Source organism: Mastigoproctus giganteus, chromosome 9 (assembly GCF_048544385.1).
Source record: "Mastigoproctus giganteus isolate SK-2022 chromosome 9, ASM4854438v1, whole genome shotgun sequence".
Taxonomy (NCBI): domain Eukaryota; kingdom Metazoa; phylum Arthropoda; class Arachnida; order Uropygi; family Thelyphonidae; genus Mastigoproctus; species Mastigoproctus giganteus.
Window position 1 is genome coordinate 77,278,223 of NC_143583.1, and position 72,089 is coordinate 77,350,311.

Sequence of the window (72,089 nt, forward strand, 5' to 3'; positions counted from 1 at the left end):
ATCTGCACCAATATATGATCAACGCCTGTGGTTGTAAGTGAGGACAATGTCTATTGGGAATTTGCAGAATTTCTACAGCAAACTATAGCTCAGAGCTCAACATAATTATAGCGAATGCAAATGATTGGAGTTTGCGATATGCACGTATAATTGTCGTATTTTGTGATAGGAGTACCGGAAAACAACCTCATTCACCCACGTATTTATATCCATAAACAGACTTTATTATCTTGTAGATTTGCCTGTTTTTCTGGACGAAAATCTAGAGTTTCCAGGAGAGAGAACCTTGCTGTCCTCGTCTGAGACAGACTAAGTCAGCCACAGAGTGAAAAATGCCTACAAAGTTCAGTTCCTCGCATCACTGATTGGGAGATCGAACCCGGACCTTTTTCACCCAGTGTGGGAAGGAGTGATTATAACCACTATGCTAAATAGTGATCTAAACATTGTGTTAACTAGCGAGAGCCGTGTATGCATTGCATTTATTGTTGTTAGGCAGTATCAGCCAATCGTACAGATCGCTTGCTTACGCAGCACTAGGGGCCACAACTTAGTTCAGTCACTGAGGCAGCACAATGACCAAAATATAGAATCAATTATCAAGGTAACAACAAGCTACCATTCACGAGCAGTCACTAAGGCAGCACAATAAACCACCATCCAGAATCAGTTAATAAAGCAGCAGAATATTCAATCATCATCCAGGATCAGTCGCTAAAGCAGCACAACGAGCCATCATTTGGAGTCATCTAACTGGGATCAATCTCTAAATTATGGATCTCCAAATCATTAGCAGCCACAAATTCTTCCACGATGCGACCCCAGGTAGCGCAATGAGCCACCATCTGGAGTTTTTCACTAAGTAGCACAACGGGCCACAAATAAAGATCAGTCGCTAAAGTCAATTGGCAGCTTAATGAACTACCATCTAGATTAGTCTACTCGTATTGTGAATAAATACTCTCCTCTGATAAATTCCGTAAATTACAAAGTCATAATTATTATTATAGCTGTCAAACAACACACCGATGTAGATGTCATTCTTGACCAGAAGTTTTCCTTTCTTCCATCTCGTGGAAGAAAGGAGAATTTCTTACAACGCATACATTACCTGAAAATTAAATTTTAGCAACCACCGACATCGGTGGTTGCTAAAACAATAATTTTCAACAACATGCAACGACCAAGCTAAGATGTGTTTATGTGGTCATTCCCTATGGCGTCAAAGTCTGGATGTAAAGTGCTACGATGCACCTTAGACGAATTTTCGTTGGGGAATTTTGGCTTTTGAAGTGGGTTATTTGGAAATTTCGGCTTTCCCTGCATTAAGGACCATCCAAGTGGCGACAGCTCTTAAAATCAAAAGTTTTCTAGCCATAATTCACAAAAAAAGAGGCTCGTATTTGGTATCAATATAATAGTCGGGATCATTTGTGAACCAGACCTCTGGGCTCACTGCAGCTGGAGGATCCCAGTCCCAAGCAAACTTTAGGGCTAAACAACTCCTTCAGGCTACCTCATACTAGTTGAAGGTATCTGATTGGTTTCTTTCCATGCAAATTCTACAGTATAGTATACGCATCCGCTGGACGGCGATCTCTACAAGTTCGCAGTGGATAAGAAAATATAGGCATACCATACTATCAACCTGCTTCCCAGACCCGTGTCACAAGGCAATAAACCCTGCCTTCGTGGGTAGCACAGTTGTTAGAATCGTCGTTCTCCCCACACTAAGTGGAAAACACCTGAATTCGACCCGCGTTGATGAGGAATTTTTATTGGGCTTTTTCACAACGTGGATGAGTTAGTCGGTCTCAGACGAAGATAGCATGGAGTTTTGTCCCGGGAACTCGGGTTTTTCGCCCAGAAGACAGAAAATCGACCATAGAACACAATTTACAGACAGTATGGCCTTAATCGCTGATGCTTCTAAAACCCTACTGCAACGACAACAACAAGGACTCTTGTATTTATATTTAATCAATTTCCTGTATAAATGACCCTACTTAAATTCGTTAATGTTTGTGCGCTAATATTTATCACATAGTTGTCTATTTTTAATAATAACGTGCGCGGTTTTTTCTTTAGTTTTTATCAACGTTATTCATTATCTTTTTATGTAAATCCCTGGCTTGTATCCGCGAAGGTTGTTGTGTACGGCAATGTGTCTTATGTGTACAATAAAGATTTCTTCTTCTTTTTACATTCTTGATTTATTATTAGCCGAAGTTATCTCTTTGCAATGCACTTAATTCTTCAAAGGTGATATCATTCGGAGCCTAAAATATACAAGAGTTGTCGGATAATCAGTTTTTGCCCATGAGGTATCCACATGTCATGTCATGTCTGTAAACTGAGAGTATTCTGTAATTGTTTTGAGGGATGAAAAACCCGAGGTCTTGAAACATTTCGCAAATTCGATCGTAATGGGAATCGCACGTGGTACTTTTAAGCACAGTGCGAGAAAGCAGTAATGCTATAAATTTCATTACCAGCAAAGACCCATTCTAGAAGAGGAGTCGCTTAACCCTAGTCTCTGCAAGTTAAATATGCTGTACAACTTTTTAATAAATTGCTGTCAGCTTGAAGATGTTTGTAACTCTTTTACAAACAAAATAAAAACGAACATTTGTATTGCGTGTATTTCAATTTACGCACGCTGTACCTCTGTATGGTCGAGTTTATACGACACCACGGCCGTTAACTGAGCCGTGTACAATAAAGTTGTTAATGCTCCTCTTTCCTCAATCCCTCCTGAAATACAAACGGAAACTATAATTTGCGCTGGATTCTTCAAAGGAATATACGACAGCCCCAAAATCCCGAAGAAGATATTAGCAAGAGATTTCTACGCTTGTACATTTGATTTCAGACAAGTTTATAGCTTTAAACACGTTCGAAGCTTGACAGTAAAACTAATGGAAGTGTAGCTGGATGGAAATCAATTGTCGACCTCATTTCAAACTTTTATCAATAACTTATAAAAGCAAACAGCAAAGAGCTCATAAAGATGTCAGAGAGAGAGAGAGAGAGTCATCCAAGGAGTAGAACTTAAGTTTAGATAATGCAAACCATTCATTGAAGAGGCCTCTGGAGTCAGGAACTCTATGATTCATCTATGATGCTACTAAAACACTGACCCAAATCGATAAAATGCCTTTATTAAACAAAAACAAAAATACACGTACTGACTGTATAAACTGTATATTGAAATAATAATAAATTAAAATAAGATGGTTTTTCAACTTAATTAGCTGAATAACGGTTCGCCCTATATTCAGTTTACCTCGGAAGTTGAGCAGGGGGGGGGATCCCTTCCGTTCCTAGCCGACTGTTTGTTTTTATAAGTTATTGATAAAAGTTTGAAATGAGGTCGACATTGGATTTCCATCCAGCTACACTTCCATTAGTTTTACTGTCAGGCTTCGAACATGTTTAAATCTATAAACTTGTCTGAAATCAAATGTACAAGCGTGGAAATCTCTTGCTAATACCTTCTTCGGGATTTTGGAGGAGGGTATTAGCAATAATATTTTATTTTATTATTATTTTCATATATATATATACAGTCAGTACGTGTATTTTTGTCTTTTGTTTAATAAATGCATTTTATCGATTTGTTTTAGTAACATCATAGATGAATCATAATGCAAACCAATTTAATATTAGCTCGAAGAAATAACGCTCAAAGATTTTCATTCAGCTGTTTGGTTTCACATTAAAAATAAAAACATAAATGCGTGTACTTGAAAGGATAACTTTTAGAAAGAGAATTCCACAGATACTTACGATGGCTCGAAGGTATTTGATCTGAAAACCAGTTTCGCTAGATTTGCATTATTTTAAATAGGCAAAGTCTTTGGTGCTTCGTGATTACTGTTTCACAATAACTGCAGAGAGAAAAAGAATTCATCTTTTTCCATATGCTCGTAAATGTATTTGCGTGTGTGTGAAGCCAAGCAGACAAAACTTATGTTTTTGAGATCTTTTAATTATCTTGGAATTCAGAAATCATGGGTTTTTCTCTCTCTGCTGATTTAGAACTTTTTACTTAAGTATTCGAGTTTAATTAAAATTATTTCGAAAACGGATTTTTATTAAAGGTTTTTGTTGGGCTCTGCAGCTATCTTTTATTGTCTAAATCGGCAAACTTATATTGCAATTTATGAGCATTCGTGCTGTGGTTCTTACTAAAAGCTGGAAATCGAAAAGGAAATAGCGAATAATTATATCCATTTGCCGAATACAGTCACATGCCTACTGTGGTTTGTTATAAAAACAATTAAAATGATTATAAAATGGTTGACTGACTGCTTCTGTTATCGTGAGATTAATGCAATACGAAACCAAACTAAATTCAGAGCCTCAACTCTTTAAAAGGTTTGATGCACTGTCCGTTATTGTTTTTAAAGTTCGAATAGTTTATTTTACTTCAAACCGATCTTTTAAAACTTCAAAATTGATTCTGAAACTTTGAAAGTTTGAGGAAATCAAACAGAAACTTCAGTACGATTAATAAAAAGCATTGAAATAATGGTTCAATAAAGTGTCCTCATTTACATTCGTTTTTTCATGTGAAGCATTTTCATGTATCTAGTGTACAAAAATACAATTTGAGTTAATTCTTTTGAATCATAACTGTTTCCGCTGATGTTAGCTGATACACGATAATCCATTGATTTTAATGAATACTCAATATATACATAGAACAGATGGCATATATATCAAATAAATTAAGCAACCAAAAAACAGTTTGGAACCCGATAAAAAACATTCTTCACTGCTTAAACATTTTTCTTTAAAAAAAGTATTAGATATTGATGCACTTTGAAGACAGTAGGCAAACGGTTCTGTACACATCGAGGATATTTGTAAGACAAAATTTAAAACTCCAAATTAATAATGATCATTATTTTCCGTATTAAAAAAATACTGCCAATATTCGGGTGTCTTAATAAAGACTGGATATGCAATGCGAATGCTGTTTTTTGTTAGTTAGTGGGACCTTCGGCTGTAGCTGCTTCTCCTGCCATCAGAGACTCCCACAGAGGATCAGCACGTCTACCAAACCTCAAGCGAAGTGATGGTGATCGGCCACCTTTTCGCTCCATCTGGTGACTGAATCGGGAAGCAGTAGGAATGCCTTCGTTTCTTAGGAGGAGCTCGTAGAAGTCATGTAAATCTAAGGATGAGACAGAAATATTTTGGTTGTCATTTTAAGTCATTTTAAGAAGTTTATTAGTACACACATGCAAGAAATATTTCTTTTTTTTTTTTTGGAACCGTGTCTTCAATTTAGGTGACACTAGAGACAAAGCTTTTATGCTGAGCTTGATATTTTTGCAGGAAATTTTCAGAGTTAATCCGATTATCTCCCCTCGCCCTCCCCAGTGTTCCGTTCCTTCTTAAAAAAAATATTCTACAAGTATTATCGAATAGTGACTACTTCATGGAGGCTGCATCATTTTGAAGTTTTGTGTTCTCCCAAATCTTCAGCTGCCCGCTTTCGCTTTTGACATTTCATGCTAAATTGAATGGTGTATGGCATTAAAGAACAGATGTTGAATGACCTTTGAAAAATTGATTGAAAAGCGAGACCTGTTCAGCTTCTACGAGAAGACTTTGAGAATTTCTGTGCGTCGAAGAAAAATCTGTAATGATAATTTCATTAGCTTTTAGGGAAGAGAAAGTTCTAGTTTTTTATGGAAATAAACGTAGTAAATTTATAGCTAAAGCAATTAGTTTTAAGGAAGAGGAAACGATGAGTTGCTTGCAATAGAAATTTCTTGGATCCGCCTAGGAAGAAACTAAAATAAACTAATTGCTATTGAAGGGGAGGACAGAAGGAAGTAGAGAAAGTGCAGGATTATACTTAAGGTAAAAATTTCGGAATAGTCTTTTGTTTGTGCAAGCGGGATAGTAGTACAGTAGCTACGCCACTTGCTTACCATTTGGAAAAGATTGAGAAAAAGGATTTAGAGAAGTTCAAGCGATGCTGAGATAGTTCGTATTAGATCGGGGCGCAAATTTCTTTTTCTTCTCCTGCAAATTCTGGTTTTATATTCCGAAAAAGAGGAAAATGAATCTTAGAACACACAGAAATTACAGATGCGATATAGTGGTTCCTCACATCCTGAGTTGTCACGGCATTTTTTTAAATAATTCGACCTACCCTAAATTTATTCTTGGACTCTTTTTGAAATCGGTTCGGATTTATTAATAACCGGTATGCATTGTAACTGTAGTTACAATGAAGTCTGCACGAAGCTGGACAAACATTCATCCAGGTGAGTCCACTGATGACTCTACTTGAACTGTAGATTTGTATTGTTGCATAGTTAATGTATTTTAAACCATGTCCTTCATGGCAGTATGATGGTTTCCATTCGTCACTCGTTTGGAGAAGTCCGAGTTGAGTCCTGTCGTAGACTGGATGAGCTTCTAAAGCTCTCTTCATTAGAGCACGATGACGTAGTGAGCCGATCTCCGTGAGTTCTTCTGGGATTTTCGGCCTGTACACAATGCGAATTGGTACGCAAACACACAAACTCACTTTCTACGCAATGCAATATGGTCGTGGTTGGGTTTTAAATTAGCAGTAACATTACCGTAGTGGAGTTAGCTGACCGCGGGAGAGGGTTGCATGGTTTTTTCCTTCCAAAAATTAGGGTTTTTTTTTCTCCCACCTAGAAAACAGGCAGACTGACCACAGAACGTGCGGAAATTTACAGATAATACATATGTTGCCTGGTCGTGTTAGTTGCCGTGGTCCAAAATCAAAGCAAAAAATAACAAGAATTAGATTCACTTAAAGCATATATAATACAGAGAATTCCAGTATATCTATATAAATGTTTACAGCGTAGAATGATACCCCACAAAAAATTTCGAATCTTTCTTTTATGGATTCGAATTCTCTCTCACTGTTTCAAAAATTTGAAAAAAAATTTAAAAAAAATTAAAACTGTAAAAATGGGAAAATGGAGGGTAAGTAATAATATAACTTCGTTCCACTCCCTATTTTTAAATTATCGTAACTTCTTTATGCATTAACAGATTTTAATGAAACCAGTGATCTATGATTTCTTGAGGTTTTTGCCAGTATATTTAAATTTTCACATATGTCCCAGCATTTCCCACACATTTTACTAAACACATTTTCTTAGTACATTCTCCACGGCCGATTTCAAAAAGTTAATTGGAAATGTCTCAGCTTGATTGGCTTAAAATACATTTCTTTACCGAATATTTTCGCAGTTTCATAACGGGTGACTCCACTTGCACGAACTCCTTCCGCACCGATTTGTGTGATCTCCTTGAGAACATCTGTCACTGTGGCAATATTGTCTGGAGTCAGAGAAGCTGATAGCATCCCTTTTCTCTTCCTCTCGGTGACACAGCCTGTTGTCATTAGCTTCTGATGATAATTTTTGTTGTTTTTGCGTCCAGCGTTATATTGGATTCCACGTTTAGTCTTCTACCACCTCTGAACTCTTATAACGGATTCCCAAACCTCGTAGTGGTTTGCGATTTTGGCCCTCTATGGCATACTCATAGCTGGAAGCATGATTCATCTCTAAAAGAAACTAACATTAACTTTCTTAATCTCAAAGGAACAATGAATCATTTAACCTTGGTTTCATCAAATCGGAAAAAAAAAAAGAATAATAATGAACGTATAATAATTTAAAAATATGGAGTCATTTATCATACACACCCTATGTTATCGAAAATTACAGCCCTGAAAGATTCTGGTTATCCAAATACTAATAAGAAATACGTTTACATTATTAGAAATATCTTTATCTTTAAAAAGAATTTCTAAACTTGTTTCTTGATATAATAAAGCTTTTCCTTGAAAATGGAGCGTGCTTCTAAAAGTGTTTTATCAAACATTATAACTAAGAAACTTAAACTTCAACCCATACTCTTGGTTTTTATGTTACGCAGGTGTAACGTTTAAGTACAAGTAAGAAGTGAATTCGCTATGTAAGGTTCCCATGAGTTCTTAAAATCAAATGGAGTATCGGAGAGAAAACAAAGAGGCACCTAAAGGCAATTCTGACACTTCTTTGACATCGTCTCTAGCAGAAATAAGATGACAAACTAGGAAAAAGTAAGTCGACCCTTGTTAAAATGGAAAAGAAAGTTTTGAAGTATTGGAATCCTCCTTATCTACCACAAGCATTAGAGATCACGACGATGTAGGACAAGGAACTATTAAATAAGATCATTGGAAACGCCACTCATTGAACGAATAAAATGTCAAATAGTCCAGAGGACAGGCATTACAGCTGCTCTGGTGAATTTATGAATTCATTTCGTCGTGTTCAGAACACGTCAAAATTTTGACTTCGAAGGTATAAATTTGTTACGCTTTAGCTCATCCATACAAACATGCATGCAGGATATTTTTATGTTAATTTTTAGGATGTCAACGTTTTAGAAGTGTACTTGAATCAGCTTTTCTTGAGAGAGGGCACGGCACAAGTTTCTCTTATTTGATTTTGCTTAGAGTACATTTATTTCATTAATAATTTTGGTCAATATTCACTTATATTTAATATTCAGAAGTTTTGTTGTTTCCATCCAGTCTTCTTTCCATCCAGTCTAAAGAGGTGGGAAGGAAACTTTCTACGACAATATGCAAAAAGTAAAGTGCATATACAAGTAAATTGTTTTTGTTACTAGATGTGCATTTAATACTCGTATATATTTTGTTCTCGAACACTGAATGCCGGGGACATTATATTTCTGGGCCAGATTACTTAAACTCCGTGGAACAGTAGGCACACTCCAGTAATATCGTTTGCGGGAAGAGAGTGGTTGTGGTGTTCATACGCTTCTTCTTATGAAAGAATGAGTAAAATGATTCTTAGAAAAACGATCCTTTGCTTAAATGATTCCTAGAAATGAGTCCTTGCTTAAATAAATCTTAAATTATTTGTGGAAAAACTGTTCTTAAATGATTCTTCCTTAAACGAATCTTAGAAAAATGAAGCGCCCAAAGGCGATTCTGAAACTTATTTAACACTTCTTCATTTTCTAAAAATCACTTAAGAAGAAAATGATTATTTGCTTAAATAATTCATAGAAAAGTTTTCAAAAACGAGCCAGGTAGATTTGGCTTTAGTTCTTGTGTGCCAGCTTTTTTATATTTGTGTGAATAATGTGTAACAGCAAGTTAATAAAATCCCTCTCGCTCTCTCTCTCTTTTCAGAATAGTGTGGGACAATATGAAGTTCAAAATTAACAAATTCTAAACTTGTTCTTTTTGAATTTCATTTGTGAAAACTTTGAACCTTCTTTACTTTTAGATGTTGAATATATTCAATAACCAACATAGTATAAATAGTGTTTGGGGGTCAGGTGCCATCAGTGGCTTCCCACATCTTCCCATAAGTGCTTTTGTGAAGAAATACAGTGACTGTAAAAGCCAGAAAAAGTATTATATGTATAGTGTTGTGTTGGGTTTTGTTGTTCTGTTCTGGTTTTTGGCCACAGGGCCCTTCGTGGGACTTCACATTGCCCGTATATACACTGCTAGGAGGTGAGCCAGGCTGCCCATTATTCCTTGGCTGGTCTTTGTCAAAATAGCCTGAGTTTCCTGAACGGAGACCAAGTTAGAAAAAAAAAAAAAAAAGTAGAGTGTGGGAAATCCAACGTGTACTCAAGAAGTGGGGGTGAACGTAAGAGTGAGGGGATGTAGATGAAGAATCCCCATAATTAACGGTGAAACATAAGCTCCGCCAGGCGATAGGGGAAGGAGAAGAAAGCCATATAGCAGGGGTTGGATGTAATTTCCTTTGGTGTTGGTGTGGATTTAAACTACGGATCCTACCCACTCCAGGGACTGGGTTAGCAACATTGCACCCTTTTATAAGGGTCAGCAGAGGTTTGTGGTTGTCAATTCCTGAAGTAAGACGATGACGATACGTCTGGAGATAGGGTCAATCTAGTAGGTGTCACATCCAGGCGTGTGGTCAGTCCAAGTAGGTGCCAAGTCCAAAGATAAGTCGGATACAGTGGGTGTCAGGTCCAGGGATGAAGATAGTCTGGTAAGTGTAGATTCAGGTGAGGCAGGTCAAGGAACTTGCCAATAAACCTATGCATCACCGTTATTTTGGTTTGCTGGGCGAGCGAACAGGAATTTTCTCCGTTCAAATAGATTCTGCGTAAAACAGGAGAAGGCGTTGTAGCGATGCGCATCAGTGATGTAGATATACTCGTGTCCTCGAGGAATATATTTTATTTATATAAAAAGGGTGCATCTGAGATCCTCGTGGCTGGAGTAATCATAAACGATGTGGTTCCAATCTTCAGGCTGGTCACAATGACAGAGTGGATTCTGAACGATCCCCATTGGTTTATCCTTGAAGGAGGTGTGGAGACAGGGAGAGAACAAAGACGGAGATTTAGGGAAACTTGGCTGATGTTCGGAATAAACTTCTTTGTTATTTGGCCTTTCGTTTTTTTTGAGCCATTGGTTCTGCCAGTTCTGTCAGAGGTAGAGAATAAAACGGTTTTCTTTGCTTTGATATAGTTGGCGGAGTTGAAGGTAAATCCCAGGAAGGAAGCAGGAAGGCCGTTAGACAGATGATAGTGTAATCCCCGAAGTGTGATCTCCAGATCCATGGGAAAAACACACGCCAGGACCTGAAGGGCCGGGGTACTCACTGTGCAGTAAGCACATGTGATTGTTAGCATGATGGATCTCTGTACCAGATCCCGGCTGCGTAAACCACCAGTGAAATGAAGACTGTCTTGAATAAGAGGGCAAGAGAACGGTTGTTCAGTCACCAGTCCCTCCGAGCGACTAGAGCTGCATAATCCCTTTGTCGGAAGGACAGTTTCGAGTCTAGAATGACTCCACGATGCTTTAACTCGGTAACTAGCTTTATGGTAGAACCGGCGACTTTAAATTGTAGTGGTACGGTTGGCTATGGGTGACCTTTGAGCAGGATGGACTGAGTATTGTCTGCAGATATTGAAAGTTAATGGTGTTCGGCACAGTCTTGAAGGATCTGCATGGTTCGATTTCCGGAGGCCTTTTCAATTTCAGCATTCACAATTTCAGTTTTCACAATTTCAGCTGGAGTCAGCTGAAATTGTGAAAACGACATAGTCAGCTAAGGCACGGGTGGAAATAGGACCCAGATCCATGTCAAGGAACTCGTCGAACACAACATTCCATAAGAACGGTAGAGGCTTCCCCAGGCTCCGTCCCAGGACGGAGCCTGGGACGGAGCCCTGGGGAAGCCTCTATAGATGGAGCAGGTGACTTTGCAATATGGAGTAGAAACGATGATTTTCCAGTTGGAGAGATAATACTGACGGCGTTTATAAAGGTTGAGTGGGATCTGTGCTTGACGTAGACGGTTTAAGACACTTGTCCACTAGAGCAAGTCGAATAACCCCCGAAATCAACAGAAATGACTAAGAAGTATTTGGTTGGAGTAGAAATGGCTGCAGCTAAGAGGTGTTGTAGGGCTCTTTGGAATGGCCAGTTTAAAAGTCATATTGTCGGCTGGAATATAGGTCTGCATTTCTGTAATATTTGTCTAGTCTTAGATTGAGAAATCGCTAATATCTTGCTGAGGCGGGGCAGTAACGCAATTGGCCTGTAGGATCCAGAAAATTCTGATGGTTTGGTTGGATTATTTAATATTAGTCGTGTTTTTGCTAATTTCCAGTCAGTTGTGAATTTTCCAGTAGAAAACCAGTGGTTGAATAGATTGAGGAGGGGCTTGGGGTTAAGCTGAGCAGCCTGTTTTATTATTTCAGGCTCAAGGAGATCTGGCCTAGGGTACTTCCTGTCTTTATGTCTTTGGCACTTCTCCGCTAATTCGGATTATAGGAAATCCGAATTAACGGGGCTCTCTCTCTCTCTCTCTCTCTCTCTCTCTCTCTATATATATATATATATATATATATATATATATATATATATAGAGAGAGAGAGAGAGAGAGAGAGAACTATATATATATATATATACAGTTCAATAGAGTATGCAAATTGATGAAATAAGGAACTGATGAAAACTCAGATGAAACAAGCAGTTTCATCTGAGTTACGATTGCATGGACAACCTATAATTTCGTTATCTACATGCTAAGAAATTAGATTTTCTACTCAAGATTTCTAGGCATGTGAAACGAAGTATCAAATTAAAGTTCACGGTCTTCAGATGTACATTGATTGATTCAAATATTTTTGCGGATCTTTGAAAAACATCTTTTCTCTACCTACGTATTCACATCATTAAGACCGACCGACTGTACTTATTTACCAATCCACGTTACAAGATTAGTCAGACCAAGGCTGTCTAGATATGTAAATAGCCTCAGTCCAACATCACAATTAGTTGTGGGAATTAAACAGTGCTTTATAACTAAAATCAAGTTAAATATATATTCATAAATGAATATTTAATTCCACTGCAGTATTTTATTCTGCTATAAGGCAAAAAAAAAATACAACTTTTGAATAAACAAAAAAAACATACAGAGATTGCAGCTTCCAATGCCAAAGTCTAATTTAGATTTTCGTTATTGAGAAGGGAAAAGGAATTATTACAAATTCTAGAGAGATATAATTAAAGTAACATAATGCAATAATGTACAGGGTGGGACAGGGAAAATGGAAATTTTAAATCAGGTTTTATGGGTACGGTTGTGGTGGGGAGGATTGTGTCACCTGATGTACCCTTGTCCACGTCCTGCCATTTAGTAACTATGAAGCGGTGCGCAACGTTCTATCATCATCAAAGCATTAAAAAACCGTATTTATTTAATTATTGGGTCACTATGTCACTTTTTGTTTGCGTTTCTAGCATGGTAAAATTCTCAGACTCAATATATCCTTCTTTTTTCTTGTGCTAACTGAACCAAAATTTCCCCTCAGGAGTTTTAAGAGAACTGAATAGAATATACGAGTACTTATAATCTATGATGACCACTATTACTCCATTGACCCATGGAGAGAAATAATACGATCACCTAGGCTGGTGATCTGAAGTTTTTTTTTTAATTGAAATTAGGATTAGTTAGTTATTTTTGGTTTTTAGGAGCATTAGCAATAATGTACAGAGTGTGTGTGTGTGTGTGTGTGTGTGTGTGTGTGTGTGTGTGTGTGTGTGTGTGTGTGTGTGTGTGTGTGTGTATACTGGTTCAGGGTGGTTCCCAGGCAAATGCCCATCTCCACCTAAATCATTTAAAACAGAAAATCTGTAAAGTGGATCTGATAAATAAAAAGATAGCTAAGAAATAAGAAGACAAAACATATTTTTGAAAAGAGAAGTAAAGTAAAAAAAAAAAAAAAAAAATTTTAAGTTACTAAGGCCATATTGCTCCGGGGATATGCGGTGGTCATTCCCTGACCTTTCCGCACCCTCCGTATTGGGTGGTCACGGGCTCGAACGCCGGTCTATCCAAGAAGCGTGTGCTACGCACTGCTGCTCCTGCATACCTGGCTACGGAGGCGCCTTGAAATTAAGAGTTCGAACACCTTATGGCGTACTCAATCATCAACAACGAAAAACTAAACGCATTAAACGAAACCTAGCGAATCTGTCACTGTAGTCTACTCGGCTTTTGTAACTAGGATTTAAGGACACCCTAAGTGTATCGCTACAAGTAGTGATTTCGGAGTGGTTTTCAGCTTGAAGTTGACTCTAGACTTCCAGCGACTTCCATGGTCAGACTTCGATCTGGGAAGTGATGTCTAAGGTGCCTCCAGAGATGGGATGTTGATAAAGATATGCCATTTATTCAGACAAAAGAAGACAACACATCTGATGTATGCTTACAGTGTTGCAATAACAAAAAGGTATAAAGGTAAAAGGTAAAAAAAAAGTAAAGTAAAGTGCAGCCATTATCAACCCACTGCAGGATGGAAGCCTCCTCACCAATTCATGCTGAGGGAAATCGACCATAATCTGCGACGCTGGTCCAGTGCGGGTTGGCAAATCGACCGTATTCAGCAGTCAGGGGCTTGAACCCCGATCTACTCAAAGAGCCTGTGCTACTGCACTCCCGCTCCTGACCACTCGGCTACGGAAAAGGTATACTGCAGCTATTATGAATTCACTGCAGGATGGAAGCATCCTCAACGATTCATGTTGAGGAACAAAAATATATAGGCTACAGTAAGTATTACAACTATGATGTACTCTATGGCTCTATGTATAATCTTGTACAGAAGACGATATCTGGAGTCAGCGGCTCTTACTCCCTATTGGATTTCAGACAACGTTACTGTTTGCACAGGCTGATCATTTAATTCGCAAACGGCTTTACCTTAATTTTAATCTTAGTCCCTCAGGTCTGTCGCTGTTCTCTCCTTTTCCAAATAATATCCATCGAAGTATATACACTTGCGCCATCGAGGAACTCACTAATAGAAGCATTTCTGGCATCCCTTACTTAATAAGTCTTTGAGAGTAGCCATCTTGGCGATAGATTATCGACCTCCTTAATGCTCCTGTGTCCCGTGAAAACTGCAGTTTACTTCGAACAAGTCGTAAATCTCTAACATTTCTCTCACAGTAGCTGTAGTGCTCACATCATTAATATAATAACGGATAGACAAAATGTTGCTCAGTCTTCAAATTTCCATTATGCAGCTCAGCACAATGGAGACGTCTACGCTTACAGCATCTAATTTAAGGCTACTTTGAAACTACCAGAGAACACGTGAGAACTTCAACTGCGTCAGCGTATTCTTGGAGATATACTCTCCTACCATCTACTGGCAGTTCACTGAAACTTGAGAGCTGTGCGGTGGTACTGCCTCTCGGCCAATTTAATTATTAGCCTGTGTACATTATTTTGCATATTTTACTGAAGACTGTTGAACGGACAAACCCTGGAATTCACGATGCATCCCTACAACAATTTTTAACAATATACAGTAAATTCTTATTTTGAATTAATTTCTGGCGCCCCTAGTGGTTGCAGATAACATGTTTTAATCGATTTATTCACGATAACTTTAATTCATTTTCTGTTCTTAAGTACTGCGTCTGAATCTCTACAGAATGCGGTATTTCTGAATTGAAACTGGAATGAAATGAAATAAATCTCAGAGATTAAAGACTGACGAAATGGTAGCCAGTATTAAGCTCTTTCTTGAAAGTGATTCGAAGGAAATACAGTGTTATATTTGTACCCTTCTGCCAAAAAAGTTTCCTATTTTCACATTAAAATCGAACGCTAGTAAAGTACCTTTCATATTTAGTTCATAACTACAAGTGCGCTATGACTTTTGGCAGGAGAGTGTAATTCTAATGATTGGCAGCGCACTGAAGGATAAAAAAAGATGAGCGTTGAAATAGCCTACATCGCTTTTAGCAAGGCAGAAGTAACGAAGTATGAAGTTTCCATATAATTGACACGAAGCTAGTGAAACAGCTTAGGAACTTTGCTACGCACTGAATATCCAGTTTACATTGGTGAAGTGCTAGTTAATTTCCTGATTAAAGTCTATGTCAGAGCCTAAACTAACTTACTCGGCGTACAGCCAAATGATTTTATTATAAGGTAGTCGAGCAAGCGGAAATTATTCACATCTCGTGGAAAGATTAGTAAACTTGATAATCGTTATTAGCACTGAACATGTACTCATGGTCGAATACTCCCAGAGTGCATGCATGCCCAACCTTTAATGTAGGTGTTCGTTCTTTGATAGGAGTTGCACAGTTTGATCACTAGAACATGGCACACGTCTGCTAGAAGTTAATCTTATTTCAAATAATAGATATGGTCTATTTACAGGCAGCCTGATAATCCTGCTTACAATATGTGCAACCAAGTGCATCCGGTTTTCAGGTCTCAATTGGATGACCATCAAATAATAATATCTGGGGAAAGATGTCCGATAAATTGAAATTATTTGTGAAAGTTAATCAGATATTATTTTATCATCAGGTCACTGTATCGTACAAGTAAGATTCCGCCTGCGTTTAATTTATATTAAGGTAGATTGCTTCTGAAGGTCTGAACTGTGACGTTTTATTTTTAAATAGAAGTGTTTCTACATCTCCATTTTCGTAATCTTAAGAGTGGGTGTCCCATCGGTTGAGAACTGATGTTCTCTGTTACTGTATTGTATAGAAATATCTATCTGAGATACTGTATAGAAAAGAAAATGCATATTTTGCTATAACCTTTTACTATATCTTAAGTAACCTTATTTATTTCAATGCCGATTTCCGACTGGAGAGGACTTTGGATTTTATTCGAAAATGAGCTATAAGGCTTTTCGAATCATATCATAAGAAACTGAAATATCAAACCAGGTAATAGATACACACATTCGCCAAAAAAAAAAAGAACCTTTGTATTAAGACAGTGACAAACAGGATACATGCAAGGAAGACTGCGAATTGGGATGATGAGGTGTTGCCTAGTCGAGTATAGAGACTGCACAGACTGTTTGACTGTAGCAGTCTGAAGACAGACCGGGGAACGCACGACTTTGAAACTGGTCTTATGGTAAGTGCACGTTTTATCAGGAGCCACGATTCAAGAAACAAAAGACATAACAGGTTTCTCAGAGGCATCCATCTCAAAGATTTTTAATGACTAGAAAGCGTTTTTTCTACGAGTACATCTCAAAGGTATAAATGTGGCAGAAAAACCATACTTGAAGAATGAAGCCGTCGTACTCTATGGAGGACTGTATGGAAAAATAGGATATCCAGTACGCAGCAAATAACATCTGAATTCAACGAAGCCCAGAACTGCCATATTTCTATGTATCAGTAAAACGCGCAGAGAATTGAAGAAACTGGATATTGGCAGTCTCTTGCCTATTCGGAAGCCACTTTCACAGAAAAACAGAAAAGTCTGCTTGCATTGGTGCCGAGAACGTCTTGATTGGACGGTGGAAGAAAGTCATGTGGTCAGACGAATCACGATACACTTTGTTTTGCACTGATGGTAGACAGAGAGTGTGGCGAGAACCTCACAAAGCCATGGACCCTGCTTGCATCGTTAAGAATAAATTAAAGAAAAAAACTTAAGAACAGAAGACAATCCAAGCATCTGGAGGTGGTATCTTGGTATGGGGAATGTTTTTTAGCACGGTCTGGGTCAGTTTATACCTGTCGAAGGTTGAATGTTATCCAGGGCGTACCTGAATTTTGTATCAGATGTACTGCACCCTTCAATGTTACACTTTTATCCCGAAGATTATGGCCACTTTGTGGATGAAAATTCAACAGCGCATCGTGCCAGAATCGTGTACGAATGGTTCGGAGAACATGACACGGATTTCCACCATGTTCCCTGCCCCCCACATTCACCTGATCCTATTGAGAATGTGTGGGATATGTTGGAGAGAGGGCTATTGGGAAACGAAGTCCTCTTCCTTCAGCTTTGTCGCAGCTGCGCAATATTTTGCTGGAAGAATGGTTACGATTATACCAAAACGTCCTATGAAATCCATGCAGAGCCGCACACGGTGTTATTCGAAAGAAAGGCGGCCTGATTCCAAACTGAATAAAGTTGGTATTTTTTTGGTCAGTACGTGTAATAGAAACAGGTAATAGAATAACACGTTAGATATCAGATTTGGGTAGTGCAGTGAACAGCGTCGCTAGCATCTCTCATTAAATTAGAAAAAGACTGGGTTTCATATTCCTGTCTGCGGCTGAAATCGAAATATACCTGTAAATTTTACAGGATGTTTTTTTTTTTTAATTTTTTTTATTTTAAAGAAATAATTCGCTATTTTTCATCCCACAAAAGGGATTATGGTTTTCGAATTTGAGGCATAAGTATAAAGTTCCTGTAAATTGTGTATTCTATTCGATGATTGTCTATTTTACTGGATGGCAAACCAGAATTAACGGCAGAAAAACTATAAGAAGAATCTCTCGAGACCGACGAAGCCTGCTATAGTGTGCTAAAAAAATAACTCTCTCTCTCCGAGACGGATTTCGAACTCAGTCCTTTTGAGGATTGTATCCATTTGAAGGGCAGCGATTATAGCTACTGTTCCAGCAGCATAAAAAAATAGGCAAACAGATAAAGAACGCACTTAATTGCAGTTACGATAAACTGGCTCATATTTTTATTCGCCTAAGAACAAACCTTATGTCCTCCCCTTTCTCTTCAATTTGTCAGTTGGCGCATAGCCTAACACCATCAGATATCAGCCATCAGACAGTGCAGTAACAGTCTAATTCTAATTCACCAACAGTAATCAGTCTTTTAAACTCCGACTAATCAAAGCGTTTTCCCATTCTTAGCACTCTGAATTTAAATGCTCCAGCATGTTAATTAATATTGCTAGCTTTGGCTCATGTGGTCTTTAATTACACTGGAGTGTTCTGGTCTCCGCTGTTGCGGGAATAATACATGTTTTAATAGACACTGAGTGTAATCTGAGGAACTTCTGAGTCTCTGGAGCAATATATATTGTTCTATATACGTCTTATTTAGAGCAATTGGCAATTATTCTTTTGAAAGAAGCATGGACATGAGAAGTATTCCTCTAGAAACATATGCGGACTGTCCGGCTATTCTCGATTGGTTTTGATTTTAATGCTTTATTTTGTGCATTTCTGATGCGAAATTTCAAATTTCTCTATGAATTTCCTCCGTTGGTTGTTATGAAGGAAACATCGGTCAGCTGACTGCAACTCAGTGATATTTTTCGCTGTGTAGGGAAGATAATAAGTTTGATAGCAAGTTTGATGCTATTTTTCGTTGATATCTTACTATGAAGACATGTTTCTTCTCGGTTTTTAGCCTTAGGTGACGGAAATCCCCCTTTCCAGCTCGTTTACTTTGGTCTTTTCTACCCAGAGACGGGAGAGTTTTTAATTTCCGTGTTAGCTGAGTTTTCAAAGTGGCGGCAGAATTCTTTGGACATGAAGCGTAGATGAGACAGCGGCAACAGTATTAAACTTTGTCCTGCACCTCTTAATGCAATGTTCGGTTGCTCGTTAAGGACTTGACGTATTTGTCTTTCACTTGGCAGGTAAAATTAACTTATTCTTGACATACGAAAGAACTTGTACAATGGAACTTCTTTCAAGAAGAAATTTGAAAGTTTGTTATATGCGCGAGGCGGTTATAATTTTATCTGTTAGATCTCTTATGGGTCCAGAAACTTCATACATATTAAGATTTCTAAGTGGAGCTGTTCAAAAAAGTGAAGAAGAGAATTTATAACTCTTTGTGAACAGCGGAATTTGAGAAATCAATAATAAATTCATGGCAACTAGCTGCTGAATGAACCTGACTCAGGAATGAGAACATTAATGTGTCTTAATCCATGCCGTAGGATCTACAGAATCACTGCAGTTGCAAGTTTCTTTAATCTCGCTTTGTCCTCCTGAATCTTAACGGAATATTTATTTACTAAAAGTAAAGAATTATTTAGAATAAAAATCATTTAATAAACTTTTAAAAATAACGAAATCTTAATTATATTGTTTTATGTAATGACACAAAATGGTTACACCTTAAAATGAATTTTCACAATTTACAAAATGACATTCACTAGTTGAGAGTGCAGTTGACGGACATGTTTAAGTGGCGATAAAAATGTCATTTGATACCAAATTAGGAAAGCAGAGCAAGATAGCTCTTATATAGTTGGAGAAGGAAGTAAAGTAGTGGTTTTCCATGAAATATAGATTTAGATAGTTTACTTATCTTTTAACTAAATCATTATACTTTAAGATAACGTTTCAGGAAATTTGTGGAACCCATCCTCCGGATGGGTTCTGGCAAAGTAAAAAAATATTGCTACAGGATTCTGGGAAAACATATTGCTATCCTTGACTGGTACCGAATAACTCAGCAACGATGTGAAAAAACACACAAAAGTTCCTAGCGCCATTGACGATATTTCAACTGAAGCCTTTTCCATATGGTGTTGTTGTTATGTTATATGGTCTTTAGAAGCATTAGCAACTAAGGCCATATTGCTCCTGGAATATGCGGTGGTCATTCCCTGACCTTTCCGCATCCTCCGTATTTGGTGGTGACGGGCTCGAACCCCGGTCTAATCAAGAAACGTGTGCTACGCACTGCTGCTCCTTCCCATCTGGCTACGGAGGCGCCTTCCATATGGTGTGGGATGATGGTAATGATAACAATTTGCTACCCACGAGGGCTGATCACATGAGCAAGTGAAGTCAGCCTCATTAAAAAGTTGTGTTGATGAGTATTAATTAGCATTAAGTTGATATCTAGTTGAGAGCACCAGCTATCTTTTAACCACAGTTGGAAGGTCTGGTGACAGAATGTTTCCACTAAAGCTCTGAGAGATCAGTTTGAGATTTTCAACTTGAATTACGAGATAAATGATTGAAGAAGGTCCTACGATAGGAAATTTCCATTTTTTTGTTTAAATTGTTAAAATTGTATTGATTATAAAAACTTTTATAAGTTTATTTATTCAATCATCGAAAGAACAAGGGGAGAACTGACAATCAATTTACTTTTATTGATCAATGAATGAGTCTTGCAAATCTTAACTGATTGTAGAGTGAAACATGGAATCAAGTGAAATGGGTGTAATGAAATGCGAGTTTGGAACAAAGAAGGTTTGTGTGGTATTCGATTCTATCTCTGAAAGAAAGTATAATGCCATGACGTTATCCCAACCCACCGTTTATTTCTACCTTTCATTTTTATCATAGCTCGCAATAAACTGTAGAAAAATGTGTGTCAATTAATTGCCACATACAGATCAAAGAACTGTTTCCATGCTGTACTAATTCGTGTTTCTTAGTTTGTCCACTACTAATTCTTCATGTTTTATACGTATAAAAGGCAGGACCACCTTTAATGAGTTTTATTATGTTAGGATGTGCGCCTGATTATATTCTTTTAAATTATAATCACGTTAACTGGTGTTGGGTAGGTAAAATTTAGTTTCGCTCTTTTTTTATAGAATATAAATGAATTGCAAATTCGTACAAAACTCTTATATGTTAATTACCTAAATTTGCATTTGTAGAGTTTTAAATTTCATAAAAAGCATTTCATTAAAGCGCATATACTGAAATGAAAATCGATACAAAGTTTTAGGTTTTGTTTTTGTAATTACGATGGGACTTTTTTGTATTAAATTTTCTGCCCACTTAGTATTTCGAAATTATCTCGTTGCGCTTTTATAAATGTTAGTGTGAGCCAATCTCTGCTTATACGCTTAGCTAGAAGTACTTAATTCTGAAGATGAGAAACAAAACAGATTGTTTTCTTTTTGCAGAGGGCTTGGATAATGAGAGCTATTCTCATTATGCGAGCAAATTTCTTCTTTACGCCAAATCATTGGCTATTTTTTTTTTAAATATTTAATTGGTTTAGTTACTGGAAAAGAACTTGTTATTCTATGAAAATGTTAATGCAAAGTCTGACGCCATTATATCTTGTTACGTTCACTTTGTTACGTACTGAGATTTTAATTGTGTTGTATCCGTTCTTCTTTCTTTCTTTTTTGTGCGTGCAATGGATTACATGGTGGAATATAAAGACCATAAATGCATTGATTCAATTGATCATTGCGGAACTACTCAGTAAAATATTACTACTTATGTGCATTGTCGCTAACAAACTTCATGCTAAAATAATTTTGCTAACATAATGGTCCTCGTGGGTATCACAGTTGGTAGGATCGCCTTCAGCCCAACACCGGGTGGAAAAGACACGAGTTTGAGTCCCGTCGATAATGTGAGGAATTTTTATGGGCATTTTTCACAATACATCTGAGTTAGACGGTCTCAGGGAAGGGTAGCCTGGTTTTTTCTCCCGAAAACTCGGGTTTTTCGTCCAGCAAACAGAAAATCGACCTGAGAACATACGAAATTTACAGAGTATACACGGAGCAATATTGCTTTAGTTGTTGATGCACCTAAAATTCTACTACAAAAAAAAAAAAACTAACTTAATGAAATAACGTCTTGCATAATTTAATCTTGCAGAACAACATACAAAATACAGTTTTTAGCTTCGTTTAATATTCTGATTAGGGATACTTGAGAATTCTGAGTTTTTTTTTCAATATAAAGATAATAGAATTAATTTCAGTCCAGGACAAGGTTGGACTCTAATTAAAGTGAGAGTTATTTTATAGGGTTTTAGACGCATTATCAACTTAGGCTATGTTATGTTTGTATTGAATTGAGGATTGAATGCACTTATTGAACCGTTCTAAGAGTTTCTGAAAAGAGTCAGCGAAGATTTCCAAAGAGATAATGTTCAGTTTGCTAAAACTGAGTATCATCTCTTTGGACACCTGAAAGAGGAAGAAGTTCGCTGTTGCAAGATCGGGAGAATAGCGTGATCGGTTGATGTGTATAATGCTGTGTTTCGTCAGAAAGGTCTTCATAACAAGTGCGGAATGGGCGGTGCTGGTCATTGTCGTGCAACAAGAACCAACTGCCTTTCTCTCGAAATTGAGGGCTCACCTGAGAAATGTGCTTCTATAGTCTTTGAAGCACCTGTACTTAGAAGGCCGTATTGACACTCTCCCTTTAAGGTACAAACTCCTTGTGAATCACACTCTGTTTGTCAAAAACATGATCAGCATCATTTGAATACCATTCAAACGCACTACTACAACTTAACGTTTCATCATCAAAAACAGTTTTTAATATTGCATCATTTTGATCCTAGACTTCTGTAAACAAAACGTTTTGGGCCTTGGTGATGATTTTGAAGTACAGAGCATGCTCCGACGCTTCGTTGCTGGATTGTGCTGAAATACTCAACGTCCATCTCCAGTAACAATACACTAGAGGAAATTAGGATGGTATTAACAAGTCTGGAAGAAATCTTCGCATGATGACACTCTTCGTTGCTTCTGTTCATCGGTGAGGCTGTGCTGCACAAATTTTGCGCAAACCTTCTTTTTCCCTAAATATTCATACTGAATTTGAAGAATCGTCTCTTTATTCATGTCCAACTCATCGGCCATCATTCTGAGGGTGAACCAACGATCTTTTAGCAAAAGTTTCCCGAACTTTTGCAACTCTGTTCTCATTTCGAGAGATAGACAGACTCCCAATTCTTTAATCATCTCGAACATCTTCGCTTCCATCTTTAAACTGCTTATACCATTCAAACGCACTGCTAGAACTTAACGTTTCGTCATCAAAAACAGTTTTAAATATTATATACGTTTCTGTTGCAGATTTTCCCAATTTAAAGCATGGTTTGATATTTGTTCTTTGCTACATTGAAAAGTCGTGACACGGAACGTTAACGCTACTAACAAAACTGGTTGTTACTTGCAACCTTTCAGCCTACAGGACAATCTCTGTACCACGATCTGTTGGAGGAAGTTTAAACTACAACATACCACCTCCGTTTATTTTCAAACTTATCGAACATGACCACGACAGCACCAGTCCATCAGCTTTTGGTAGGATAGTTATTTGGCAGCGTGGTTTGACATTTAAAACATTTTAAAAGAATTTATTTGACATTTAAAACATTTTAAAAGAATTTGTTTGACATTTAAAACATGGCGAGAATATTGAGAATCATTCCGAAAAGAGAGTCACAGTAATTCTTTAAATAGTGATAGGATGGCACTATTTAAAATCAAAGATCACTATTTAAAATCCTTGCTTTGAATCGCCTTATTCAAAGCAAGGATTGCTTTGAATAAGGCGATTCAGTCTCAAGAAGGTTACTGAAATGGGATACATTCCAAAAAGTGAACAAATATTTCTATATGTACTGAATCGGACATTTAAAACATTTTTTGTGGATATTGTAGATTTTTTTATAATAATATATCGAAAGAAAATGTTAATATTGTTTTATTCCTGGTAAAATTCTCAATCTTCTGTCGCGACAGTTTTCCGAGTATTTCAATGCCGATTCCATGGAATGCTTATAAGTCTGTAAGCTGCTTCATAGACGAATTTCACTAACCTCATTAATTCGAAGAACTGAATGATTTTTGCCATTCCATTACCAACAATGGTTGTCTAATTTTCTCCATAAAGGGCATGGTAAATTTGTTTTTAATTACTTTATTGGTACTGTTGTTGATTTTACCTGATTACATAAATAAAATACTCAACTTCATGGCGCCTCCTTAGCCAGGTGGGCAGGAGCAGCAGTGCTTAGCACACGCTTCTTGATTAGACCGGGGTTCGAGCCCGTCACCACCAAATACGGAGGATGCGGAAAGGTCAAGGAATGACCACCGCATATCCCCGGAGCAATATGGCCTTAGTTGCTAATGCTCCTAAAAACTAACTAACTAACTCAACTCCATTTAATTATCTAAGACTGAAGAGGTTCTTAACTTTAAGAGTTTAATTTTAATGTATCTTAATCCTAAATTCTGGATTTGCATCGTGCATTCCACCATACCAGCATGGATCCCGATAAAACCTATAATTAGACTCTCCTTTTCCCACAAAGATGTTTTAGAAACTTTGTCATCATTAATCAGCACTAAACAAAATGTTTGAGAAATAAATCGCCGAATTCGTGTAGAAAAGAAAGAACTAAACAACTTCCCAAGCTTGAAAATTAAATTCCCAGTCAGTTTAATTATTCAAATTAAGACGCCTTATCTGTCTTTGCTTCTATCACAATGAGCTGCGTTTTTTTTTCTATTCGCTTGTTTTAACATGGTTAAGTCAGTGATTTTTTGCTGTGTGAAACTACTTGAAGCAAATTGAACTTGGTTTGGAAGAAGGTGGTTGCATTCTCTTCGATGCATCTTCAATTTGACCGAACAATGGTATTCGACATTGGGGATTTTGTTACCTTTAAATTTGTTTGGATACGTTCATTAGCTGTATTGAAAGTGCGTGGAATTTCTAAATTAGTCGCACGCTTTGAATAATTTTAAAGGATTTCCTGAATAAAGTATCAAACAGGGTTTTCTTAAAGTGTATGTTTTGTTTCCGTCTGAAACAACAGTCCGTTTTCTTATGTTGAAATACATCATGTTTTCTTTGTACATTTAAAAGGCAGACCGGTGTTTCTAAACATAGAAAAAAAGAGAGGACGTTGAAAAAAATTTGGTTTATTTTTGTGCAGTTGTCAAACAAAAAATACTTCACATGAAAACTTGTAAAACAAATTGTTACAGGATATGTTTTTCTGGATGATCTATGTCTGACTGATTATCAGGCCAAAATCTGAGTTTTAATTCTAAAATTCTTTAACTATTTCCTTGTAGCATCAATTGAGCAAAATAATTAGGGAATTATATCACGTTCTAACGATGTTTGCGTAAATATATAGGAACTTAACATCCACTATTTCGTGATGTAGTTGAGGTTAAGTTCCAATCAAAAACGTTCAAGATAAACTCCAGAGTGAACTGTAATTGATACCTTATTGGAAAATAACACAAGAGGAGCAAACTACTTAAGCTTGTAGCAACAGCTGCAGTCACTGTAGCAGGCGGATAACGAATCTAATGCCTTAGTGTGTGTGGCACAGTTGGTAGAATCGCTGTCCTCCCCACACCGGGTGGAAAAGATGTGAGTTCGAGTTCCGTCGATGACGTCACGAATTGGTATAACGTGTCTGAGTTATTGGTCTCATGTGAGGGTAGCAATTTACAGACAGTATATGGCTTAGTCGCTGTTTTCAGGACTAAATACATCTTTATTGGGGGTGTTCCCAGATGTGCTCGATGGGATCTGTTGGAGCTGATTCTCAGTTGTGGAATAGAGTTTGATATAATCCATGTACATCAGGTGAGAGAGGGTCTACAGGTTCTTCCCTCCTTTTTTACTCTTTATCCGTACTTTCTGTTATTGAGCATGGTGGAGAGTGGGTTGTGTGCAAGATAGAATCATCATTGGCTCAGGGCGGCTCCCTGGATGATTCCTCTTGTAATGGGGATTGGTCTTGTCGTGATGTTCTCGGTCGTGATGGTGGTCCTCCATTTCGCCATGGTTGCTTCTAGGAAGTGTGTCAGTGTCCGGTTGATTTTGTAGGTATTCAGTGTCTCTATTAGCCAGCCTAAGGGGTCGAAGACCTTAATTAATCGATGTAGGCTGAGTGCAGGTTACAGTTCTTATTGTAGGCTTGCTGCGTCCATAAATGCCGCATCAATGGTCAATTGCTTCTTGCATTCTTTGCTTATCTGCTTACATCCATTCTGCTTTTTGGCTATGATATTCTGGTTCCCGAGTGGGCTGATGTCTTAGTTATGCAGCTGGTCAGGATGCTATACATTTCTGGGAGGCAGGTTATTGATCTATACATCGCTGGGTTTGTGGTGTCTTTGTCGTTAGCCTTCAGAAGGCTATTCCTTGAATTAGAGACTTTAAGATTGTGTCAGGATGCTATAGAATCTGAGTGAACTGCTCCACTATGTGTCTCTGTGTGTGTGCAGCTGAACGTCTTTTACCAGTAGTTGTGGATGTTAACTATTTCTCGGGTTCACCAGTTGTGGGACTTCTTTAAATGGGCTCTTGTACCTCATTCATACGAATCACCCAATCTGTCGTCTATTGCATGTTCTTGGTTTTCTTCCACTGGTTCCCAGAACTCTTCAATTACTTTCTGGTCGGGGTGGTCCGTTGCCATGTCCTCTTGTTCAATGTTCCTGTAGAAGGCTCTCTGGTTTTCATTAAATAACCGGTTGTCTGTTTTCCTTTGGGCAGTCTCCCTATATCGGCGAAATATCTTACTGAGTGCAAGGAGGTGCTACTTGAGGTGGCCAGATATTCTTCGATACTCTGTTTAGGCTTGGTGTTCGCTGTCTGTTGTCTTTCTTGTTGGTGATCATATTGTCATTTCATGTTGTCTTTCTCGAAGGTGATCTTTACTTTTCTGATCAGCTTCTAACTTTTGTTACCCCGTTGGGGTAACACACTTTCCTTCTCAACTGCACTCAGCTCTTCTATCTTTTGTTGTAGCCTCCTTTTTCAGTCTGGAAGTTCCTTGTCTTTGCCTTTTGTTTTCTGTTGGTCTCTGGTTTCTCTTCCGTTTCTCTTGGTGGCTGCTACAGGAGCACAGTAAATGGCTGTACGGATGGCTTATAGTATTACTTCTTTGTTGTTGTTGTAATTCGGTATTGTTCGCAGATTGAGGTGTCAGTTACCTGCCAGAAGATTCTCTTGGGTCTCTGCCTCGATAATGTGTGGGTCTTTGTGGGGTACGCTCCCTCAAATTCTACTATAACATTCTTACACTATTCTTCTATTCTGGATATCGCGACATCGTCTGTTTCCGCTTCGGCTGCTCCCGGTTGTAGTTCTTGTACTTGCTGTTCCTCCTCCAGTTTTGGTTCGATTGTGAGTTAGATGGATGTGAGTTAGACGCTCACATCCTGCTAGCTTGATTTTTTCCAAGGTCGCAGGGACTATCAGGTTCTTCGTGATGACGGTCTGTCTCTGGTCTGCTCTTCGTTGTTCAGTGAACTATAACGTCTGGAACGATTCCAACAATTTGATGTGTAGTTTCGTTCTGTAGCCTGGCGTTTCGGGCTGTAGCTTCGTTACTTCATAGAATATTGCATGACGAACGTATTCATTTTAATGCTCCGCTTCTTGTGTTGCTTTTTCTATCTTCTTGGGTTGTCACTAGCTCAGTTGCGCAGGAAGCATTTCCATTTGTTTGGACTGGGTGGTCTTACCCTTCTCTTGCGTCACTATCTTTCTTGGAAAGTATCTCCGACTTTTCGAACTGATCCCTCTGCCAAAGGCCTGAAAGTGAGTGACTTTATCCTGCGCCACACTGGATGTAGTATTTTAAATATTTCTACTTCTCACCTTCATCCAGCTATAAAGTTTGACCTGTTTAAGTTTGGCTTTTGCATCCGGTGATGACGTCACTCTCTGCTTAAATGTCGTCATTCTGTCACTCAATTTGAATGGCCGAGAGAATTTAAGGTTCAAGAATTCTTCCAAGAACTGAAGATTCTCAAGAGCGTCCAGAATCCTGGAATAACCGTTCTTGGTAAATACTGCACAGGACTGCAGGGTATTTTCATTGAGTTGAGCAACAAATTTTCCTCAAAGAGACAACAATGAGATAGACAAAACCAAGTTGCAAATATCCTCTCTAACATTCGGACTGGAAATTTACAAGGCCAAATACTTAAATCTGAATTAATTTGGGAAAATTAAAAATGAGTTTAAAGTGAAACCTACTGGCACTCAAATTAAAAAAAAAAAGTGACAAACATAAAGGACTGACGTGGAAAAATAATTTGATGAACGCTGTCAACGAACTGAAATGAAAGTTCGATTTAAAAGTACCGTGCACATGCAATTAAACAGAAACACAACACATATGTATAACTAATAAATAGTTCTGAATATAAAGACATGACTCTTTAAAATACAGGCACGATAGTTTGTATCTACTTGGTTATGTTCTAGAAGGCAAGTTGTTCGGACGAAAATAAGAGTACGAAAATAAAGAGCAACTTCTCGTAATCGTAAGTCTACGTAAGTCCCTAGGCAAACAAAAAAATCAAATCTTTTTGAGTGTCTGTTTTCTTGTATAGGGTGCGAAAGTGGTTTTGTCTCTTGAGGCCCGTAAAAAGTGTTCCCTTTTGGAGATGAATATACAGAAGAAGCTTGGCACTATCGTTCTGTATTGTCATATGGCCACCTAGAACGGCAGTGAACATCCAAACTTCGTGAAAATTGTTCGCATGCAGATACGTCGAGTTCCGCATTCCAAGTGATTAAGAGAGGATGAACAGATGGATATTTCCGACTGCATGATATGAAACCCAAGAAAAGTCAGTTCGCACTCACAGAGCAAACAACATGCAGCCAATATAAGCAACATTTGTACTTAAATCCGTAAAAGATAAAAGTAGTGAATGAACTGTAAGAAAGAAGGAATTGCAATCGTGTGAAAGTTGTCTATAGTTCAGATTAACAAGAGAGAGAAAAATGGGTCCCATATTTTTTCAGGGAACTGCCTTGCATTGAATCTTCTTGGGAATTGATTCTGTTCTGTTTTGTGGGATATTTAATTGAGGAAGAAATTGTTTGCGGCGACTTTCAGCTTGACGCTGCTATGATGCACATGGCTCGAGTGTCCACAGCTTTTCAATTTGTAGGAGTAAGAATAACTTTCAAGGATATTCTTCCCTTGGACCGGTCGACCTTAGTTGCCTCAATTTTTACCTTTCGGGATCAAGGAGAACATCAGTGTACAAAGGCAATCTTCGCACACTCCTTAACTTGAAGGGAAGTTATTACTAATTTCTTTAAGAATTCCTCTCGCTGTGTTGGTTGCGTGTCATCATAAACAAAAATAGAATGTGTAGCTGTTTGCGTATTAAGTACGTTGAGTACATTTCCGACACGTTTATCACGCCATAATCTTAAGTAAATATACGAGTATAAGTGCGTTAAATAAAAATTAACTTGCGAAAGCTGCCCTTCCACAGTGTAGAAAATCATTGGGTTCAAACCGAATAACGAGGGGGATATGTTAAATATTAAGCCACACGAAATTTAAAATGGAAACTCACAGGATTTTGCAACTAGAAACGTGTGTTTCAATAGACTTTAAGATGTATTAATCCGATAATACTGCACGCTTAAATGATTTGAACGCTGATTCTTTCAAAATATCTCGCGCCACTCTTGAACTTGAATGTTGGGTGATGAAATGGCTTGATAGAACCTCATTAGGTCTGCGTAGTCCAGTGGTCAAACGCGAGGATACAAAAGTGCACGTGCTTTGAGTGACCGTAGTTTTTTAGCCCCCGTGATTTCTAATACGGTATACTTCTTGTATTTTTCTCCTGGGAACTCCTCAGACCATATGCGGTTATCCCGGAGTATAAACAGAAATTTATTTATTAAAACCAGTTCATCGTCCTTAAGGATAACGCCAGGCAATATTATAATCTAAATAAGTACATATCTTAAGGTGGCACTGCACGAGCTGATTTGTCGGAAAGTAAATCTGAACTCTGCTGGTTGTCACTGACTGTGGCAATCGGGAGAGTAAATTCCGTTTTTACAGGAACTCGCGCTAATGCTGTAGGTTTGTAGGCTGCCGATGAAAAATAAGGCAGCAATAAATTTATCGCAGGTTAAACTACAAAGCTGTGTCCAGAAGTTATTTTAACTGAATTACTTTACGTATCAAAAATACGAGGGGTGATCATTCAGTTCGTAGACTGGTGCAAGATCTTATCTTAATGGTCATCGTCTGAATCTTCTGTAGATTTCTCCTTTTCGAAATACTCTCCCTTGAACTTTATACACTTTCACCACCGTCGTACCCACGCATTAAGCCATTTTTCGTTGAAAGCATCGTTGTGTCGGACGCGAAACGCTTGCCTTTCAGAGCTGTCCTCAGACGTGGAAACAGGAAGAAATCACACGGAGCTAAGTCCGCTGAATAAGGGGGATGTGACAGAATCTTAGCACCTATGGCAGTGATCACTGCCTGCACAATATTAGCCGAATGGAGCCTGGCATTGTCTTGATGTAGAAACCACTTCACACAGGAATATGGCCGTCCTCCCAAGATACTCATTACCATACGCTTCATTCATCTCTTAAACTGTTTCCGATGCATTTAAGCCCTGTAGCTGTATGACACAACAACATTGCTGTACAATCTGTATGTCCGACACGATACGTGCTTCATAAACGATTGTCAGTGACACGCGGCTAAAAAACTCTCTTCACGCAACACTAGCTCGACCTGTGCTGGCATACACACGCAGAGTCTGCTCAGTAGGGATCATTGAGAGCGCCTCTAGCAGCAGTTATGGAAAGTTCGCACCCTAAACATAAAATATTGCACCAGTCCTCGAATTAACTGATCACCTCTCGTATATTGATTATCTTTCTTTTCACCATGTTCAAATATTTTTTATTGGACACTACCACTCACTTACTGTCCAAGATGGGACATTTATATGATGCTCAAATAAATAAATCTTTCAAGCAGTTATAAAAACCAGTATACAACACTCATTCTGTATTCGTAGTTTTTCTTTAATTAGCTGTACAGCGCAAACGAGCTTTATTGTACTGTAAACATAAAATAAATGAAATAAATTTGCAAAAACACTTACTGTCGTAATCACTGTAGGGGGCGGCACTAGTCCATTGTCCCAGTAGGAATAGGGTGCAAAGAATGATCACGCACATCTTTGTGGAACTGAGAGAGTCAGTCATTCTAATTCTACAAATAAGAGAGAAAGACAAGTAAGTTTTATTCCATTATGTAGGTAAAGTTATAAGAAAGAAATTGCCTCGTTAAAGTTTCTGTGTGAAAAAGAACTTCACACTTCACTGACACGAAACAGATGTGTGGTTAATCTAGATGGACACAATGCACTACTGGAAGTGTAAAACGTTTCATTTCGGATATATAATTTGCAAACAAAAAAGACACCAGAAAGTGATTTACTTCTGGACTATAAGCTAATTATCTTTTAACTAAGCACGAGCCATTAAATGCTGAATTGATGGTGTTTCGTCTCTCGGATTTACGTCCTTGTGATGCTAAAGAAGAGTGGGAGCATGAACAGGCCTCATGCTCACTTCATCTTTTTGGAACTAACTGGCAAGCCCGCATTCCACGTTTCATTCCGATCGAATATCTTTGGAATGACGAATCACAACGAGTCCAATTCGACCCTCTTCTACAGCTGAAGATAAAAGAATAAGAGTAAGAACAGTGGATCACCATACGTATCCACACTTCTTACTCTTATTCTTTTATTTGTTTATCTATTGGTCAAAAACTAAATCGATTGAAATCAAAGAGTCGGCTCACTTTTTTCAGGATTTTGCAATAGTGGTCTTCAAGAAGACAACTTCTAATAAATTCTACCTCTGCTGGTGATGGTGGTGGTGGTGCTGCTGCCGTTACTTCTACCCGTAGATAAAACATCCTTCTGAGTTACTTTTGGCGATGCCGTTGTTGCCCCCTCCCCCTTTAGTCATCTACTCTGTTCTTTTGCTTCTTTTCCTTCTTTGCTTGTTATGAACGTCGCGAGACTGCGTTTGGCTCTTAACTCCCCAAGGGTTTGGAATATTGCTGGCAGTGCCATACTTTATCATCTCTTCGGTTTTGGTTGATAGTATGAAATTTCCGAGTCTCGCAATCCATATTGACGAGTACATTTTTTTGACAGTATACTGTTTCGACACAATACTATGGAGGAATTGAACTCGCCTTCCGATGCCATCCCACAAAACACTTAATTAATGGATATTGAGGACAGTCAGATGGTGCCACATGCTAGCTATTTGAATAGATAGGCCCAGATTCCACATTTAATCCGATCGAACATCTTTGGAATGACGGATCAGAGCGAGGCCAATTCGCCCCTCTTCTACAGCTGAACATTGGCGATTGTACTGAAGGAAGAATGGAGACAAACTCTACTGCCTGTCATATACAGGAACTGGTAGAAACTGTCTCGTGATGGAGTGATGCTGCCACCGGGTACAAAGATAGATCTTGACTTATTAATTTATTAATTAAAATCTTCCAAACATTGAACGATGTGGCATGAATTTCCCAACACCACTAAATATAGGTCAAGCGTTAATTTCGGTTTCTAAACAATATTTTATATTATTCAGATGAATAAAATGGGATGATGAACGTTCGAACGTGTGATGCTACTGTATTACTAAAGGAGTGCTCCGTTCACGAAACGGGGATATGTGCACCTAATAAAGTGGTCACTTAGTGTAAACTGGTATTTAGACTTAAATTTTCTAAGAGTTTCAATTTGAGTTTCTGAAAGTTTTCCGAAAAAGGAAAGAGGTGTGTACATCTGTTAGAAAAGTTGGAGATAATTATTTTAGATTCTTAGCTGCGCTCTCTCTCTCTCTCTCTCTCTCTCTCTCTCTCTCTCTCTCTCTCTCTCTCCCCACTGTTTCTCTTTGAACCCCTTCTCCATTCAGAGAGAGAAGGAGAGAGCGAGGTCACATACACTGCATACTAATCGCGATGACCTTAATTGAAATGGCAAGGGAACCTTCTAAGATTGCTTATCGAACATGTGCGAGCAGCAAGGGAAATATACTCTTTACTAGCAGAGCTACAAGACAATTAACACTGCAGAAACTTTGCTTACAAGTATGTTGTTGCTATGTGAATTATGCAAGATATCTGAGTACAACTAAACTGAAGTACTGGGACGGGCACGGAATTTCCTCTGCGACACTTTCAATTGAAAGTAGCCTCACTGTAAACCTCAATAAACCTCAATAATCACATTTTAAATCATAAAATTTCAGTTTATGTGTGTTTAACTTGTCCGGAGACGCGTGATTTAGCGTTAGTTAGTAAAAAGAAAAATCTTCGGTTGTGTTTAAGGTCCGTATAACTAAAGCTTTTTTAAATTAATTATAGAACAGATTTTTATCTGATGTTTGATCCCTTTCCGGAGGGATTTAATGATTTTAATCAGATGTATTGAATTAAATGAAGGTTTAATTTAATGAGATTTGATGAAGAAATTTAATGAGGGTTAATGCATTTAATGGGTGATTTGTTGAGTTGATTTAATTTTCTAATTTCGGTTTTACCTTGGTTATTTCAAAAAAGCTGATGCAGTCATTTATCTACAAATATTTAAAAAAAGAAACAGCTTGTTTTATTTTAAAAGCAACATTTTTGTTTGATCTTTGGATAACAGCAACTATAAAAATCTGAGGATCTTTCGAAAACAATAATAATCCTAAATAGAAACTACGGACACAATCTGGACCTTTGCTTTTCAAAAGTGTTTGAAAAGCAATATTTTGTAATATTAAATTTTAATATTTTTCGATATCGTTTTTACAACGAAGCTACCAGAAATGTATCAAAACATCTGTACAAATGGAGAAAAATTGATGTTATTTTTGAACTAGAGTACACGAATCGCTCAAAGCCATATACAAAAATTGAATGGAACAAATGTAGGAGAATATTCTACATGTAAAAAATGAAAAAAAAATTCCTATAAACATGTGATTGAACAGTATTTATTTACGAGATATTAAAATTTAATTACAAATTACAAAATACTGTAAAAAGGACATTAAAATAAACGTATAAAGGGAAAACATCTAATGCAGCTATTTAAAATGACCTCCGTTTTGTCGATGCAGCATTTAGCGCGACGATGCCCAACCATCTTGTTGTTTTGGGACTATTCTTGGATATTTCATCAGCTTCCAAAATGATTTTTTTCAGTTGGTCTTACGTGTTACTAGCTAAGGACATGAAGTCTGGTGACTATGGTTTGTTTGGTGATAGACTGGTCAAATCGTCCACGGCAGCTCCAAGCAATCTATCAGTTATTACACTTCCACCACATCCCCTATCAATTGTGTATCACTATTACTATTAGCCATATTGTGCAAAAAATAATTAATTAAAATAAATAAATAATAAAAATTAATTATATGACTGACTTTTGAATTTCCCCAAGCTGTCAGCCTCAACCACCCATGGAGGCAAGACATTTCTGTATTCAACAACTCGCTTGCTAAGAGAAACTTCAAGAAATCTAGTCTAAACCTCTTCCTCCTAATTTGGTCTGCGCGCGTAGCACAGTGACATCGTCACTGTCCTTCCCACACGCCCCAGGGCTAATCTTGGGGACAAATTTGAGCATATTGTATTTTGGCCGACTACTGAAAAAGTAAAAGGTTAGCTTTTAATTTTTGAAATTTCTAGTTGTGTGCTGATTTATATTGTTCTTTGCACGAGTTGCAAGTCTTGGATTAGTGGCCCTACGTCCACGTCGTCTGGGGCGGGCGGCACGGGGCGAGTCCCCTGCCGGCTAAACGGGCTGAACTGGTGCAGAGAGTTTCGAGGGAATTTATTTTTTGCATTTCCGTGCCCTTTTTCGTTGTCCTAAATTCTGGGACCCCGGTCTGTTTGACTTGGACTGGGGTTGTTTTTAAAGTTTTAAAGTTTAGAATTGCATTAGAAATTGAATCGTTGGATTGTTGGCTCCTTGCTCTTTGATATTGTAAATATTTCACCACTTGTCATTGTTGACATTTGGTTTTTAAGTGTGTATATAGTGTTCGCATTTTATTTATACAATGTCGTCTAGTAGTAGTGAACTGGACCCAATGAGTCAAGAAATAATGTCAGCTGCTTCAGAGCTGACTGAAGAAGAGCGAGATGAAATCACGCAGAGTATTTTTACTCAAGCGCAAGATCTAGCAGAGATAGAAGTCCTTGCTGATAGGTCTCTAGCTGGAACATCAGTGAAGTGCACATCGTCATCGGTTGCTGGAACCTCACAAATAACACAGAAAGCATCAACTGTTTCTCAAAATGCTCAAAGAAAAAGAAGGGCAAAAGGAAATGAATCCGATGCCAGTACATCAAAAAGATCCTTAAGTAAGAAGCAAAAGAAGGATGACAGGATTAAGTCGAAACATGAAGAGTTTCAATATGTCCATAACCAGCGAGAACGCTTACGAACCTTTCTTTGGGACAAATTAAGTAAGGTTCCAACTGCCTCTATAAGAACGATATTGGAAATCTGGGACCAATTGGAGACTAAAGCATACGATGTCTATACTGAGAACATCCTATTGAAAGAAAGGCTCAAGAAAAAGGATGAAAGAAGCAAAAAAGATTCATATGCGAAAGTTGCTAAAAAGGACATTGAGTTTCATGAGAAACCATCCAAAAAGATTATATTGAAAGCAGTATCACAAAAATATCGAACAAGCGAGCAAGTAAAAGAAGATGTGCTGAAAGAAATCCGCCCTATTTTGACAGAAGTGAAGGTTAAAAATATAAGAACAATAAGAGACAGAGGTGTTATTGTGGAAACAGCAACTGATGACGATATCGCTAAGATCAAGGGTTGTTCCAAGCTGGATACGTTAGGATTGAAGAGTATGGTTCCAAGATCTATTTTGCCAAAAGTCGTTATCTTTGATGTAGAAAAGGGAATGAAGAAAGAAGACCTTCCTAAAGAATTATGGACAAAGAACTTTAGTGAAATGGGTATGAGTGAAAAGAAGTGTTGTGACGGAATCCAAGTATTAACAATAAATAAAACTAAAGACAAGGACACTGAGAACTGGATTGTTCAATTTAGTGCAAGCGTATGGAAAAGGGTGAAATGTAGATCAAGATTGTTAATTGGATGGTCGGCTAATAGGTTTAAGGAGATCTTCCCAGTGACTCAATGCTATAAATGCATGATGTACGGCCATGTAGCAAAATATTGTAGAAAAGAAGCGAATTGTGGTCATTGCGGTGAAGTCAAGCACTCATATAAAGATTGTCCAAATAAAAACAAACAACCAAGATGCTGTAATTGTACAAGAAACGGAGTCGCAGCGGATCATGCTGCTATAAGTAAAAACTGCCAAGAATACAGCAAAGCTACAGAAATTTATAAAAGAAATATTAATTATGGCTAAAATAAAAATCTTACAGTTAAATGCTCAAAGAGCCAAAAGTGTTGCACTGCAAGTAAACTATATTATGGAGAAAAAGGATATTGTGGTAGCAATTCTTCAGGAGCCTTATGCGGTGGCAGAGCAGGTAAGATGTTACCCGAGATCATATGGAGTCATCTCGGAGGGAGTATTACCCAATGCGACAATAATAGTTCGGAGTAAACATATAGTCGTTACGAAAGTGGCCACTTTATGTAACAAGAATGCAATATGTACTGAACTCATTGGGGACTTCGGGAGGCTCTATATGGTGTCTCTGTACTGCCAACCTTCTGAAAGTTTAGATACGAGTTTAACGTATTTAGAGAAGTTGCATAGACTACTGGGGTCTGAGAGGATTGTTATTGGAGTAGATACCAACTCCAACTCTCCACTCTGGGGCAGTGAAAACTCCGATGACAGAGGGAATCTGCTGGAGGAGCATATAGCTGCAACAGGGTTGGAGGTAATTAATGAATCCGGACATCCTCCAACCTATAATACTGTACATGGCACTTCATATATAGATGCTACTTTTGCTACAGGAGCAATAAGAAATAAAATAAAGAACTGGAAAGTTGTCGAGAACTTGACTACGAGTGACCACAACGCGATTCTGTTTGAAATCGATTCTCAGGACTCGATACGAAGTTGGAATAAAATAGAAAGATTTTTAATAACGGACGCTGCATGGCCAAGGTTTACTGAAAATTATAACAGTCTGATGCGACGAGTTCGCTGGGATGACCTTGCAGCCGATGATCACGTTAAAGAACTGACAAATGTTATCATGCAAGCTTGCACTCGCAGTATGAAGAAACGAAACACTACTTCTAGACCAGTCTTCTGGTGGACTAATGAGTTGACTAATCTTAGGAAGGAAGTCAATCAACTGAGAAGATTATGTCAGAGGCAAAGAAGGAACTGTAATATTGATTTAGTTAGAATTTATGTTGAGCAATATAAAGAGAAAAGAAGAAATTATGTATTAGCTATTAATAAATCTAAAATAACTCATTGGAAGAAATATATCGAAGAGCAAGGATCCAAAGATCCTTGGGAAATTTTAAAAATTATTAACAATAAAAAGAGCCTATTGGACATAACCACTACTATTGGAAACGAAGATGAGCAAACTTTGAACTGGGAACAATCTGTGAACAGGATATTGGACGACTTATTCCCGCGAATAGAAAACCAAGAACAAGCTGTTGATAATTTATGTCAAGAATTCCAAGATACAGAAGAAGAAAGTGATTTTACACCAGACGAAGTGTGTGCAGCAATTAACCGGGCAAAGAATAATAAGACACCGGGCCTTGACGGGATAGAAGTTTCCGTAATGAAGAAAGCGTATGAACTGACTCCGGAGGCGTTTGTTGGAATGTACAACAAATGCATAAAGGAGGGTATCTTTCCCGGGGCCTGGAAAGAAGCACACGTAAAGTTGATAGTTAAAGGAACAGACAGATTGTTAAACGAGACTGGGGCATACCGACCCATTGCTCTCCTTCCAGTGCTGGGCAAAGTATATGAAAGGCTCTGTGTGAGTCGTATAATGATTAGATATGAAAGAAAGTCTATGTCCTCTGAGCTTCAGTTTGGATTTAAAACTGGGAAAAGCACAGAGGACGCTATATATAGACTAGTCCGCACTGTTGAGGGAAGCAATGATAGGTATGTTCTTGCCGTTTTTATTGACTTCCGTGGTGCTTTTGACAAGCTCTGGTGGAAGAGTATCCTAGCTAGGATCAGAGAAATTGGTTGTCCTAAAAACTTATACCAAGTATGTGAGAATTATTTCAAGGAAAGAAATGTGATTATAAGAAATAATTATGGTGAGATAATCAGACCTATGTACCGGGGATGCCCTCAAGGTTCGGTAATGGGTCCATACGTTTGGAATATGGTGTTTGACACTTTTCTCCAAAATAGCTTTGCTGGTGTAGATATGATAGCGTATGCGGACGATCTAGTGATGTTAATCAGTGCTAATTCCCGCTCTCAATTGGAGACCAGAGCAGACAATGCACTGAGTTCATTGAGCGAATGGTCCAAGTTGAACAAATTAGAAATATCTAAGGAAAAAACTGTCCAGACCTTAATGAAGGGTAAATTGAGCATGAACAGACATCCTACAGTACAATTGGAAGGAGAACCAATATGTTATGCCAAAAAGACAAAATACTTGGGTGTGCAGTTAGAGGAACGGCTGTTCTTCACTGAACATGTCCGCTACATCAAGGATAAAACTAGAATGCTGTACGCTAAAATCAAGAGAGTAGTAAGGACAGACTGGGGCATAAAAGGACGCTCCTTGAATATGTTATACCAGTGTTTATTTGTCCCAATACTAACTTACGCCTCTGGTGCATGGGTTCACCGAGTTGATAAGACTATAATACAAAAGCATCTCATACAGGCTCAAAGATTTGCTTTACTCGGAATTACACGTGCATGCCGTACAGTCTCCTCTGATGCACTCCAGGTACTGGAGGGACGAAAACCTGCTTATTTTGAAGTATTACTAAAAGGGCTAATTTTTTATATTTTACTTTAATACTTTAATAAAATTATTTATATTTTACTTTAATATACCGTAAGTTGTCGATTTTTTCGTTTTTTCCGTTTTAATTTCTGGAGGGTATCATACGGAAGTGTTCCACGTACTATATTGAGGTAAACTCCTCTTATTAATTTACTAATATCATTATCAACGTAGAACATATTGAGTATTACAGCTCTGATTCATACTATCTAAAAGGGCTAATATACTTCACCAAGAATAATATCAGAAAAACCATATTGGGTGTGACTTCCTGTCCAGAAGATGGGCGAGAATACTCTAGGAATGAAGTCCGAGACGAGAAGATAAGAATAAATACTGAGATAGTTGGTCTTTGGCAAGCGATTTGGGAAACCTCTGAAAAAGGTAGACAAACATATATGTTCCTGCCTGATGTGAGACTGGTAGATTGTAGGTTAAAGCCCTGGTTACAGTTTGGGCTAAGAGCGAGTTTTCTAATTACTGGACATGGCCTGAAGTATAAGTTGTCACAGCTCGGGTTACATTGCTCTGGATTGTGTGCTTGTGGAGAAGTTGAAACTTCCAAACATCTGATGCTCGAATGCAACGCATACTTGGACATACGCAGGAGATTAGAAATGCTTGTAGGAGTATTAGACGAGGATAGTCTGGGGATCCTGTTCACAGATTGCAATAATTTTGCTCTTTTTAATAAATTTGTTAATGAAATGTTTAATAAAAGAGCCCTGATAGATAGTGGCGACCCACCTCCCCGTGGTTAAGGACGGGAACTATGCTGATCAGGATACATAGACCTGGTCCAAATGTATTGCTCCTCAGAATAGGCTAAGTGGTCACAAATTTATTTTGAGTTATAAAATTGAGTTCAAATTTTTAAATTTTTATAAATAATTGTAACCTAAGATTCAGACGCCGGAAAATAAGATCCTAGCCATGGATGTGCTTCGGCACCGGTAATGGTAGGATCTGGTATTTCTAATGTAATGTCCTTCCCACACCGGCTAGAAAAGGCCCTGTTCGAATCCCGGCAATGGCGCGAGGGACTGTTATGGGCTTTTTTCACTCCATGTCTGAGTTAGTCGGTTTCAGGCGTAAATAGCGAGGTTTTCTTCCCCCAGGAAGAAAACCTCGCTGTTATTTTCCTGTTTTCTTCTAGTAAAACAGGAAAATAACAGCTACAGAATTCTTATGAACCTCATAAATTAAAATCACATCAGTCGGCTCGGCAAAAGGAAAAGATTTGTAGTGTCTCCATAATAGCAGTTTATCAAATGTTTATCGTAATGAAAAAAAATAAAAGAGAAAAAGAGAGGCAGTTGGCGTGCTATCTGAAACTCAAGTACCCGACACATCGACACTTTGTAAGATACATATCTTACAGGATGTTTTTTATTAATTGAATGATGAGAATTTAAGTCATTTTTTTGATGTGAATAAATTCTGGAAATAATTCTGTCTTTGGGAAGTAAGAGTGATCTCGTCGAAAGGAGATTAGAGGGACGTGTTTGATGTAGGGGCGCATTCATCTTTGTAAGAGTGGCTACATAGGGAAAGGGGAAAACAAAGGATGACAAACTGCACGTGAGGGAAGTGAACAGAGTGAAAGTTGTGCAGAAAACAAAGTGACCGATATGAGTGGGACCATTTCAGAAATAAAAGAGCGGTTATGGTTGTTTAGGGAGGCAGCAAGGAGTAGAATTTTAGAAGTGAAGAGAAAAAAAAAGGGCCGATGTCTAGTGCACCCTTATAAATTTCAAGGGCGGTCATCTCAATATGGTGTGACTAAAGGGGGTAAGTGGGGATAGCTGGCAAGAATTTTCTGGAAACCGGGGAACATAATACTATCCTCAGCTATGAACGTAGTTGCCGACCAATCAGAGCGGAGTCTTGGCAAAGGGCCAGAACCGAATTAGAATGAGGATGCTGTGGGAAAATTGGCCAGAGAGAGGGATGAGATGAAAAAGGGAAAAGGTCGCTAAAAGAGAAAGGGTGATGACTTTTTTTGTGGGGGGGGAAGGAAAGTCCTGATCGAGTTCGGAAGTCAGAGGGGAAAGTGGAGGAAGAGTAGAAATAAAGTTATGTAAAGTGCTGTAATTATGGAAAAGGGATGTGGGAAGTGAAATGTAGTAGTGGGAAACTGCGGGAAGTCTGCGAAGAACAGAAAGGATCGCATAAAGAAATAGAGTGAGGCAATGAGGAACTTGAATGATCTTACATATGCAAGGAAAAATAATCGAGGAAGGAGGAAGTCAAGCCATTGCTAAGCAGGAGCCATAAGGAGGACGGCAGGTCATAGGAATCCGGGAGGAAAGAATCTTATCGAGGCAGCTGGAAGAAAAGTAAGGAATAAAGGCAGTGAAAGTAAGTCCCCTTTGTATTGACTGCTTAGAAATTAAAATATGAGAAAGACTGGTGGACTTTACCGCATCTGGCGTTTGTGTTGAATTGGGTAGTATGTTAGAAACAACTAATAGAAATAAAAGTGAGGAGACCTTGTTAATTAATAGGAAAGAGGGATAAGAGAGAATGCATAATCTCCCTATGATTTAAAAGCATTGTTTGAACGAAGTTTTTGTAAATTTATAAGTTACAGAAAGGGAATCTTAGAAAACAAAAATAAAAGTATGATTATATATATATATATATATATATATAGTATAAGTAGCAAATTATACGTACAGGTGGAAAAGAGAGTTGTAAATAAGTCTGTACATTTTCTTTTAAATGTTGTAATGCTATGTGTGTAAATTTAAGAAGTGAAAATAAATCTCTGTTATGATTACTATATTAAAAATGTCTCCTTATTCAAGAGAAACACCCGCAGCCCTGGGAGTAATCCACTGAACCTATCCTGGTTGCGAAAAAATAAAGGAAACCTCAGAATCGGGGAACTTCTGAACTAAGTGAGCAGTCAGAGAGCTTGTGGACTTTGGAGAGATGAGGTACCAATGGTTCTTAAAAATTATAACAACTACCAATAAGGCTTCATAGCAAAATTGGGTATATTTAAGAGATACATAAATAATATTGTCTATAGGCAGATAACTTACTTTCCAGGGAGGTGGTAGCCCCACAATTGGAGTCAGCCAAAGAATAATTTTGTCCAAGACCCAGTTCCCACAACTTCTCACATGTACTTTACCACACTAGTTACCCACTGTTTTTTGATTCATGTAGTAGAATACTATTCGGGTCCGTGTTGTTATTCATATTTTATATTGTTTAAAGGCCGTTTCCATAGTAATGTTTTTATAACATACATTTGAACGTAAAGATTTTTGAGACATACGGTGTGTACATAGGAACCTTGTTTACTCATTGTTAGCTATAGAATATGCTCCCACATTTGTTCTGTGCAAATCTGAAAAGCCCTATATTTTATATCATACTCGAAAATCATTGTAGGCCTGTACAGTTAGCTGCAATATAATTAATATTTAACCTTTAACGACCAGCCTGAATGATTTGATCAATTATCGTTCTATCCTGGTGTGGGTTTCAGTGTCTTTCTCCCAAGCGGATAAAAGATTAACAGTAGTATTTTGCCACAACTTCACAAAAGACGTGTGCACCAGATGACCTCTCTTTTGGAAGTGGACTGAATCGAGAGAACAAATCTTTGTTTTGTTTGTGTGTTTGCATCAAAGCGATAAAGATTATGAGATGGAAATGCATTGGGTGTAAACTGCGTATATTCTGTGGTTGGTTTGTCAATTTCGCTGAATGAAAAACCTGAGTTTTTGAGGACAGGCGGAGACCATGCTACCTAAGGCCTGACGTAGCCGAGTGGTCAGGAGCGCGAGTGCAGTTGCACACGCTCGTTGAGTGGACCGGGGTTCAAACCCGTGACTACTAAATACCATTAACATTTGTATTGATTTATTGTAAACTCCACTGACCTGGTAGTTGTTTGTTCCGGAGTGTAAACAAAAACATTTTTATTTTTTTATCTGGGACCAACTAACTCGACCTTAAAATTTCTTCCCATCTTAACAGAATTCGAAAGCCGGATTTCGATGTTTATTTCACACTTTGTTTACAAATATTTGTTACTTCATTGTGATCGTGGTCATAGCCTTACGTGGATATAAATGAGCAGACTGAGCGATGAAATCCAAATGCTCTCACATAAAATGCACAACCCAACCCATTGTTAATTGTGGTTTATCTGCTGGTTCAAGGAATTTCACTAATGATGTTAATTCCTCCGGCCCCCCTCATATCCATATTGATACTTAAAGAGGAGTTTCTTCTTTTGATCTTAAATGAAGTAATGGAGTAAGAAGGAAAATTGTATTTTTCTTCTTTCCTCATTTTGGAAAGAAGAACTTATGCTCTTAGTAGACTTCAATAGAATGCTCAAACGTGCAGCTTGGATTAAATCTCAGCTGACTGTAAATATGTAAATAGATTTTAATGGTGATTTAAATATTTGCTAAGATTTAATTGTTTTGGTAGATTAAAGATGGTTATGAAAAGATGTTCCATTAACGATGATTATAATTCTGCTTAATTCAAAGACATATTACTACATCGTAAGTGCCTAAGTACATCTCTAGACGAGATGGTGGAATGTAAATAAATAACACTCCTTTTAAACAATCGATCAAGTCGGGAAAATGTATTGGTGTTAACATGAAGTTCTCTGCCCTTTGATGAAGCTTAACTAATGGCTTTTAGACGAAATCTTTTTGTTTTTGCCATTTAAAAAGATTTCATAATCGTTCTGTTATTGTGAAGTACAATACAACATTTGTTGTATTGTACTAAATTCTTTCTCAGCGTAGTCTTTGTGATAAGACACGTCGTTATCTCATAACCAATAAGTGCATACACCGGGTTCGACTGAAAAACATTTCAGGTATTTAAATCAGATGGTTAAGCCGCTTTCATGAACGGTTTCTCCAAGGAATTTTTTATCCTTAAAAAGACAAAGCATCCTAAGAACACACGGTTGTCTTCGTGGCTACCCTACCCGCTACTTTAATTTTATTCTTATACGTTAATTTCGTTTTTGGTTCTCTTTTTTATTTGCTATCTATGCTATTCATCTGTCCAGGCGGTAGCACAGTGATTATAATGACCTCCCCATACCAGGTGGAATAGGCTCTCGTTCGAATTCTGTTAATGACGCGAGGACCTTTTTGGGTTTTTTCACTTCATGGCTGATAGGCATTTTTAGGCATGGATAGCAAGGTTCACCCCAACCGGTAACTCGGGTTTTTTGTCCAACAAAACAGGCATTTTATGGACATATTACAAAACGATAGATGAGTTCTTTCTCGGATCATCTTAATATGATATTTTTATGATTACGCCTCATTATGCGTGACTAACTCTTTCTCATATAGACTGGTAAATGCGGATTCATAATGCATTATGTGTTTTGATAAACCAGATGATTGTTGTTTATTAAAAGTTCTTGTTTATACTCCTGCACGATCACCAGGTCAGTGGAGTTCACAACAAATCAACCAATACAAACGTATTTCAAGATATCAGAGGGAGTAAAAGGCAACTCTAATGTACTTGAACTGGTTCTCACCGAGGATTCAAACCGCAATAAATATTTGACAGTGCAGGAACCAAAAGCGACAAGCCGTCCATCTCTCTTCGGATTTGACCCGAATCTTCAGATTAGGCATGCCATATTAGGGATGCTTAAAATTTTGTATATGAACTTAAAACTAAACCAGAAAAGTAATTAATGACATTTTTGGCATTAGGCTTCTCGAGAAAATTATGTTTTTATATCTGTGTACCGCGATCGATAGTATGCTGATTCCCGTTTTAATCTATTACATCGACAAGGTCCTAAAACTGGAAATAACAAATCTAGATAATAATCAAGAAAATAATTAACAAAATGTGATATTTAATTTTTCCTAATGAATATTATTTAACAATTTTTTTTAGTTCGAAAATTATCTAAAAATCGTGCATTTTACTTTAAAAACTTTTAGGATTGCTTTGAGTCATCTCTGAGTCAAATATTTTTAAAAGTGGATGCAGTGGTTGAGATATTTCTTATTAATTGGAATTTCTTCTTAAGGGGGTTCGTTAAGTTGAGCGACAGCTATATGCTGTCGGACACGAGATTATTATGGGAAATAGTGAAGGATCATAAAATCTACAATCGCATATATTCCAGTGAAGGTTATATAAACAAAATCAGCCGAAATGGATAATGGAAATTGCTAACTTATTCTTGCTTGAGATGGCAATAGGTACCTTGCGAGATTGACGGAGATTTCAATCCAAACGTATTTGAAGGAGGTGGAAATTATCAAGGTTAAGGGTTAACAAGAAATGGATAACAAGAGGTTAAGGGTCTAACTGATCCAAAGAAATAAAAAGTAAAACATGAGACAATTATAGACTATTCCGATTCAAGGACTTATATGAGTACTTCTTTAAGTATACATGTAGCAAAACCACTGATGAGATGAGATGGGGAAAGTTGACTAGGAGACATCACCTGTATTCAACAAGTGTTTATTGAATACCCAATTATTTATGAAGTTTGTCTTGAGGTTTTACTAAGTAACTTTCCTTTTTCTTTTTCTTATATCTTACGCAGTTGATGTCGATAAAAACTCAAGCACGATGGCGCAAAGACTTCATACAGCAGACACAGTGCCAAACGTTTGAGCAAAAACTTGGACCTGGGGATGCTATAAATATACTTCATTAAAATTTAATTAATGCGGGCTCTAGTCCAGCTTGTAATCCAAGTAAACTTGGCCACCTAACTTGTCATCCAAATTAGGTGGCTTATCAAAGGCTGTGTTCTCCGGCAACCCATGCACAAATGAATTTTGACTGTTTCATTTTCCCCAAACTATACCTATGTAAATTTTTGGAAAAACAATAATAGGATTAGATATACTATAATGCCTCTCCATTTGCTGGAAAGTTTGGAAACATTTTGTATAATTATCTTCTACATATTGGGAATAATATCCTCAAAGTCTTTTTGGAGATGTCGAAGTCATTGGGTGAATTGTTTATTAGTTTGAAGTAGTATCAAGTCAGATGGCTTGAAATAGTATCAGATATGTGGCCATGGGTTATCATTGTAGGCTGTTTGTACATCGGAAGTGTTCTAAGGCTGGTTTATTTGCTTGTTGAATGGAAAAAAAAAAACTAGGATCGGCTAACTTATTCTTGCTTGAGATGGCAATAGATACCTTGCGATATTGACGGAGATTTCAATCCAAACGTATTTGAAGGGGTTGAAATTATCAAATGCACTTATTACATTAATACTATTAATACCGTCTCCTTACTTCGAACACTGTCTTCGTATACTGGTGCATTCGAAAAAAATTGACTCTATTGAGGATCGATTCGTTTATTTTAAGCATAACCATTCTATTCCACCATATTATTTAACCCAGAAAAATGCTTTAGCTTATTTAAAATGAAAGGTCGCTGAGAAGAGAAGTAGTTATTAATTTATCTATCTCAATTAGAATAAATATACGACGATTACATAAATACAAGAAAGGGGAGGTAGAACGAAAAAGAAAGTGCCAAAGAAAATGGATAACCGAAGTTGATCTATTTAATTATCTTCTATGTTTCTTGTAAAAGTTCTAAACTGTGCATCATATAATATGCATGGGTAAATATTTTTTGATTAGTATCTACTAAATTAGAATTTAATCCCCTTTTTCCCCAATCTCCAGCGTAGTAGGCTGTCAGTGCATAATTGATACACCGCCAATATCTTAATATTACTAAAATATGGACGAGGGATGTTGTTTCAGTACACATCATCAAATTCCTCTTAGATCGTTTGAGATAAATGTGTTCTTCTTGATTCCCTATAGGCCATAAATCATTTAGATATGAAGGAGTAGGCCATAAACAGGATACCAGTGGCCCCTAGTGAGAATGGGTGTTGAACGGAAGTGAAACGGGAAGTGTATAGATAAGAGCATTACCGGCTTTACGGTCTCTCGTGTTTAACGTCTTTACTTTAAGTAATCTCAAAAGGTGCAGCGCAGACTTTTCAATTTTCCTGTAATGGTTTATCAAGAGGTTTGCTTGGTTCTTCGAGAAGGACCACCGAGGTTACAAAGGCAGAAAGAAAGAAAGAAAGGAATTAACTGTAATATAACTGGTACATTTCTAAAACTTATGCTTTAAATTTTTACAATCACCTTACTACTTGGAGCTGTCCTTTCAGTTTAATCAATTTAAATAAAAATGCAACCCAATTCACAATACAAAATTTTATCGAAAACGAATAGAGAATTGAATTAAAGCTATTACAAAAGTTGCTGGAAGTGTTTCATTTTCTCAGCAGACATGCATCTGCTCATTTTGGTGAACTTATTGCAATTCTACGAAGAATATTTTCGTCAATGGCGGGAATGCAGAAATAGAGGATGCCAGGAAAACGCTGGCTACCCGAGTGCGTCGTCCCAACTGCGAAGCTTGGTGGACGATTTTGGTTTAGAGGTATTTATCGTCTACTCTGGTAGCACAGTGGTTATAATCACTGTCCTCCCCACGCTGGGTGGAAGAGATCCGATCCGGGGTCGAATCCCGTCAATGACGCGAGGAACTTTTATGGGCTCTTCTCATTCCGTGGCTGATATGGTTAGTCTCAGGCGTGGATACGTTTGTCTTCCAGAAAAACAGGCAAATCGACCAGAAAACACATACAATTTATTGACATATTACGTATGGCCAGATATGATAGCTCGTGGGTGGCCATAATATTAAAGTTTCTTAGAGGTATTTATCGTGGTATGGACTGGTTCCATCGATCGTAGTGTATGGAGCCGTGAATGTCGCGTACTACATTGATTTCTAGACAATTCCGTGTGCTTTGCGCGGTGGTAATTTTATAGAAGCAGTTTTTTAACCCTTCCAACGTGACAACATGCTATGCTATTACAAAGCAAGAATTGGGAAAGCGTTGTTTGAAGAAATTAACATAGAAATGTTGCAGCTGCTGGCACACAGCTTCGACCTCAATCCAAATGAACATCTTTGGGATGGCTTGGAATTCAGAATTACGACAAGGCCGACACAATCTTCTTCGTCAGAGGAGCTTACCAATGTTTTAAACGAGAAGTGGAGTAAATGCTACTGTTTTCTACAAGAAATTAGCATAAAGCTCTCCACGACAAATTAGAGCAGTCGTTATGACCACAGGTGGGGCAACCCAATATAAATTTCATTAAATTTATATTGAATGGAATCTAGAAGTCTGAGAGAGGTTATGAGGTCACGCCTCACATGTGGGAACAGTGTTCCACATGTGAGGCGTTATGGTAGGATAGATTTAAGATTTGTACAGGGTGAGCAGTAATTTAGAAGAAAAGAACCGCCGATAACAAAAAAAGAAAACACAGTTTTTTAGATACAAAAGAAGCTATATTTGTGATGTGCTTATGCCAAGAGAAAGAGTAGAAATAAGGGTAATCCCTAATAGAGATATATGATTTTCTCTAGAAATCTGAGTGTCTTCGAACAGGAACAAAGAATCCATTTTGCAAGATATAAGACAATACTGAGTTTTAGAAAGATGAAAGTAACTAAATTATCTCTATCCCATTGGAGAATTACCTGGAGATTAGCATTTAAGGAATTCGATATTCGAGAAGTTGAAGCTGTGTGTGCAGAGCAAGGTTTCTCAACTGGAGGGTGGAATGCAATATGCTGTCATTAACAAAACTATGGATAGGATTTCCAGTCAATGGAAGAAGGTCATTAATATACAAGAGGAAATTCACAGGCTCCCCACGCTGATCAGGGTGAAACGTCTTACCACGACTATCAAAATGATGGTTGCCGAGATTTTGGCACCATCATTCTGAAACCTGTGCTCATGGAGAGTCCCTCAGCCTTCCCTCAGAGTGACTCCAACTCTATGCCCACATCTCAGCCGTCTCCACCTATCCGATAGGTTCCTGCCTTTTCAGCTACTTTCATGTGCCCAGTCCTTGGATGCTGACCTTAATAAGTTCGCTTCTGACAGGGAATACAGACGTCGCATCCTTTACTTCCCTGTCCCTGATCCTTCTCCTCGAAGCTCGTTTTAATGCTGCAAGCCATCAGTACCACCTGATGTGAAGACGGCATACTAATCTTTCAGTATGACATTTAGTAATGATGGACTAACTACTTCTGTTCAGTTCAAAGAACGTTGCCTGTTTATACTACTATACTTATATGAAATTATTTGTTTCCGCCAATATCTTCTTTATATATTGTATTGTAAATAACTGTATGATACTTGGCGTTTTGAGTTGTACTTCCACATATGCATTTCCTATGTTTTATATATCAAAGCTCCCTATTTATATTGTATTATTACTGTTGACCCCTGGCCTGGTGGCCGTGAAGGGCAATATTGCAATCTATCGAATTGTATTATCATTATTATTGCAATAAAGATTTTTTAGAAAAGAGTGGAAGAAAGAACTGAATCTTGGGGTGGAATATCAGCATTAGTGGAGAGGTTAGAAGGCAGAGAACCGTTTACCATCTACCGCAGTGAGCAGTCAGAAAGAAAACTAGATACCAGACCAATTGGAAATCTATAAGATGGAAGCTTATTCAGAAGATTTTTATGCCAAACACGATCAAAATCTTTTGAAATGTCCAACTATTTGAGTTTAGTAGATATAGCAGATAAGGTCAAGAAGATCTTATAGCAGATAAGATCACGAAGCATTGGTAATATGTTTTTAAATTGTGTACGGTCGGCCTGCCTATTTGCTGGATGGAAAAACCCACATTTCTTGGGGAAAGAAAAATATACCTCTCCCGAAACTGACTAACCCAGTGACGACCTATAAAAGACTATAAAACACCCTCTCGCTCTTTAGATTGGACTCGATCCCCTGCCTTTTCCTGACTGTGTGGAAAGACGGCGATTGGAATTATTCTACCATGCGTCAGGGCAAATCCTGAGTTTAATCTGCTTCGCGAGTTTTCATGTTCAACCAGTAAGTTCAAATTTAGGTAGAAAAATTATACTCTAGTAAGAAAAGAAATTATTCTTACGTAAATAAAGATTTTTTTAGATATACCGTAATTGTTTAGTTAATGAAATTTCAAAAATTAACCTTTGAAGAAATTTGATCGTCTAAAGTTTACTGAAATTTAAAAAAAAATAAAATAGCAAATAATTTAAAATAAAAATAAATTTAGACGACCGTTGAAATGTCACTCATGCATGATCAATTTTATTTTGTATTTGGTTTTAAAGAAAACACCGAAAAAGGAAAAATTCAATCGCTCTCACGTTACTCTTAAGCTGCGTACTTAAAAAAAAATTGAACGGGAAAATCAAGAACATGAATAGGACTCTTTGATGAAAAACCGGTAATATTGAATATTATTGAATTGAATATTCCAAAATAAGGCTTGTTTTGCCTTTCATTCAAATTTAAAAGCGTTTAGAGTTTACGCATTCATTATTAAATCCTTCATCTCTCTGCTTTATGTTTGTTTTTATTATTGGAAATTTAGATAAGTGCGTTCTGACTAACAAAGTCTACGCATACAGGCCCTGTTAACTGCGTCACGCACATCTTAAAGTGTATGTGTGCGAGTCAGAGAGAGAGAGAGAGAGAGAGAGAGAGAGAGAGAGAGAGAGAGAAGAGAGACTATGAGAAGTAAGTGACGGAAGATGAATGTGTCTGAAGCTATTTTCCCATATCTTTGCGCAATCAAATGATAATTTCTGTTTGAAAGCGCAGGATGTCACGTATTGATAAATATTAATCATGGTTAATGGGAAACTAATAAGATTATGGGCGGGACTACTGAACTTATCTGAACCAACTATCTACTGATTTTCATATTGTCCATTTAGGAAATATTTCTGGCTCCTTATCTCTTTCAGAAGGTCTCAGTTTTTACGGTACTTTTAATGCGCAAAATAGAGTACACCCAAATCTACTTTGTCTTCTTTTTCCTTAGCTCTGAAAATGAATAAAAATCAGCTTTGTTTCAGTCAATTTTCTGCTTATCTGTTAAAGTTAATGCGATTACACTCATAAACTTAGCCTTAATGAGATTATATTTTTTTTGAACAATTGGATCTTGCCTTTGGACTAGCCCTATCAAAAACCATTAACATCACCGCTTGTGACTCGAAGGTCAGACGCAATAATGTACGCAAAATGAATGCTACCAAGAAAAATCTACTTCCTAAAATGCTTAGTAATTTGGTGTCGATCAGCAAACAATCAGGCAACTTGACTGTTTAATCAGTTATCCTGATTGGTTGCTGATCGGAATCAAATTGCTAAACAACTTCAGAAGTAGATTTTTAGATCAGTACACATATGTTACTCTATAAGGAGCGGATTTTGGTTATTAATACAGTTTGGCAAACCGTGCTGCCTCCTCACTACGCTAGAAAAATGCAATATACAGATTTATCTGAAGGTAGTTTTGACACCAATCTTCCCCTTCGTTTCACATTTAATTTCTTAAAAGGAAAGATACCAATGTGCTGTTTCTGTGACACTTGAGGTAGTTTATGTCGTTTTTTTTAAATTCGGCAAACAAATTGGTGACTTTCCCTTTTCAGACTGGAGAACGTGATAGAATTGAATTATGAAGAAAGAGGCTTAGAACAGTGAAAGCGATTCGATTGTATTTGACCGGCGCTACATGAGTCCCTTGATTTTGTTGTTTGCTGTAAAATCTATTATACATTATCAAAACCTTCTTGAATATGTTTCTTAAAAATATTGGCGTTGAATTTCGCGTCTAAAAAAACCATATCATTTGTAAAGTTTAAACAAGGAATCGAGTTTATCATATTAACAAGAATTTAAGTAATTGATGTAGTAGTCGTTTGTGTAAATGACTAACTTACGCTGTAAATCAGAATATCATAATAGAACAACGATAACAGATGAACCATCTGTTATCTGTTATCGAAACTTAACCAATCTGCAAAGCATTCTGTGTTCTGCTTAGATTCCAAATATCACAGAAAAATCGATCACAGAAACCTATATACCTCCAGGTAAAGTAAAATGATTACTTTGCTATGTATTAAAGAAGTATACTAAACTATCTTTGAATGCGGTTTACTTTCAATAATATTTATTACTAAATAAGATCGTCATTCTCTATATGGTCTGAAATCTGAAGACCTCAGGCGTTGGCCTTTGTTATCAAATTAAAGATATAAATAAATATCACTGGGCAATATTTTAAACCCGTGTAAGCTGGTTAAGTCAACTTGTATAAAATATTTGTAATGTTTAGGTGATATAAAATGTAATATCATTCAGAGCACTCGTGATCGCGCTAGAGAACGTCCTTGCTATTCACATCGAGGGAAATGGATGGGATTCGATACCTGTAGTCAGCTGAAGTTGAAGGATTCATTGCGGCCGAAGAGCACTGGAGATAATTGTAGATTGAGTGGAGATTTCCTCCACCATTATCCATCTATTCACAATCAGAATTGCTCCCTACCGGAACACACACAGCCAGAGTGTTTCCATTCATTCGTTATGATAATTATATTAAAATAATAAAAACAATTAAGTCCACGTTTTCAAAGCAACAATTGGTTTATTGGTTAAATTTCGATGGCCAATTTCTGATTTACAGAGGAAGTTTCTGAATCTACTTTGACTGGCTAACAGAGTCTTAAAGTGGATTTAGAAACATCGTTTATAAATAATCAGTTAGTTCAGAGAATGATAATATTATTATTTTATTATTCCATTTCATATAAATGCGATTTTTAAAATTTTTTTTATGTAAACCCCAAACACGAGAGATATTAAAACCAATAGTACTTAGAAACGTGCTAGGGTTGGAAGTTGAGAAGACGAAAGAAGATATTTGTTGACATTGGACGTGAACTTCTGTAGATTGTAATTTTCAGGAAATATATATGAAGGAAGGTTGTTCCAGAAATCGGCAGTTGAATGAATAAACGAGGAAGATGAAAAGTTGGTTCTGTGGGTTTGAAGTTGGACAGTAAATGGATGTTGGCTGATGGTGGCACGTGTTCGGACTGTTTTGAAAGAGAGAGCGGTAATTATACCAGCTAATTCAGAAGAACAGTGCCCGGGGAAGTATCTGTATAAGCGGCATGCAGCAGAAACAGTGCGTCTATAAGACAGCGAGTGGAGAGACTCTGTTGGAGATGAATCATTAATTAACCTAACTACCCTCTTCTGAATGAAATCAAGAAGCCTGAGAGAGGTTTTGGGGGCACCACCCCAGATGTGGGAACAACATTCCATGGCAGGGCGGATTTGCGATTTATACAGAGTGAGCAGCTGCTTGGAAGAAAAGTAACGCCGAGAGCGAAAGAAAAAAACAAGTTTTTTAGATGCAGAGGAAGCAATATTTGTAATGTGCTTGTGCCAAGAGAGATCAGAAGTCAGGGTAATCCCCAAAAGGGATATATCATTTTGCCTAGAAATTGGAGTGTCACTAAAGATAAGCATAGGAGCAGAAGGATCCTTTTTGCGAGACTCTGACAGGGAATATCAGAACGGACATATGCACAAGTACCACATTTGAGGCGAAAGGAATCATACAGCGAATAATTTGGGCATCTGAGATGAGTAGCCGACCGGGCTAGCCAGGTGGGTAAAGTGCCTGCCTGCCTGGCAACCCAAAGGTCGCGGGTTTGAATCCCGCCTCGGGCTTGGATCAAAGTACTGCAAAAACCTTGGGAGGTGCACTGTGGCCACAGAAGCCGATGCGCCAACAACTACAAAAAAAAAAAAAAAAAAAGAAAAAAGAAAGAAAGAAAAAGATGAGATGAGCAGTAGTTGAATCAACCGATATCTGAGATTCTGTTAGAAAAAGTACATGGGGTTTGGCAGATGGTAAGTGGAAATGGACATCGCTGAGATTAAAATTGAGACCACGTATATTTGTGAAATGAATTAGGAAGTGCTTGGGAGGTTTAGATCTTTTCGCAGATAAGCTTGCTCTATTAGTTTGACGATTCATGGTGTATTCAATAGTAAGAAAAAGTGGGTGGGACATGCTGTTTGAAGTGATGAAATTTTTGGATTGGCGTACACACGGTAAGAATATACCCAGATCCTTGACATAACGTGGACTTACAATGCTCCCCGCATACATACTACCCGGACTCCCTCCAGTCACCATCTGGCAGAGTAGAGGTAGCAAGATGATACACTAGCTGATCCGGAAGCCTCCTAGAAAGTTACCAATGGGTTCGGTCCGGTGTACTAACTAGCGGCCGGCCTGCGAACACCGTTTTGGAGCTGTACCCTCGAAATGTAAGGAATATTGGATCTCGCCACGATGTTCATCATAACCTCAAAAGTCATCAATCATACTGCATGATGGAAGAGATAGGGATGGGTTGATCGGAACTTAGCTTTAGAGACTAAACATGGGTTCCACCACTTCAAGCCTCCAATAAGGAAAGTGGTGGTATTGCACCGGTTGATGAGAGTCATCTACCACCTAGTACTGCCTGGGAACATACAGAGGGGCGGCATTCCTCCATGTGGTGTGGGCGCCACACCTCGACCCCTGCTTACGTTGGTTCACACCTGGGTGGTCACCCACCATGTACTTGTGCATGGAGGTTATACCCAGGATTACTAACAGTCCCACTAGCGTGAAAGTGCAAGCAGAGGATTTGGCTGTCACAAACCGTCCGGACTTCGCCGAAATTGGGTCCACTTGACTTCAGTGTCACCCGAATATCAGTTCCATCAGCGTTTTAGACTTCCAGGTAGCAAGTACCGCTTGTCTGGCATATCTGAGAGAATGTCTGACAACCTCAAGGACCAATTCAAGGTAATTTAAATTATTAATTACCACGTCATGCTTTTCCCGGCAACAAACCTTATTTTCTAATTTTAAATAAGTAATTCTTTCAAATTTTGGGTGATATTTGGAAGAATTACTTGCAAATTGAACTGAATATCCTCTCCACCTTTCCGGTCCTTTCACAAATTTCTTTTTTAATTATTGTACTCGGGGTAGGTGAAAAACCTTGGAGAGCAGACCACGAGAATAGAATGCTTGCTGTCCTGGTCAGAGTAACAAATGTGCAAATCTAAATTTATAATAACCACAGTACTGGTTTTCTATATTTGTTGAGAAGTATAGTTAGTTGAAAAAAAATTTAATTGTGCTTTTTGCTAAGGAAAATCTGTTCGTGTCACAACATCCAGTCATGTTCATTATATAATGGACTGATAAGAAGCTGTCGGAGTAAGAACATTTGGTGATCTTGATGGTTATGGACTAATGAGAGGTCGGGCACGTATATGCTCAAATGAGATATACTCTCGAATCATTAACGTGAAATGATCATTCAACTGTTATAAGAACTAACAGTACTGCTACATTTAGATTTCAAGCCACCGGAAAATGGGCTTTGTAAGCAATTGATTAATTCATTAAACTTAATAAAATAGCAAATCCGATTATTATTCAAATACCACAAATGACCAACTTCGTTAAACGAGTCTACAGTTCAATTAAAATAATTGTTATAGAACACTTGTGAGCTCTCGTGATAGCTGGCTACACTGTTTATCTCAAGCTCATGTTATTATGCGCAACAGTTGATTAATGACACTTCGTTAAGCATTTATACCATCTGCTATGACATTACGCCTTTGGTTTCATATAAATGACACCTTCCAAGATACTCTGTCGTAAAATTTATGTTGTGATTCGTCAGAAAGATGATTAATTAGAGTTATAGCACTAGCTGGACGAAAATCGCCTTGACTTAGTATTTAAGGTTAATGCAATCATTCTTGCAGTATGAAAAGAATATGTCACCCAAAATATATCTCGCATAGGCAGGATATAAATAAAAATATGCGATATATATCTCTTATCTCGTTTCGAGCTATGCAGTCACAACTAACAAAGTCCACTGCAAATTATTAGACAGCGTCTCATAAATCTTCGAGTTAAAGAGCACTCAAGAAGACGAATTTTGTGCATGGAAGGCCATCGTGTTCGAGTGGTCAACGGGCGGATACATGGTTTGCATGACATTACAAAATATGTGGTCCATTTTAACTAACACTGACTGTCATGTCTGTCAGCTGTAAATCAATGGAATTGTAACGTCATCTAGCAATGTATGAAGAGAAAATTTAATTTAATAAGATCATAACTCAGCCAGCCCTAAACACAGTGGACTATATAGCTTATATTAATGAGCCGCATACTATTGAAACTACACTGTCCTACCAGAATATCAGAGAACGAAGTTAGCAGAAAGTTGATGTCTTCCACCTCACCCCCTTTTAAAGGCCATAGGCAACAAACTCAGCCGTGCTACTTTTATTGGTACTGTGGAAGAGGGGTTTGTACAGATATCTCTTACGATGCTAATCCAATTCCTGTAAGAGCTCTTGGCTTTTTTCCAGATATGTCTTTCAAATTGATTTCACAGTTATCAGATTGATTCAAACCTGGGGTTTCTAGAGGCAGTGAAGTATACATTAAATATTACTGATATTCAATCTATCTTACACATCATTTTCTTTCCTTATATGAAGCAATGTTTTTATTCATCAAAAATCTGGTTGCAATGTCTACAAATTGCAAAAAGCCTCATCAGAAACAATTGGGTACATCCAATAGTTGAGAGTCCTCTAGGATGAAGAACGGACCATAAACATTTCAAAAACTAAACCTCTGTTTCTACATAATTAAAATTATGGGGAAAAAGATTTAAAATGGATTGTAGGAAGTTTTCTTTTAGCCAGCGAGTTGGTAATTACTGGGATAAGTTATCTCCGAGGCTGACTGCTTGGAGAAATTCGAAAGTCAGCTGGATGAATACCTGAAAAGGAAAATGCACAGGTAGCTTATTATTATTTTATTTTAAGCGTTTCATTTTATTTTTATAATTTTTTTGGCTTGTGTAGAAAACGTCTGGAGATTCCTTGCACCATATGACTAATAATAATGCCACGCAAACTTCACTCATGTTTAATAACATTGTCAATTAGCATAGAGCGAGAACAGATTTAGATCTTTATTAGATCCCCGTGGTTTCTTTATCTGTATTGGCCTTTGAGTGGCAAATAAGTACTTTTTAGGTTCTTATTCTTCTTGTTCGTCGCTGCCACTACGCCATTCATGGAAGCACACAACCTAATACGAAAAAGACGTAAGTTTTTTTTATCCTCCAGGCTTAGTTACAGTTCCTAGTAAGAATATTGAGAAAAACGCTACTACATGATCAACCTATACGAATATATAAATGGGTAGGACTAGCCATAAATTATAGCAAAATAATATAAATGATCTTCAGGAAAAGAACGCAAGGAAAGAGTAAAACAGATTTAATCCTATCGAACAGAATCTGTTTTAAATCGTGGTACTTCTACTCATAATTCCGGATACTCCAGCACACCTACGATATTACTTAAATAGTCACAAATAGTCCTTTCTTACATAAAAAGTATACTGATTACCAAATGCTGAAATGGGATGGATTAATTGAGTAATCCATCAATTTTACACCTGTAGAAATTCATAGAGAGTAATCTGTCATTAATTTCTTAAAAGATTACAGATTATTTTCAGACATTTCTTGGTACAGGAAGTACCACGAAACGTCTGAGAATAATCAATAATCGTTGTAAGAAATTAAAGATTAATTATACTCTAAGCAGGTTGAAGTGCTTATTTTCTCACTAATTTTAATTTTTTGATCTTTGTACCATGCTCCTGAAAGAGCATCATAGGCTTATAACCTCAGATGTTCAGAAGAGATTCATAGAGGCAGAAGATTCACCTGCATTATAAATATTATTAGTTTGCAATTAAAGATGAAGGTAATTCACCTCCATCATTAAATTCTCCTTTAATTACAAACCGAACGCAATTAAATGCATCGAAAAAACGTAGTCATTAAACTTATCAAGAAGCTTAAAATCGATATGGAGAGATAAAGCAATGGTAAATAATATAAATCCCAAGTTAACAAGGAAACCGATAAACTTACATTAAAAACTAGACCTCGAAATCCTTTAACCATTTGTGCAGAAATATGAACAATCACTAGAATTTTAAATGGCTTCTCTATGGAGTGTTCTAAATTCTACTTTAAAGTTGCTTTCCAAAAATATACATGGTAATTGTAAATCAAGCTTACTGACGTTAACCCCCTGTAAATATTGCTGCCTCCTATAGTAAGAATGAGGTTGATTTATGATATAATTTACTAGTAAAGGGAATAATAATTATTATTATTACTATAAGATTTGAGGAGTAATTGCAGTAATGCTTTATATATATTCACAGACATACGCGCAAACACAAGTATATGGGTACTTCTAGATTTCAAAATATTAGTAAAACGTACAGATAATATATTCATGTAAATATCGTGCAACATTAGGTCTTGAAACATTCATTGTGATATTACCAGTATACAAGATAAAAATTTCAGGAACACCTACATTAGTTAACTAACACTGCAAATAATACATTTCTGCTAACAATCCCCAGCAATAAATTAAATTGAATTCATGATGTGTATAAGATGAAGCTTGCGCATTAGACATAAAGGGTTTCATGGAAAACAGTTTGGTAGGTGCAGAAAGATTTATTATATGCAAGCAGTACAGCTAAAACAATATTCGCAATAAACAGAGAGAGAGAGAGAGAGAGAGAGAGAGAGAGAGAGAGAGAGAGAGAGCAGTAGAAATAATGATCAGGCATTTATATAAGGCGATAAAAGTATTTTACTTTTATGATTTATTGGTAAAATAAATCTTTGACAGTTTGCGGTTTCTAGATCTGTTAAAAATAATATTTCCAGTCTGTAAACAACAGCAATAAATGATAATATTCATGCTAAGATATCAGAACTATTAATTATTTATCAAATTCTCATCGACTACACGCTCTATTTATTTAAAATTAGGCGAGAGAATCAATGAATGTGATACGTACCAGTTTACCTGGGCGAGTGAACAGGTAAAACAACTTTCTTCTGTTGGTCGTCAGTCGAGAAGCCTGTTGAACAGATGATAACTCTGCCGTCGTGTTGCTTCAGCGTTATATACCGACTGCGCCTACATTCGTCAATCCTGGCGTCACGTGACACAGTGACATCGTGATATGCGTGCGTGAAGTTTACAAGAGAGCTTCGTCCGACGCTTCACGTTCCTCCCTCCCTCGGTCTCTGCGTGATATGGGATGTCAAAATTTAATTACTGCGTCTTCTTTTTTACACTACGTAACACATTTTGATTAACCCTAACAAGGGAGAGGCTTCAGTTTTTATACAGCAAGCAGCCCGAAGCAGAAATAACGTCCTGCACACATCAAAGTTTTAAATCGAGGATCCCGTTCGCCAAAACCGCTTCAAGCTACGTCACAACTTTATCTTCGTTAGGTTATATGTGACGCATTACTTGTTGCGGAGCAGCGTTTCGAACAGCTATACCAATGCGGTAGGGGTGATTCGACTAATATATTCGCTCCAAACTGTTGTTTTAAATATAAAATAAGTTGAATCATACTTCAAGAAGCATTACTACAATAGATTTAAATAACGTTTCACTTCCCAGTCCCTGATCCTTCTCATCAAAGCTCCCCTTAGTGCCACAAGCCAGCAATATCATATAACATGAAGATGGCTTACTAACTTTTCAGTTTTCCACTTATATATTCTTTGTACATTGTGGTGTATATAACTGTATGATACTTTGAGTTTTGAGTTGTATTTCATTTTATTCGTCCACATATGTATTTTCTTATGTTGAATTTATTACCATTCTTTCGCTAATAGATTGTACTATTACTGTTAATCCCTGGTCGTGTGGCCGTGAAGGGTAATATTGCAATGTATCCATTTGTATTATTATTGCAAAAAAAGATTTCTAATATGAGGATAAAAATTTCAAAATCAGTATAGCCATGTTAGATCGCAGTAAAACTGTCTTTCCAGTATAGCAACTAAGTACTACAGAGAAGCATCCAGACCATATGCAGTAAGCTATCAATAGTACTAATATAAATGAACCTTCAAGAAATAATGCTTTTTGGTTTAATTTATTTGGATATAACAAGTCATTTTACTTAAAGGAGATATAGTAATTAAATTTTGACATTCTGTCACTTACAGAGAAAGAGAGAGGGGAAAAAGCGAAGGGTGGGACGAATTATCATGACATCATAATGACATCGTTTCTGCTACGAGTTTTGACAGATATAAAGCAAACCTTCATTATAATATTACTTAAGAAAATGTTTATGTACAGTAAGCAGAAGGAAATGATGGTAATCGAACTTCATTGTAAATTTGTAATATTTATTTGTATATCGTGGGAAGATAATTAGGAGTCATTAATGAAGGAAGCAATCATATGCATTAATATAAATAAAACTACATGACACAGAGAATGTAATAACACTGGTATAAACCAAATTTTTCTATATTGATAAACTATAGGAGGGTTTTATTAGAAAGCCCTCCCGGTTACTGCAGTGGTTGTATTTGGAAATGTGTTTCGATTTCCATTTGGAAGAGTGGAAGCTTTTTTGCACACAACTCAGCCGAGTTAGTTGATTTCAGTAAGGGTTGTACGGGTTTTATTAAACCGAATTCGATTTTATTCCAAAAGAAATACCCATCATTGAGCATGCAGTTCAAAGAAACGATATACGAATGCAAAAATCCATTTCATTTAGTTTGGTGTGTGTTTAGCCCTGAATTATTAATAGGATAACTGGCGCCGATAATTTATAGTATGAAGGGTTTGTAAATATTACGGGTATTCTAAAGCTAAGACGTAGGATCAAACGACCTTTCAGAAAACCTTGCAGAACGTTCTGTATTCCTTCCCACGGGTTAACAGCCGTATTTAAAGAATACGAAAAGTTCTATCATCGACCAAATTGGATTGCTGATCTTTATAATCTGGCATCGAATTTATAAAGTTATAGTTTTTTTCCTCCAGCAAAATCGCCCAAAGTCTTTTTGCCTAATTTTCTTGGTGAAAAATCCAGTTTTCCGAAAAGGAGAGGGTATAATACTCCCCCAGACCCGCTAATTCGGCCAAAATGTGAAAATCATAAAAAACGTCTTTCTCCTGGATGGGGTCGAATCGAGGCCTTTTCCACACGATGTGGAAGTTAAGGGCGATTGTAATCAGAAGCGGCTCTAGATCACTTTCTTACAACCGACGCCAACGACATAGGAAAACCATGTAATCGGCGCTTCATCCACAACAGCAAAAATGGATGAATGCTGAAGTTTGTTTCGTGGCTTAGCGACCGCCTAATTAGCATATTTCGATGGGCCCCTCCTTCTTGTGCCATTTGCAAAGTCGTTCTGCCGACACTTAAAAGCTATGATTTGCTGTTTTTGAGTGTAAATGATAGTATCATATCAGAAGTTCTGTCGATATTGCATTGGTGGACAAAAGTTAGGGTATAAATGGTAACAATGCGGTAGTTATTTTTTTTAACCTTAAATATACCATTGCAATTGCGCAATGGTAAGAGTGAAAATTAAAGGACTGACATGAAAACTCGTCGTATTATGACGCAGCGATATTTGTGTGAACCCAGAGTAAACTATGTAATTTTTGAATATGAAGATTACTGTTGGAGTTGGCAGCCTGCCGTTCTGAGGTGGCTGGGAACTCGAAATAGGATCAGATATTAGTTATCTGTTGATGTGACCTTTACTCGATTATGTACAGTCCTTTGAGACATTTCCGCTATCTCTTGGAACTGAATTCTGCCCGCTCACTTTATCACATTGTAATTCATATGACTTTGGATCTGCATATCATCTGTATATAATATGTCTGCATACAGCGGATTTCCAATTACTGGCTAGGGGCCGCTTGTTAATAAAAATGTAAAGAAATGCAAATGTCTAACATAAAAGAGGGCAAGATGAATTATCAGACTGGTGGAAATGACATAGATATAAGCCACGTAGGGTGTGACTTGCCGTGCTCCACTTTGGAAGTCCGGGTTGATAGTGCAGGTTCGGGGGTTGCCGCCTGTGTGGAGTTTAGATTGTCACGATTGGAGCATTTATAGCAGACTATGAACGAAACTTTAAAGGAAATTGAATGTACTCTAGAAAGGTCAGATCCTTGAAGCTGTCGGTGACCTTCTCTCAGGTATGCCAGACAAGCTGTGCTTGCTACCGGGGAGTCTAAAACGCTGATGAAACTTATATTCGGGTGATATTCAAGTCAAGTGGACCCAATTTCGGTGAAGTCCGGACGGTCTCTGACAGCCAAATCCTCTGCTTGCACCTTTGCGATGGTGGGACCGTTAGTAATCCTGGGTATAACCCCCATGCGCAAGCACATTGTGGGTGACCACCCAGGTGTGAACCAACGTAAGCAGGATTCCCCTGTGTGGCGCTCATACCACACAGGGGAATGCCGCCCCTCTGTGTTACCAGGCAGTACTAGGTGGTAGAGGACTCTCATCAACCGGTGCAATACCACCACTTTGCTTATTGAAGGCTTGAAGTGGTGGAACCCATGTTTAGTCTCCAGAGCTAAGTTCCAGTCAACCCTCTCCCATCTCTTCCATCATGCAGTATGGTTGATGTCTTTTGAGGTTATGATGAACACCGCGGCGAGATACAAACTTCCTTACAGTTCGAGGGTACAGCTCTAAAGCGGTGTTCGCAGGACGGCCGCTAGTTGGTACACCGTATCGAACCTATTAGTAACTTTCTAGGAGGCTTCAGAATCAGCTGGTGTATAATCTTGCTACCTCTACTCTGCCAGATATACTGAGTGGACGGAGTCCGAGTAGTGTGTATGCGGAGAGCATTGTCAAGGCCACGTTATGTCAAGGATCTGGGTATATTCTTACCATGTGTACGTCATATCTAATAATTCCATTACTTCATGTCATGTCTCCCCCCCCCACCTTTTCTTACTGTTGAATACAGGTAGATGAGGCACGCTCCATAATACAAAACTCTGAACCATCTGTACTGCAGATGAGTATATGGTATGGGTTGCAAATTGTTGATAACGGAACCGGACTGTGCGGAAGGTAAGATCACTCTGGAAATGCACCAAAGAGAGAGAAAAATCCATGGAAATTCTTGCGATGGTAGAAGCATTACTTTGAGTGAAACTGTTGTGAGATTTATAAATAATAGCATAGCTGTGAAACATTTCGAGATTCACATAGCCTTATCCGAATATTGCATTTATCCGAATGTTCTTCTTTAATAGCGCTGAAAGTTCAGAGAATTAAAGAATATGGAGGAGGTCAGTTTATAGTGCAGGTAGATGTACAATTGCTTGAGTCTAGAGTACTTTTGAAGCACATAGGATGCTCTGTAGAAAGGGTAATGCGATCCTTTCCTCGAATTGTAATTTTTGAGGTGGACAATGGAATTGAAGAAAAGGAACAGTTGCAAGAGCTTTACAAATGTAATTTATCGGAATGTGGCATGTTAAAGGGCGAATTTGCTAGAGAATAATCTCTTTCTCGAGGATAGTTAAATCTAATGAGTCCAAGAATGGATTCTGACTACAACTGTTAAAGTGAGTGACGAACTGGAGCGCTCTGGATGTATCTTTATAGGTAGGTGAAGTTATCGATTCAAAAGATAACTACAATGTGCTATATCGATGCTTAAGCAGGATATTCACTCAAAAGAATCCATTTGTTCACATTGTGCAAGAGATGGACACTCCTACGCTGAATATATGAACAAGGACCGGATCCGACCTGTGCTAATTGTTTGGCTGCGAACCGTTGTTCGACCCAGTCGGTGAGAAGTGCTCTGTGTATCTTTTCTGAGGACTCGACAGTATGTTAAAGGAAGAACCGATTCCATCAAGTTTCTTAAATGGATGTGATAGGAGATATTGAGGGTAGGAGTTATATCGTTTCTTCTTCCTTTCTGTGTTCTATTTCCTGTCTTTCTTTTAACTAATGTTTTTTCTTCCTATTCTCTTTCTTTCTCTGTATACCTTGCAGTGTTATGGTGTTTTTAAGATTAGTATTCTGAGTACATTGGCACGAGAATACCTGAACTAGATAGAAGATTCCTTGCTCGGATTCACATGACAGGGACGGAAACTAGCTCTCGGCAGCTTGCTACGGTGAGCTAGGCTAAGTGGCCATTCACTCAACACAAACAACACAATTCGACATCGTACTACGATACACCTACTCCACTACACTGATCTTTATCTGTACGGTATCAGCACATCATAAAAGTGAAGTTGCCATGGTTTGGTAGGGAAAGAACACAAAAATGTCTCTTGGAACTATCTATACAAACTGGATATCACATTTGTGTGGTATTCAGAGCCTTGCTACTGTTGGTAATGATTCAGAGGATTCCATCCTGCTGACTTCTGCCTCTCTCTACCCAATGAGTCAATAATATGATGTGTTTGTGCTATTGGCCCACGAAGCGCTATTCATACGTGTTTGGTATCGTGCACAACCGTACAGCAACACACCCTCAGATTACTGTATGCGTACAGCTACTTTGAGAGTGCGTGTGTCTAGGTTTAGTTATGTTTAATATGTGAGTCCGGGAACATTTTGAATTTACCACGTATAAAACCATTTATATTTGCATAACACAACAATGTCCTTATGAGTACATCTATTCATTTGCATTTCCATCAAGCATGGAAAAACAAAACATGATAGGACGAATTATGGCAGAAAATCTAATCTGACTAAGGTAGATCGCCGGTCACTGAAAAGGATTGTAGCCCGAAAACATAAAACTGCTTCCTTAAAATTAACTGAAAAACATAATGTGAGTGTCAGCAATCCATTTTAACAGTTCGAAGAGAACTTCGTAAAGCTAAAATTTATTGCAGATCCGTTATTGCTAAACCACTTGTTACTGGTGATAATGCTAGAAAAAGGTTGCAGTGGTGTAAGGAGCAAAAAACCGGATTTTATTATTGGAATCATGTCATTTTCAGAGAAATCATCATTCACACTTTTCCAACAACAGGGAGGGTTTTCGTTTGACGAACTCAAAAGAAGCGCATCATTCTGACTGTCTTGTACTAACTACCAAAATGGAGAAGGATTAAGAATAATTTGGGCAGCAATATATTGCTATTCTTTAGGTCATATCATCACCCTAAACTGGCGAATTACTGTCACTGATTACCTTGATATTCTGAATGACCAGATTCATCACATGGTTTAAACATTGTTTCCCACAAACGATGCTACATTTCAAGATTATAATGTTCAAATATACATGACAAGATGTGTATAATCTTGGTTTCAGGACCATGAAATTGAAACCAAGCATCTCCATAGCGGTTACGGGCATATTTGGAAAATGAAAGTGAGAAGCAGATTTCCTCCATATTAATCACTCAAGGAATTTGAAACGTTTCTCAATGAAGAATGGTCCATTATTCCTCTTAAGACAATTAAAGATTTATTTGAATTTATCTCACTTGAATACAAGCTGTTTTAAAAGAAAATGGTGACCCAGCATATATTAGTTCATACCTGCAACTCTTATCACATGTGTTTCCATTATTCTGTCCATCCTGTATATTTAAACTATATATTTGAAATACAATACGTTTTGTATTCAATTCTGCATTCAGTTTCGATCGCGGAAGATTTTTGCTCTTACTAAAGACCGAGTGCTGGATGTTCGAACAGTAACGCGTATGGACCTCATGCATTTTCGACTACTGCATTGAAATATACCTCTGCCATCCGTGTAGTATTGTATTGCGTAGGGCATACGTGGCCTTATAGGGGTTAAAGGTACGTATAATAGTTGTTATATGTTTAAATGGAAGTTTCATTTCAGTACACTGTTTGGTTATTCTCTTTGACAAAATACGCTATTTATAGTTCGGTATATGTTTGCAAATAAATACCACCCACCAACTGATGAAAGCCAGTGCAATGACGAGAGGAATTTTAATGGGGGTTTTCACAACGTGGCTGAGCTAGTCAGTCTCAGGCGAGAGTAGCATGTTTTTTTTTTTTGACTATAAATTAATACAGATGAAGGAAATGATCATCTGTTATTTCTTTAAAGGTAAATAATAAAATCTGAACCACGCCTATCTCAAATTCATTTTTGAAGTATTCTGAATTCATTCACGAATTCAATAATGAATGCTGAACGAGCGCGTTTGAACATCTTAAATAACTAGAAATCAAACTTGAATAAAGCCTTGTTGCATCATTTTTATCTTTTGGAAAAGATGTATTAACTTTCCTGCCAGTATTTAATAAATCATTAAGGAGTGGAGCATTTCGTATTGATTTCAATCGAATTACATTGTTTCAATATTCAACGAACTATAAACTTTTATAGAAAAGTATAGACTTAAAACTTTCCTTAACTCATTTAACGAATGAATTGCATGAATGTTCTCCAGGTGGCCTGAAATAGTCAATCTGATGTCCTTCTGACAGTTGGTTTCAGTATGATTCGATTAAGACTACTGCGTGGATGTTCTTCATGCGGATCTTCTTGAGGGAGTATTGGGACTGATTTTATACTTCATTATCATCTGAGATGAATTCGGTATTCTTAGGGAGGTTTTGAAACTAACATGTACAAGAAATTTTATACGAATCCAAATACTTGCATGTAATTTTCGTCAATATTAGTTTGCAATTATCGATATCAAACTTACACGGATATCGATACCAAATTTATCAAAATTTACTCGAAGTAAACATCACAAGTTTTACTCTGGTAAAAGTGGCGCTTCAAGGTTCCTCTTTAGGATAATTTTCATTTATTATTTATACTAACAATTTATTATACTGTCTTCAACACATATTAGAAAATTTTAATGTTTTCCAAAAATGTAAAGAAGACATAACAGATAATAATGTCTGTTGTATCCAGTCAATCGAAATGAACTGTATAGAACGTATGAGAAATCCTACGGTACTAATTTCACAGTTCTTCTTATTTACATGTGTTGTATTTAAAAAAAAAAACATGACAGCCATTATGCTTCATCGTTTAAAATTTATTTCTGTATTCACAGTGCGTGGGGCCTTAGGATGACCAAGAAGTGTACCTGCGTACATACTGCATTTTGTCTAGAAAAGCTGGCTTTCTTTTTCATCTTTAGGCATTATGAAATATTTCTCTCACATCTAGAGACTTTCCACAGACTTCTGAAACCCACAGAATCTATACAAAAGAAAGCACTTTGATAAATAAGGTATCATTCTCTTAGTAACCCTATACTTTTTATATAAGAAAGACTTTGTTTCTGTTGCATGCCTTTATACAGCTATTTCTGAATTATCCTCAAATGTATTGCAATTAACCAAGAAGCATTCTCTTATGATTAATCTCCAGATAATCTACCTCTTGTTATTTTTTATTCCATCCTTCTTCCAATGGAATAACTTCCTCCTTATCTACATAATTAATATTGAAACTTAGAGAATTTCAACTCCAATATTAACAAGTTTCTTTTAGCTTTTCAATTCATCATGCTATTAGAGCATATTATAAGTTTGAACAACCTTTCTTGTTTGGGACTATCATAAAAATATTTTCATCAAACTATATTTTTCATTACTGTATACAAAGGGATGGTTAGTAACTTTAATCATACATTACTTTCAATAAAATTATCATCAAATGGATTACGTAATATGCAATTAAGAAAATATCAGAATACAACAGAAGCAGGTGTATACTAGTATTGGAATTCGCCTCTCTTCTATGGCTTCAATCAGGTCATACATCATATTGATTGTGTACAATCTAAGGCAGTCAGGTATACAATGGAACTAGATGGTCAGATAGAGTGTTATCATGAAAATTATATGGCCTATCTGCTTAATTATAATCTACACATACCTGCTCTTTCAACCATAACTGTTGGCTTTGCTTTGCACTTTGCATCATGCAAACTACCAGTGATGGTATTTTAAACTATAAACCGTACAATTTATTGAATTCATAAGTACGTGTTATATGCTCCCTCTAGGTTAACAAGAAGCATACTCGTAGTCCAGTAAAATTAGGCACATTAAACATATAAATGAACTAATTCCCATTAAGCTGAAAGGGAGGATTGCTGGCAGAATCCTCTAAATACTAGAGGATTCTGCCTAGAGGAACAGAGAACTTCAGAGTCGTCTTTTTTTCTCTGTAGACAATGATCCATCACGATAATGCATATAGGTATTTCGTCATAAACTATGTCGTTTCGTAGAAAGATAAATAAGAACTTTTAAACGTAGAAAAAATGGATGCGCACTGCACGTGAAGATAGCTTTGGGGATGTGAAGCAATGGTTGTCGTGAAGAGTCTACTTGCTTGAGTTTAATCTTTTATTTAAATGGGACGTTTAAATGGGTGATATCCATCAAGGAATAACCTATTCCAACGCTTTATATACTGTCATAAATATTTTAATATGCTCAATTATTGAAATATCGAATATAGGTTTATAATTACTGTTCTACCCAAGTTAATCTTACTGTTTAACTTTTATGGGCATTTTTCACTCTGTGGCTGAGTTAGTTGGTCGAGGAGATGATGGTAAGGTTTCCCCTCCGGTAAATCTGTTTTGTGACCAGCAAAACAGGTAAACTGGCTAAAGAATACTCGAAATTTATGGATATAATATAATGGATGGATGAAGTGTTCACGGATGATTCTATTATGACAATTCCCTCTCCTCTACCTGAGTACAATGAATCACTTAAAATTCTTAATCTATATAATGAATATTTTCTGCGTAGTGCTCATTAATTTATTTCCATATTTTTCTTTCAGTTTTTTTCTAAAATGCTGTTTCGGTAGGGCCGTACTCATCCTTCAGTTCATTTATTCACTAAAGGAAAATTAAAATTTGTAGCTTAGCTGTGGTCGTATTTTTTTACTCACTATTGGTGGATTCTTGAAAAAATCTATCACACAGAATGTGCGATGCCTCCTTTTCCTCATAGGAATATCACAATGTTTACACAATCTCTTATTTGTTTACCTAATGCATCAACGAGGCCGTTAACTTTAATCAAAATTAGTCTTTTAAGGGAATCGTTGAATTTGTTTGTCATTTCTGGTATCTCTTAAAGGATTTTTCCCTCAAATTTTTCACAAACACCATTCAGAGAGAAATTAACAACTTTAGAAGGCAAGCAGTAAATTGAAGGTTTTAATAGGTCAGTTTTAGATTGTTGGTTGGCAGAAAAGTCCTTGGTGCATCAACCAATTTAGTACGCTAGTTGATATGATATCTTATCATGCATTATGTCTGTATAAGACTGTGTTCGCGAACCTATTTGAACATTGAGTAGGCGATGAATTTTAAATTACGGGCAAAGTTTAAACCTTAGAGAGGCATACGCTCCTTGCCCCTCACAATGGTACTAGCCTATAGGACAGTGTATATTCATGTCCTAGAGGTTCTAGTAATTTTTCCTTGGTTTTCGGAGATCTATGCTACGGAATCAAGGAAGGTGTTCCAGCTGAGGTCCTAAAAATCACTACCAATTTTTATGTTGATGTTAAAATTGAAAGGACAAGAATATGGTATGAATTGAAAAATCTGTGGCAAACAAGATGGGAGACCTCGTCCAAAGAAACAGTTTCTCCCTGACGTTACTACTGTACAGGATAAAATGGATTGACTAAAGTCTATCCACTTCATATATTATTACAGGACAGTTTCATGAACTGAAGATTATTTTATTTTGGTCTAGCTGAAACTGACTCTTGTATTTGTGTTGAAAAAGAAGAATCGGTGCATTTACTGCATTTTTGCTCTATACAGTGATTTCAGGATAGAAGTTCAAACTTACAATTTTCTTCTTGTTTTACTGGTAGCCCGTGGAATTAGTCGGTTTCAGGCGTGGACAGCAGGGTTCTTCCCCCCGGAAACTCGAATGTTTCGTCCAGCAAAATAGGCAAATCGACTAGAGAACAAGCAGTTCATGGACATCATGGGCAGATGAGCTGTTACTCGCGTCGCCCTAAAATAACAGTTTTCGCTGTTGGTAATGAATCGCTATTTTTGAATAACGGTGATTCCTTTTAAAACTTAGAGAATTTTACTCTGCAAATTTTGAACAAAAAAATAAAAAATAAAAAAAAGGAGAACTTTGCATGTAATTTCCAGCTTGTCTTCTTCCACCATCATTAAAATTTATGCATTTCTGCTACTACCAACATTCAGCTTTCTTGCATATAGTACCATTCCAATGACAGCCACAGCTCTAAGAAATGCATCATTCATAACCAACTTTCATCTCCTGTCTCTAAAATCTACCTAAGCATCTCACATTGTTTCTTCAGTTCTTTGTTTCTTCATTGTTTCTCACGGCATGGAGGTCATGGCTATGTCCCCTTACCATTCTGTCCACTATATCCACTCTGCCTATGTACTCCAAACATGGATTATAGAATTCAATTTCACTCTGTTCATTTCTTGACCTTTAAATCTACACCCAGATTGGGTATAATTACTAAAGCAAATCAGATTTTCTACTCAAATTTCGCCATAACTAACTGATGATCGTCGAACAGGACCATCATCATTTATTTTATATTATTATATTTTCTATTATTTTATTTTATTCTATCATTATTTATTTTATTATTATTATACAATATAATAAAATTGTACTGTATTGTAGCGTATTATTTATTTATTTTGCTGGCCTATTCAAGGAGAGGGATCATGCTAGCTGCTTTGAGAAACCAGCAGTCCTCCCTCAAGTAGGATTGTTGTTGGTTCCTGCGTTTTGGGGGATCTATATGGTACAGGACTGCTGTCACTCACAGATTTAGTTGGTCGTAGTAGGATTCTCGCGTCATTGAAGGGGGGATTCAAAGACAAATCTCTTTCCACCGGTGTCGGGGAGGACGGTGGTTATACCAACTGTGCTACCCACCACGGCTATAGCTCCCTATTTGTTGTTTTAAATGCTTTCGACCAAAATAATATTAATCATATAATAGACCTATCTTTTTCTGAACGGTATTGATCAAGTTAAATAGCTGGCTTTAAAATAAAAAAAAAATGATTTGAAAAATATAAACATCGGTATTTTATTATATTTTATCAATTTTTCTTTCACAATGAATAAAAATTTCCATGTTTTATTTATAAGTTGTGTTCAGATTACATCAAATCTGTTACATGCATAGCAGTTAAAAACATTTCTATTATGCCCGCTTTTGAATTTAAATAAATGATAAATATACATATTGAATTCTGGAACTGTGATGCATTGGGTGAGTGGTTTTGCCCTTGTGAGGATATTATTTTTTTCCAGCTTATGCTTTGGATTTTCAGTTTGCGCAGCACAGAAGGATCAATATGACCATGCTTACTACGTAGTCCTGGTAGCTGATATTGCAATATAGAAAGTTAAAATTGAAATATCGCATTAACATAGGTTGAATTTAATTCTCCGTGTCTTATTATTTGGTCCTTCTTACTTTTCGCTTGCAATTCTTCGGTGAATAACGAAGCCTATTTCAAGCTTGTTTCAAGATTGTGAATCGAAATAACAACAACGTATGCAGAAACAGTCTGTTCTGTCATGGATGCAGGAATATCTAAATTCTAATTGCAGGAATAGCTAAACATTACAACTATCTTTTGATTAACATTTTACCTCTCAATTATCACGATTCTGTGAAAGCTTTGAAGGTTCTGAATTTGCATACGCTCTCCTAGAATATAAGAATAATTTAATTAGTGAAAAAACTCAATTTAAAAATGTTAAATTAAACATGAGATTTAAATTATTAAAGGCTTAATTGACACTGGCTTAATAAGGAACGTACAGTATTGTTCAAATATGAACTGTGAATAATTTTAAATGACACTAAAGGCTTGTTTTGATTTGATTAGTAGTATCAGCAAAATCGATATAGTTTATAGAAAACTATCACACGAAAAAGGGGAACTACGACTGTCTTCTTCATTAATAAATACTGCAGATATCGATTAAAAAGTATATACTTTAGTGAACCATAAATGAAGTTCCTTCACATCTGACTATCTTTAAAGAGCCAAATAGATGGAGAGTTTAGTTATATTAGAGAAGTAAAAAGTCTAGAACACTCGTTTAATTAATCAATATTCTGACTATGTAATTACTAAAATTAAATCAGGTAGTTCTGCAGCTGAGAAATCTCAACAAGCTAATTATCTTTTCAAAGGAAGTAAAGAAATGTAAAGTGCTGTAAT

General features: G+C 37.3%; 1 protein-coding gene across 1 annotated transcript; it reads right to left on the reverse strand.

The window, feature by feature from the left end:
• Positions 1-4,648: 4,648 nt before the first annotated feature.
• LOC150080472 (short neuropeptide F-like) lies at positions 4,649-58,960 on the reverse strand. The gene is made up of 3 exons (XM_090381479.1): positions 58,846-58,960; positions 31,013-31,122; positions 4,649-5,182 (listed from the first exon to the last, which is right to left on the reverse strand). The coding sequence occupies exons 2-3, from the start codon at positions 31,113-31,115 to the stop codon at positions 4,992-4,994; spliced, it is 294 nt and encodes a 97-aa protein (XP_090237605.1). The 5' UTR covers positions 31,116-31,122; positions 58,846-58,960; the 3' UTR covers positions 4,649-4,991.
• Positions 58,961-72,089: the final 13,129 nt, after the last annotated feature.

What these genes read in the sequence shown, in the direction of transcription:
- LOC150080472 (XM_090381479.1), bottom strand. Translation starts at nt 31,115, where the DNA reads ATGACTGACTCTCTCAGTTCCACAAAGATGTGCGTGATCATTCTTTGC. An exon ending in CCCCTACAGTGATTACGACA is followed by an intron (nt 5,183 to 31,012) that starts GTAAGTGTTTTT and finishes TCTCATCCTTAG; the next exon opens with ATTTACATGACTTCTACGAG.